The sequence below is a fragment of the Nicotiana sylvestris genome, chromosome 11 (assembly GCF_000393655.2).
Source record: "Nicotiana sylvestris chromosome 11, ASM39365v2, whole genome shotgun sequence".
Taxonomy (NCBI): Eukaryota; Viridiplantae; Streptophyta; class Magnoliopsida; order Solanales; family Solanaceae; genus Nicotiana; species Nicotiana sylvestris.
This window is the reverse complement of record NC_091067.1, coordinates 113,974,294-114,046,382: the sequence shown is the minus strand read 5'-3', so window position 1 is coordinate 114,046,382 and position 72,089 is coordinate 113,974,294. Positions and strand designations below refer to the sequence as shown.

At 36.6% G+C, this 72,089-nt stretch overlaps 3 protein-coding genes and 2 non-coding genes across 15 annotated transcripts in view; 3 read left to right on the top strand and 2 right to left on the bottom strand.

Annotated features, from left to right (window-relative positions):
* Window positions 1–4,208, bottom strand: part of LOC104237087 (putative pentatricopeptide repeat-containing protein At1g02420) — a 12,700-nt gene extending 8,492 nt beyond the window's left edge. For 2 of the 3 annotated variants that reach the window (XM_009791164.2, XM_070162400.1), the window contains exon 1: window positions 2,448–4,208. In XM_009791164.2, the coding sequence (XP_009789466.1) occupies window positions 2,594–4,114 (1,521 nt within the window). In that variant the 5' untranslated portion in view covers window positions 4,115–4,208 and the 3' untranslated portion in view covers window positions 2,448–2,593. The remainder of the gene's footprint in view (window positions 1–2,447) is intronic. The other variant, XM_009791165.2, reaches the window with a different exon arrangement.
* Window positions 4,209–37,962: 33,754 nt separating this feature from the next.
* LOC104221331 (uncharacterized) lies at window positions 37,963–50,314 on the bottom strand. Of its 9 annotated transcripts, none has more exons than XR_011403865.1 (10): window positions 46,646–46,735; window positions 46,193–46,267; window positions 45,938–46,114; window positions 44,470–44,539; window positions 44,257–44,384; window positions 44,066–44,126; window positions 43,289–43,449; window positions 43,057–43,149; window positions 42,871–42,956; window positions 42,755–42,789 (listed from the first exon to the last, which is right to left on the bottom strand). XR_011403865.1 is itself a non-coding variant. In XM_070162928.1 (8 exons), exons 3-8 carry the CDS (start codon window positions 43,060–43,062, stop codon window positions 38,160–38,162), a joined length of 405 nt encoding a protein of 134 aa, XP_070019029.1. In that variant the 5' UTR covers window positions 43,063–43,149; window positions 43,264–44,126; window positions 44,257–44,293; the 3' UTR covers window positions 37,963–38,159. The 9 variants fall into 9 exon arrangements, 3 of the variants coding, with proteins under 3 accessions (XP_070019029.1, XP_070019027.1, XP_070019026.1); XR_011403864.1 differs by having other exon boundaries at window positions 42,756–42,789; window positions 43,264–43,449; XR_011403866.1 differs by lacking the exon at window positions 42,755–42,789 and having other exon boundaries at window positions 42,869–42,956; window positions 43,061–43,149; window positions 43,264–43,449.
* A 143-nt stretch (window positions 50,315–50,457) lies between these two features.
* TRNAK-UUU (transfer RNA lysine (anticodon UUU)) lies at window positions 50,458–50,529 on the top strand. The gene has a single exon. It is a non-coding gene; the product is annotated as a tRNA-Lys (tRNA).
* Window positions 50,530–52,947: 2,418 nt separating this feature from the next.
* TRNAK-UUU (transfer RNA lysine (anticodon UUU)) lies at window positions 52,948–53,019 on the top strand. Its single transcript has one exon. It is a non-coding gene; the product is annotated as a tRNA-Lys (tRNA).
* An 11,518-nt stretch (window positions 53,020–64,537) lies between these two features.
* LOC104221330 (uncharacterized) lies at window positions 64,538–66,337 on the top strand. The gene has a single exon (XM_009772372.2). It carries the CDS (start codon window positions 64,628–64,630, stop codon window positions 66,182–66,184), a length of 1,557 nt encoding a protein of 518 aa, XP_009770674.1. The 5' UTR covers window positions 64,538–64,627; the 3' UTR covers window positions 66,185–66,337.
* The last annotated feature ends 5,752 nt before the right edge of the window (window positions 66,338–72,089 follow it).

Below are 72,089 nucleotides of genomic sequence, written 5' to 3'. Positions count from 1 at the left end.
ATGGGTTCTGATTTAAATATCACATACCTCTGTTTGGCGGACTTGTCCAGAAATATAAATTTATCTGCAGAACAAAAAAATCAATATCCCATCTGCCTTGATTTTCCTGGCGAACCTTGACTTTGTTGAAATTGGTCACTTTCCTTCTTCTCTGTCACATATGTTTCATATTTGCCGAAACTAGACTCATGCAATGACTCCCGCTCGGCTGGGAGTAGCTTGATGAATCTATTTCAACCTCAAACAGTTTCTGCGGTCTTCTTGGCCATGGATTCGAAACTTTCTTAACCCTTAGAACTTTTTCTAATGGGTTTAGATTGACTGCCCTTCTGTTTTCATATACAAATTTCACAGAAGAATTCAAAATGCAAGAAGAATAGATTGTCTCTTGCCTTAAAGAGTTTAGAGATGGATAATGTCTTCTCGGAACAGTTACTTTCCCTTGAATCCAGATAAAAACTTTTCGGAAGAGATAGCAATGAAAAGACACCAGTTTCCAATGAATGCAATTATTTTGGTTTTAAAATTTTGACACTACAACTTCCCTCCAATTTGATCCCTTAATGCATAATCTCTCTCGGCCAATTGATCTTCAAATTGCACAAAAAAACTTTCAACATCTCTTCTAGCAACATGATCGCGAATGAAATGATATCTGATCTCAATGTGCTTTATTCTTGCATGTTGAACATAATTTTAGCTAGACCGATAACACTAGTAAAAGATAAGGCGCAACGGAAAAAATAAGAGATGTATAGGCGATACCAATTAGTTTGGAATATGTGTTGGTCATCTTAGTACATCTACTTTAGATCTACGCTTTTTAGAGTCTTTTAACCCTATTAAAGATTTTGATGTCAGTAGAAAATATAGAGAACTTCTAGTACTTTTTTATTAATATTTTCATTTTGTATAATGTTGCCATGAGATGAATTTAAATGGAGAAACATGGTTAGTGAGGGTTTATAAAGCCGACCTCAACTTGTTTGACAATGAAGCGTAGTAGTTATTGTTTTCAGATATCCAACTGAAGCTTAGTAGTTAAGGTTAGTGATAACCGTTGTAGTTAATGTTGTAATAATACTAGTATTACTATAATAAACAAGTATATATCCATAGGAGTTGTGTACAACTACTTCACAATGCATATATATTATGCTTATACAGAGGAAAGTACAACTGATCCTTGCTTCTTGATAACTAGTGACTTCCCTAGGAACTAACATAGGCTACTTGTGCTTTTCCTGTCAACTTTATCACTTGCAAAGTTTGCAATTGAGTAACAAATTAGATCAAAATCAACTGTCTTTGGATACTACAGACCATATGTCTGGGTTCCAATCAAGTATAATGATTCTTTTAATTGTATTCATATGTGACTCTTCTGGATTCAGGCAGAATCTAGTGCACTTACATATATTAAACATGATATTTGGTCGACTGGAAGTCAAGTAGAGTAATGAGCCAATTATTCTCCTGTATTGCTTTTCATTCACACTCTTACCATTCTCATCTTTATCCAGATACGTAGATGTGCTCATGGGAGTTTCAGAAGACTTTGCCTTTTCCATTTCAAACTTTGAGATGAGTTCCTCAGATACTTGGAGTGACTTTAAAAAAAATCTCAGTTTGTTTTATTTGTAACCCAAGAAAGAAGGTGCATCCTCCCATCATATTCATTCCAAACTCACTTTTCATTAACCGGAGAGGGTAGTTCAAAGGTTTAACTAGAGATATTCTGTTTAGTGTTATAGTTATTACTATCTAGTACAGAGAAGGTTTATCAGTAATATATAATAGCCATAAACAGCCACCACCAAGAAGAAACGAAAGAGATTTCACTCTCAAATATTCAAGTTATATTTGACAGGAGCTATCATTGTGGCAGTATACCAAACATTCAGACTTGAGCATGAAAAATATACTTCACATTGAGTAATCATCATCTGCACAAGAATAATAAGCAAGCATGCTGATCATCTGGGTGACACTACTAGTACCGATTAGCAGGTGAGTAAAAAACTACTCCACCCGCCCTCCCCGGCCAAAATTTCTCAGGATATCTCGAAATGGAAGAATGAAAAGGCAGAGAATATGTCTATTAGCCTAGTGCCTACATCAGCCTTCAGTGCTAGAAGACTAAAACAACAAATGCTACTCAGCTCAAAAGGGATAAATACTTGCTCTGAACCTAAACTGAACTGGTGAACCCACACTATGGAATTTAATATTAACTGAGATCAGGTCATACAAGATATGTGGAACAGCTTCAACAAGACATGACGAAGAACCTAGGACCCAAAATGCAAGATGATGTCAAGGTTAATAGAAGCACTTCACCAAACAAATTTAGAAAGAGCAGGCAGAACAAAAATTATAACAAACAAAAAAAACAAAAAAACTAATGCAACTGATTTTCTAATTTTTAAATACATAAATAGACAAACCTCATTTGTCGAGTTCTGGATTAGAGGCTTACAGTGAAAGGTCCATTAATTGAAGAGTCCACCTCTACATAATTCAACCAACGCATCGAATCAAGGACCGAAGAACTCATTGGACCATTAGTAACGTACAGGAATAATATCAGCATTCAGCAGGTTGCAAAGTCAGAACTTGATTGTTCATATTCTGCTTTATCATCTTGGATCAGTTGGGTGGAGGAACCAAACGAAGCCATCTTTTCTGACAAAACCTTAAGAGCCTCTTGTTTATTAGCCAATTCCATAAGCACCTTGATCCTCCTAAAAGAAACATTACTTGGCTTTTGCCCTTTATCCACCATTTGCAAGAAACATCTTTCTGCCTCCACCAACTTCCCCAGATCACAAAGCAAATCAAACAAAACATCAGAGACCAAAATATACGAGCCGAATCCTCTCTCCATCATGTCATCCCACAACTCAAGTGCCATCTCCACCTTATCATTTCTCCTGATCAACCTGATCAAAAACATACATGACTGTGTACTCGGTAAGCACCAAGTCTCCTTCATCCTCTGGTACAAACTCCACGAACTTCTCAAATCATTTGCCCAAAAAAATGACCTTAAGAACACGTTATAAGTAGTAGCGTTGGGGCTCAAGCCATTCATTATCATCTCATCCATCAAACTGTATGCGTCCCCAATCCTCTTCGCAATGCAGAAGTTCCTAATTGCAGCATTATAAGCTGCCACATCCGGGTAACATCCATACTCCCTCATATCCTTCAAAACACCCCTCGCCTTATCGGGTTGTCCAACCAACCCCAACCCTCCAATTAAACTCGTATAAGTTATCACATCGGGAGTAATATCCTTCTCTCTCATCTCCTTCACCACCTTAAATGCCTTCTCCATCTCTCTCCCTTTGCAATACACATCCACCAAACAATTATATGAAACAACATCCGGATCAACACCCAAATCCCTCATCTCATCAAAAAATCCTTCTGCGTCCTCCGACGACTTCCAACCGGACAAAAGTATATTAAAAGTCTGCAAATTTGGCCTAAACTTACATTTCAAGCTATGGTACACATTCCTTGCATCACTCATGCTCTTCTCCTGACACAAAGCCCTCAACAATGCATTAAAACAATCAACACCAAACTCTTTCAACAGTTTTTTGAAGCCCCAAAAAGCCTCAACAGTTTGCCTAACTGAACAAACCTTAGCAACTCTACCCAAAACAACTTGAACTGTTCTGGGTGTTATTAAAGATTGATCTTTTCTCTTCATCTCAACTAAAACCTCCCAAATCTTGTCAAATTTACGACTCCTACCAAGTACATACAACATGGTGTCTAAAGAAAAACCAGTATGGTAAAACCCTTTACGCTTAGCTGCAAATTTAAAGAACTCATAAGCTTGTAATGGGTTTGAGTGAGAAAAGCGTACCCTTTTGAGAACTCTATCAATTAAGTCGTTTGATAAGCTGATTTGTGATGATTTGAGTGAATGTTTTAGTCCCTCTGGTGTTTGTGTTATTGTTATGATGCGGTAAAGTGTTTCAACTTCTTTGTCAGTGGAAAGGGGGGATTGAGAATGGAGGAGGTAGAGGGAAGAAGGAAGAAAATGGTTGTTCGTTTGAGGGGCAATAGAGAGATGCTTGTAGGAGAAAATTCGAGCCATTGCTGAAGTTGAGGAGTGTTTAAGTCTGCTGATTTTTGAGCTAATAGAGTTTGGAAAAACTGTGAGAATAAGGGAAACGAGCAGCAAAAATAATTGAGAGGGAAATAAAGAAAGACTGAATACCTAAATTCACTTGTACATGTATTAAAGCTGCTCCCCGAACTTTTTTATTTTTCGTTTTAGCACATTTATTTAACGGAATGACTGTTTGTGTCCATAATAAAGGCATTTAACGTCTTTGATTTCACACTGTTTACTATAGTTTCAGATTAGATACCGCTACTTTCTCTAGAACCATAATACTACTATTTGATTAGGCCATCAATTTTTTATTTCTCTTGAGATTTCTGTAATGTTCAGTTCTAACATATTTTTTCGAATGTACACATCCATTAGCATAGGAGTAAATTTATCTTAGGTCCATGTTAGTATGAATTAGTGAAATGAAGAACGATTAAGATTTAAGAAGTGGAATAAGCAAGCAAATAACCCAACCAAGCAAATCGAATCTCCTTGATCCTGACACAACAAGTAGTTTTCGTGACTGAAAAAAATATATTTGACCGTTGATTATGTTTAAGTGGCGGAAATAGAGTTGAGATGGCCAAAGTGCATGTCAATTATGTTCACTATTATATATTTTTTGGATGATATAATCTTTTATATTCAATAGTTAATGACGATAATATAAATTTAATATCTTAACTCGCAAAAGTCTTATATGGAAAAAACAGGGGAAAAAAAAGATTTTTAGTTAGGGAAGGAGGTCAATAGTTTTAAATAAGACCCATCATCTTTATAACATGCCGGCCAAATGAAAATTACTAGAGCAATTGATCAACAAGAACTCGATTGCGTTAAAAAAAAAATCAATGTAAAAGCGGAATTTCTCCTCTACTTTTTCTTAAATTGTACTTCCTTTTACCTCTGTCCCAGCTTATTTGAAACACTTTCTTTTTTAGTCAATCGCAAATAGAATGACACATTTTTTTATTTATTAATAATTAAATTTTAAATTTTCCCTTTTACCGTTAATTAGATGATTTCTAGTCACACAACTTTCTATGATTTGTTTTACACCACAAATGTTAAAAGTTTTCCTTTATTTCGTAAAATTCGTGTCTAGTCAAATACCTTCACATAAATTTGGACGGAGGGAGTAATATTTGTTAGTTACAAGTACGCACCTTGTTTGGGCCTACTAATGTAATGTGCTTTTAAGATCTTTATTGAGAATTTTTCATAAAGCACCATCTTTTAGGTCTAATTAGCCATTTATAGATACCATTTGTTATATTACGTGTTATAGATACCTTTTATGTTTTTATACAATGTATTTCATGTATTTAAGCTGTTGTACTCATTAATACAACAAAAAATAGGCGTAAAACCTGAAATTCCAGCTAAGTTTGACATGTATTTAGCTGTATTCAAGCGGCATTAACGTTAAATACAGTAACGTATCTGCGCAAAATCTGGAAGGTTAAACTGGTTAAAAACGGAAGGAAATCAATTCACATGATATTCTCCTAATTTAACTCAACGAACTAAAACGATCCCTCATTAATCTGTATTTGAAAGATACATATAATAAAGATTACAGCTGAATAAAGAGAAATACATATGAATAATACAGTTGAGTAGAACTGTATACAGTTGAATACAACAAAAATACGACTTAATTCATCTGAATAAAACACTTGAATACAACAAAATACAACTAAATACAGCTGAATAAAACTCTTGAATGCAACAAAATACAACTAACTTCTGCTGAATAAAATAGTTGAATATAACTAACTACAACTGAATACAGTTGTATAAAACACTTGAATACAACTAACTACTGCTGAATAAAATAGTTAAATACAACTGATTAAAACTGAATACAAGAGAATACGCATAACTTTTTAATACATCTAAAATATATAAATGAATGCTACTGAATACATGTGAATACAACTGAAATATACATTCGAATACAACTGAATACAAATAGGCGATTTGCGCGATCTAGAGAGAGAAACAGCCTTATGGCTTCGCCGGCCGATGGCCAGCCTTTAATTCCGGCTGGTCAGCCCCCTAACACATCTGCCCAACCTCCTACAACAACTACAAACAATCCCCAGCCCTCAAATCCCACAAACGAAGCCATGAATTATGCAAAAGCTGTGAACCCTACTTCGACGATCACTGCCAAGCAGAATCGAGCCGCTACAGTTGAACCAATTGCTCTTCGTCTATCAAAATCAACGAATTAAACTTACCCTAAGCGATTGTAATGGAGTGATAATGGAGGAGAACTAGAGAATTTGGGTGGGAGAAGAGGTATGAATCGTGGGTTGAGGGAGAAAGAGTAAAGTATATGCAAAAAGAGAGAGAACGTGATTAGTCAATTTTACTTTGATTATGTGAGAGAAAAGACTAAAAAGGAGAGAGAAAAATATTATTTAGCATATATGGTGCCTTAAATGTAGGATGTAACTATAATTAGATATTTGGCTATAAAGTATAAAAGGTATCTATAGGATGTAATATTTTAAAATGGTATTTATTTAAAATAAATAGGGTACTAAGGTTTTCTATAGGGTGTAAAAATTCCATCTTTATTTACGGAGATGCCTGCACCTTCCCCATGTCTAATTACTATATAGAGGACCAACAAGGGTTGTGGTGGAGTGGTAAGTACTCATTCGTCCTTAACCAGAGGTCTTGGGTTCGAGCACCTGGATATGGAGTCGTCTTTGTTAGGGAGGGCTTTACCCCCAATGTAGGACTTTCCGGCGCGAATCCGGATTTAGTCGAGCCCTAATGTGGGTACCAGAAACCGGGGAAACAAAAAAAATTACTATATAGATGCAAGTTAAATGGACTACCACTCCAACTCTCCAAGGTCAATTCTGCCAAACTAAATGTTGAAACAGAGTAGTTTTTAACATAATAAAGGAAGTTAGAGCCTTTATATGCCATCTCTAGGGAGTTAAGTACTTGAAAAGACTCGAATTATTGGTGAAGGCGCATTTAATGCCTTGATATTTGAGAAAAGTCGTCTTTATAGTTCTCATAATCTACTAAAATATACCTAGTTGGTTGCATCAATAACATCAGTACCTTGTTTATTCTAGATCATCCTATAATTCTAGATCATCCTATAATTGAATCCATGGGGTTAAGCATAAACCAATACACAAAAATAAAATAAAAAAGTTGTCTTTAACAGAAAAAATGTTCAAGATAGTCAACCAATATGGCTGAGAATTTACAACTCAAATGTAAATGCTTGCATGAGAACAGCATACAACTGTAAGAAGCTATTGAATTCTGTATGATCTTAGAAATGTGAATGAGTCATCAACTCCTATTAACAGTATATAAATAACAGAATAAGTACTTCTTTGAGCAACCTTCAACAATCTGTGCAAGTGAAATCGTGTGGTGCTTCTATCACTCGTGCAGGGCAGAGTTGCTCAAAGAGTACTTTGACAAAGTGAGTAAACTCCATAACTCCTTATATGGCCTTAAGCATTGAGTTTGGCTTTAGGTCAGTTGCTCTTAATTTTGGTTGAACAAACATTGCTATGAAAAATGTATCCTCTTAATGTATATGTGGATGATATTATCTTACTAGAGATGGTGTCCTGAATCTTAGCAAATTGAAGGCTTACTTGCGCTGATGGTTTCAGACCACTGAGGGTTGTTGTATAATGTTTTCTAGGAATCCAGGTTGGCGCTGTTTGAACAAGATTTTACATATCACAAAGAGAGTGCGCTACAGACTAGAAATCAATTACTCAGTCTAAATGAGTTGACACAATAAAAAGTACATTTGACAACAAAAAAGAACAATGAACAAAATAACTAGAGTTGGTATCCCCAACTGACCCTGAACCTTATACATTTGACCAACCTTGAGCCCTATCACACATAGAGAGGCTGAATAAGACCTCACTCCGCAAAAGAATGATATTTGTGAGAGAAAATTGAGCATCAAAATGTTTTTTATTCCCACAAGTTCACAAGACTAGTAGGTTCATTGCATTAGTTACAAGTTAACATCTTCCTCAGGTAACAAAAAGGATTCAAATTCCATCTCATGTTGAGGCAATAGCAATGACCATGCCGATGCCCAGGTGGCTAGTGGAAGTGTTTTCTAATAATGCCTCAAAAGATTAATCATGCATTTTGTTGTTTCTTCTGTAGCAAGATCCTCTCCGGCACATATAATCCACAAAATAACCATTTTTCAATTACTTAATGGCAACATTAGCCCAATGCATGCACAAGCATTCCGCATTCACGCAGGTTGGGGGGCAAGGGACGCACTCCAAGGGATGTGATATAGATAGTCTATGTTAACGCAAGAATTAATGGATGTTTCCACGGCTCGAACCTGTGACCTATAGGTCACACGGAGACAACTTTACCGTTGCACCAAAGATCCCTTCATAATGACTACATCAGCATGAACTTCATAATGATGTAAATGTCACACTACACTAAGACGGTCATATCAATAGATTATAATCAACTAATGTAAATGAGCCCTCCAAATAAACAGATGGGAGCTAATTGTCAACTGCCTACCATATAATGCAATTAAGAAATAAAAAGGCACGTCTTTTCTTTAGATACATAAAATTTCTATTGCCTTTCTTTCCTCAATTTTTCCCAATTACACGAGGGGTCAGGGAAATGGTAAGGGAGAGGGGGACAGTGAGAATCAAACCACACCTATTGTCCGAGACTCCCATGGATACCCACTACATTATGGTTTTCTATTGCCTTTCATACAAAAGTAAATCTTAAAATCACGGTTGAGAAATTATTTATATCAAAGACAAATGAACAACTCATTCTAACACCTGCTAGCTGCGATTTTGAACTAACCTCTGCAAAAACTGAAATAACTTTTGGAAGGTGTAAATAGTTGTGACCCAAAAGTTCTTCGTCTGATCTATAAGTCAGAAGCTTTGGTAAAACAGTGAAGACTAAAAACACATAAATTCGTCAGATTGCATTTAAGAGTCTGCAAACTTAAGTTAAAATAAATTGGCACTGTCACGAAGAGATTGGCACTAAATAAATGTAGTTTATAACGGGATATCAATTGTTAAAACATAATCTTGACGTAATTTTGCTAGAACAAATAAAACAAAACTGTTCCAGTTGCATTATCGTAGTAAACTTGTAAAACTAGCTGGATACTAAAATTTTACCTCGAGCAATTTGTTTGGCTAATGATTGCTTAGTTTTCCCAAGATGTGATATTAGGAAATTTATATGGAACATATGCATGCTGGCATTAAGAACACATAAAAAACATATCTAATCATGTCCCCATATTGTATATCTTTCTTTTCTAGTTTTATTGAATAAAGTATATGAAACAAATTATAATGAGGATCTGAAATAATAAAGTGAAGAGCAGATGAAGATGAAAACTAGAGCAAAATAATCCAATACCTTTCAACCCTCAAACATAGCTCGTCATGAACATATTTGGCTTCATGCAAGTCACGCTTTATAGGCAGGCAGTTCAACCCAATCGGAATAATCTATCAAAAGAAATCGGAATAAGAATTGCGAAGAAACTATAACAAGATCATGATGTACATCCGAGGAACGTCACTTTATCTACAATGATCAAAAGCTATATGTTTTTAGTATAGTTCGCGTGAGGAGCACATGCTCAATGAAACAGACCGTTGTTAGAATGTATTAACAAAAGGCAAATATGATAGCACCAACCACCATATGTCAGGATTTTTCAGCTTTTTCACTAAAGCATCTCATGGTAAAATAAATTAAATGCTCTATTTGTTCCAATTTAGGGAAGTCTAAAAATGTTTGACACTATTTCACAAATAAATATTATTCCACACAAATACACTTTGATATTTCAAGAATATCATAGTTTCACAATACGATCAAAGTTTGATATTTCACAACTATGACACTTTCACCAATTTCAAGAATATTTCAAATTATTAAAAATTTCACTATTCTTAAGCCTAGGGTCTTTAGAAAAAAAAAACCCTCTCTATCATCATAACTGATAAGGTAGAGATAAGGTCTGCGTCAGACTTTAAACTTTGATGTAATACAATATCTATCAAACTATATTTTCGGCTATTACGTTAGTATTTTCTTCCACTACCATAAATAAACAAGCTTTATTCTTAAAAAAAAGTAATAAATAGATTTGCTTCAGCTAGTCTTGAGATACAGCATCAGATTTGTGATCCCTTAATTTGCTGAATATTACAGCGTAATTTTTTTTGGATACTGCTTCCTTTCCCTCATACCAAACCGCATTATATCCTTTTCTTTATCTCTCTTTCGATCCCTCATACGAAACGCCACTGCTAGTACCGTCGCCGCAAGCGCTATGCGGACCACGACTGCGCAGTGCATTAGGGAAGTCGCGAGAGAGGTATTAGGGGTCTCAAAGGGTTACTCTAGTGGTCACAAGGGCGACTAGCAGTGGAATGGAGAGGTGCAAGGAAAAGTGGAAACCAAGAAAGCGGCGTATTTGAAGCTAGTGGAAAGTATAGATGAGGAGAAGGGGGCGAATAGGGAGTAATATAAGTTGGCTAAGAAAGAGGCAAAACTAGCAGTTACGGCGGTCAAGACTGCAGCTTTTAGTCCTTTGTATGATGAACTCAAGGGCCGAGGTGGGGATAAGAGGTTGTTCAGGTTAGCCAAGGCGCGAGAAAGGAAGGCTCGTGACTTGGACCAAGTGAAGTGCATCAAGGACGAAGAAGGTAGAGTATTGTTGGATGAGGGGCTTATCCGTCGGAGATGGCAGACCTTCTTCCATAGTCTCTTGAACGAGGGGGGACAAGAGCATTGTGTCGAGTGATTTGGAGCTCCCTAGGAGTCGTTGTGACTTTGGGTATTGTAGGCGGATTAGAGTTGATGAAGTGGAGGGGACTATGCGTAAGATGAGCAGGGGCAAAACGACCGGGCCGGATGAAATCCCGGTAGAGTTTTGGAAGAGTGCGGGCAAGGCAAGCTTGGAATGGCTCACTATGTTATTTAATGTCATTTTTAGAACGAACAAGATGCCCGAAGAGTGGGGGTGGAGCACGATGATTCCTGTATACAAGAACAAGGGTGATATCCAAAATTGCAATAACCACCGGGTATCAAGCTGTTTAGCCATACTATGAAAGTCTGGGAGAGAGTGGTAGAGCTAAGGGTGAGGAGGAGTGTGTATTTCCGAGAACTAGTTCAGGTTTACGTCGGGGCGTTCGACTATAGAATCCATCCACCTTGTTAGGAGATTGATGGAGTAGTATAGGAAGAGGAAGAAGGACTTGCATATGTTGTTCATCAACTTAGAAAAGGCAAACGATAAAGTTCTGAGGGAGGTTTTATGGAGATGTTTGGAGGCTAAAGGTGTATATGTTGTCTACGTTAGGGTGAATAAGGACATGTATGATGGAGCAAAGACCCGAGTGAGGACGGTGGGTAGGGACTCGGACTAGTTTCGGGTTATGATGGGGTTGCATCAGGGGTCGGCACTCAGCCCTTTTTGTTTGCCTTGGCGATGGACATACTAACGCGCCACATCTAAGGGGAGGTGTCGTGGTGCATGCTATTTACAGATGATATTGTATTGATTGACAAGACGTGAGGCGATGTGAACGCGCAGTTAGAGGTATGGAAGCAGACCCTGGAGTCTAAAGGTTTCAAGTTGAGCAGGACCAAGACAGAATACTTGGAGTGTAAGTTCAGTGGTGAGACTCAAGAAGGGGAAGGGGAGGTAGGGTTGGACTCGCAGGTCATCCCGAGGAGAGGAAGTTTTAAGTACCTTGAGTCTATTATTCAGTGGGATGGGGAGATTGATGAAGATGTCACACATCGTATTGGGGTGGGATGAATGAAATGGAGACTCATTTCCGGTGTAATATGTGACAAGAAGGTGCCATCGAAACTTAAGGATAAGTTCTACATAGTAGTGGTCAGACCGACTGTTAGCGGAAACGTAAAAGAAAGAACACAAGATTTAACGTGGTTCGGATCAAAATAATCCTACGTCCACCAGAGAACAGTTGCCTTTTTAATATTAACAAAGGAAGGGGAGGGTTCCCTATTACACTTAAGAGAATTTCTCTCTTAACTCTCTACTCACTACAATGTATTGTATTATTTTTGGGATGTTTTTTACAAATGAAGGAGTGCATCTATTTATAGAGGTAAAGACCTCATCTTGATGTCATTGGTGACATCAAACTACCTCCTCTTGATGTCATGGGTGACATCAAAGGAGGAAGCTTCCTCCTAGCATCCACACCAACTCTTTCCACTAACTCTTCCAATTGGCATGCCATTGTTGACTAAACATAAACCAACACCTTCAATCTCCACCTTGGTTTGCATTTCGAGCGTGCGTGTGAACAACTCTGGCCAAAACTTCTAAGCTTACTGGACAACCCTGTTGTAAGAAACAAGAAGAATCAAACCATTGTTGAACATACCACCTCCACCTAACAACTGTTCTCTTCGGAGTTGCATCAGTTGATGCACACCCCCGCCAAGTCCTTGCAGTGTGCAAACTTAGCGAGTGGGACTATCTTGGTCAACATATCTGCAGCATTATCGTCTGTGATAACCTTCACGACCTTGATAGTTCCCTCTTCAACAACATCTCGAATAAAATGAAATCTGACATCAATGTGTTTAGTGCGCTCATGAAATCTCTGATTTTTCATTAGATGAATAGCACTCTGACTATCACATCTAAGAGTTGATTCCAGCTGAACCAAACTCAATTCTGCTACTAAACCTTTCAAACAGATAGCTTTTTTCACCGCCTCCATTGCTGCCATGTATTTTGCTTCTGTCGTAGACAAAGCGGCAATCGACTGCAGAGTCGACTTCCAACTAACGGCACTGCCAACGAGGGTAAAGATGTATCCAGTTGTGGACCTTCTTCTGTCAAGATCTCCTGCATAGTCAGAATCTACATAACCGAGAATTGAAATACCTCCACCACTTTTTCGAAAGGTCAGACCAACACCAGAAGCTCCTTTGAGATATCTCAATATCCACTTGACAGCTTCCCAATGCCTCTTTCCTGGGCTGGACATGTATCTACTTACCACACTTACAGATTGAGCAATATCTGGACGTGTGCATACCATAGCATACATAATGCTACCAACTGCACTGGCATAAGGAATCTTTGACATATGCTCCACCTCATCCTCGGACTGAGGCATTTGTAACTCTGAAAGTTTAAAATGAGGAGCTAATGGTGTACTTACAGGCTTGCACGTATGCATATTGAATCTCTTGAGAACCCTTTCAATATACCTCTTCTGAGAAAGATGTACAACACCGTCTTCTCTTGAAATCTCCATACCAAGGATTTTCTTTGCAGCTCCTAAATCCTTCATGTCAAATTCCTTACTCAACAGTTTCTTCAAAGCATTTATCTCTGTAATGTTGTTAGCAGCAATAAGCATATCATCAACATACAACAGTAAATAAATCATTGAGTTACCAGACATCTTCTTGTGATACACACAGCTATCAAATGCACTCCTTGAGAATTCATGTGTAGTCATGAATGCATCAAACCTCTTGTACCACTGTCTAGGGGATTGCTTCAAACCATACAAAGACTTCTTTAGTTGGCATACGTGATCTTCTTTTCCCTCAGCTAGGAAACCTTCAGGCTGATCCATATAGATTGTCTCTTCTAGATCACCGTGTAAGAAAGCAGTTTTGACATCAAGCTGTTGAAGCTCCAAGTCAAATTGGGCAACCAATGCTAGTAGCACGCGAATTGAGCTATGCTTCACGACTGGAGAGAAAATCTCATTGTAGTCAATTCCCTCCTTCTGACTGAATCCTTTTGCAACCAATCTCGCCTTGAACCTAGCATCTTCCACTTCAGGAATTCCCTCTTTCTTTCGGTAGACCCACTTGCATCCAACTGTCCTCTTCCCCTTTTGTCTTTTCACTAAGACCCATGTCTGATTCTTGTGAAGAGACTCCATCTCTTCAGTCATGGCTAACCGCCATTGTGCGGCATCCTTGCAAGAAGTTGCTTCAATATACGAGGAGGGCTCCAGATCTTTAATCTCTTCTTGTGCAGCTACGAACGCATATGCAATCAAGTTTGCTTGATTTATAAGGCGTTCCGGTTCTCGTGTCTGCCTCTTCTCCCTCCCCTTCGCAATTGTGTATGGTTCATTGACAGCAAGTTCTTCAACGCCTACATCTTCTGACTCATCTTTAACCTGAGTCTCTTGATCCTTTTCCTTGGCAAGCTCCACCGGAAGCTCCACCTGCTCGTTGTTCTTGTTTCCTGAAAACTCCACGGAAACTTTACGGGGATCAAGTATAGAGGATTCATCGAAGGTGACATCTCTACTAACTATAAATTTGAGTAAAGACAAACACCAAAGTTTGTACCCTTTTACTCCATCCACATACCCTACGAATATGGCCTTCTTAGCCCTTGGTTCAAGCTTTCCTTCATTAACGTGATAATAAGCTGGACACCCAAATACTCGTAAGTATGAATAGTTAGAGGGTTCACCTGACCATACCTCATTCGGAGTCTTAAAGTCAATTGCCGATGCTGGAGATCGATTGACAATATGAGCAGCAGTGTGAACTGCTTCAGCCCAAAATACTTTGGACATTTTGGCTTGTAGGAGCATACAACGAGCCTTTTCAAGAAGAGTTCTGTTCATTCTCTCGGCAACTCCATTCTGCTGTGGGGTATGCCTGACAGTCCTATGTCTTGAGATCCCATGAACCTTGCAGAATTCATTAAACTCTTCATTGCAAAACTCCAAGCCATTGTCTGTGCGAAGATACTTGATTTTCCGCTCCATTTGATTTTCAACCAAAATCTTCCACTCTTTAAATGCTTCAAAAGCATCACTTTTTGCCTTCAAAAAATGCACCCAAACCTTTCGTGAGAAATCATCAATAAAAGTGAGAAGATACCTCTTTTTGCCCTTCGATGGAAGTTTAGAGGGACCCCATAAATCTGAATGGATGTAGTCTAGCACTCCTCTTGTCTTGTGTTTGCTAGTGCTGAAGCTGACCTTCTTTTGCTTCCCTAGAATGCAGTGCTCATAGAAGTCAAGTGTGCCGATCTTCTCACCTTCCAAAAGGTTACGATTGCTCAACATCTCCAGTCCACGCGCGCTCATATGACCCAGTCTCATGTGTCATAGTCTTGCCTTGTCATCATTAGATAATTGCACTGTAGATGCATTTGCAGAGCCAACAATGGTGCTTCCGTCCAATGTGTAAAGGTCGTTCTCTATCTTGCCTTTCAACATGACTAAAGAACCTTTAGTCACCTTTATAGTTCCTGCTTCGCTCATGTACTTGTAGCCTTGTTTATCCAGAGTACTCAGGGAGATCAAATTCTTCCTCAGATCAGGAATATGACGGACTTGTGTAATAGTCCTCACGACTCCATCATGGCAGTGAACCCGAACTGAGCCAATGCCAACTATTGCACAAGTTGCATTATTGATCATTACTACGGTTCCTCCACTTTTCTCATAGCTGCTAAACCAGTCTTTTCGGAACGTCATATGCAGAGTGCAAGCAGAGTCTAACACCCATTTATTTCCATAACTACTATTATTATTACACGATGTTGTTAGTACATAATCATTATCAAAATCATGTACCTGTTCAACTGTGGATGCACTCGCCTTTTCCTTGGACTTTGACATTGGGCAGTCTCGTTCAAAGTGCCCCTTCTTGCCACAACCCCAACACTCTGTATTCTTCTTGTTCACACGAGACTTTGATCTGTGCTTTGATTTGCTCTTTCCCTGTTGTCTAGTCCGGCCTCTTACAAAAAGCCCACGTGTCTGGTCATCTCTATCTCCTTCAATGTGCCTCCGCACATTACTAGAGTTAAGTGTCTGCCACACTTGCTCAAGCTTGATAGGCTCCTTGCTATACATCATTGAATTCTCAATATCACGATATCTTGAAGTCAATGAAAATAGCAAAGCACAGGCAAGCGTCTCCTCCTCCTTTTTAATTCCTGCAATCTGTAAGTCCATGACAAGTTTATTGAACGCATCTAAATGATCTTGTAACGAAGTACCTGACCCCATCTTAAATGTGTGAATACGTTGTTGTAACAACATCCTTGTTGTCACTGATCGGTCTTGGTATAGCCCTTCTAGCTTTTCCCATAACTGTTCGGTTGTCTCTACGGTACCCGTACTCACTTCACAAAGCACGTTAGGTGCAAGGGATAGTTGGATTGTACTCAATGCATCCCCTTCAATCTTCTCCTTGTCGGGAGTTGATATATCCTTAGGATACTTTCCGTAAATAGCATGGATTGAATCTTCCCTCCGCAGTAACGCCATCATCTGGATCTTCCAGATATTGAAGTTGTTGTATCCACTGAATCTATCAATTTCAAACTTCATGGAACTCATCTTTGCTTGTTCTTCCTCCTTGGATCGTTAAAGAATCCTGTTGCTCTGATGCCAATTGTTAGCGGAAACGTAAAAGAAAGAACACAAGATTTAACGTGGTTCGGATCAAAATAATCCTACGTCCACCAGAGAACAACTGCCTTTTTAATATTAACAAAGGAAGGGGAGAGTTCCCAATTATACTTAAGAGAATTTCTCTCTTAACTCTCTACTCACTACAATGTGTTGTATTATTTTTGGGATGATTTCTACAAATGAAGGAGTGCATCTATTTATAGAGGTAAAGACCTCCTCTTGATGTCATTGGTGACATCAAACTACCTCCTATTGATGTCATGGGTGACATCAAAGGAGGAAGCTTCCTCCTAGCATCCACACCAACTCGTTCCACCAATTCTTCCAATTGGCATGCCATTGTTGACTAAACATAAACCAACACCTTCACCGACGATGTTGTATGAGGCTGAGTGTTGGCCAGTCAAGATCGCTCATGTCCAGAAGATTAAGGTTGCAGAGATGAGGATGTTGAGATGGATGTGCGGGCACACCAGGTTAGATAGGATTAGAACTGAGGTTAATCGCGATAAGGTGGGTGCGGTCCATATTGAGGAAAAGATGCGGGAAGCGCGGCTTAGGTGGCTTGGTCATGTGAGAAGGAAAAGCACAGGCACGCCGGTGAGGAGGTGAGAGGTTGACATTGGAGGGCCTACGGAGAGGTAGAGGTAGGACAAAGAAGAGGTGGGGAGAGATGATTAGGCAAGACATGGTGCAGTTTCAGCTGACCGAGTACATGACCCTTGATAGAAAGGTATGGAGGTCGAGGATTAGGGTAGTAGAGTAGGTAGTCTAGAGTGTTCATAACAGTAGTATTGGCACACAATCTCTCTTTCTGTTAGTAGTAGGGTTCTATGACTAACTGTTATTTTCTTTCATTGTTGAGACTGAAAATGAGCAAGTGTGATCATTCAGTCTTTTATCGGTAATCAGCAGTTGGCATTATTCTCCCAGTTGTATATATTGATGACATTGTTATCACATGAAGTGACTATGCGGGGATCTCTTCCCTCAAGTCTTTCTTGCATACTAAGTTTCATACGAAGGATTTGGGCCAACTGAAATACTTTTTGGTAGTAGAAGTGAATAGAAGCAAGAAGGGACTTCTTCCGAGAGATATAGGAGATTAGTTGGAAAGTTGAACTATCTCACTCTAACTCGTCCAGATATTGCTTTTGCAGTGAGTGTTGTTATCCAATTCATGTCCGCACCTACAGTCAAACATTGGGAAGCTTTGGAATATATTCTATGTTACTCCCTCCGGTCCACAATAAGTGACCAATTTGCTTTTTTATTTTGGTCCAAAATAAGTGTCCATTTATATAATCAAGAAAAAATTCAATTTGTTTTACAAAATTACCCTTATGTACATATCCCTAAAAAGTTTTTTTACTCCTCACATTAAATATTTAATTAAGGGTAGTTTAGACATGCTAGGTATTTTTGTATAAAATTTAGTATTTTCTTAATGGGCGTGTCAAAAGCAAATTGGTCACTTATTGTGGACCGAAGGGAGTACTTGAAAGGAGCTCTTGGACTTAGAATATTGTATAGCAATCACGGCCATACTTGTGTCGAGTGTTTCGCATATGCTGACTAGGCTGAATCCAAAATTGATAGAAGATCTACTACAGGTTATTGTGTTTTTGTTGGAGTAAACCTGGTATCATGGAGGAGTAAGAAGCAAAATGTTGTATCTCGATCCAGTGCAAAATCTGAGTATAGAGCTATCTCACAGTCTACGTATGAGATTATGTGGATACATCATCTTTGAACTTAAATTGGGTTGAAACATCATACACCGGCAAAACTCTGGTGTGATAATCAAGCTGCCCTTCATATTGGTGTTGTCACACTTCCTTTTCAGCCGCACCCCGGAAAAGGGTATACGTAAAGGGAGTTTTTCCAATGAAAGGACAATCGAAACGGAATTTTATTTAAAGATTCAGAGTCGCCACTTGGGAGATTTGTGGTGTCTCAAGTCACCGGTTGAATCCCGAATTGAGGAAAAGAATGACTCTGTTTAACAGTCTGCGCACCAAAAATCCGGATAAGGAATTCTGTTAACCCCGGAGAAGGTGTTAGGCATTCCCGAGTTCCGTGGTTCTAGCACGGTCGCTCAACTGTCATATTCGGCTTGAATATCTGATTTTATACAATTATGAACCTACGTGCAAATTTAACTGTTTACCGCTTTTGTTATTATTTATTCAAAGAATTGCAACGTCGTGAGAATGCATCTCGAATTGCGCCACATAAATGTACCTGCAATTTTTGATACGTTCCAACTTCGTTGAGATTTGGATTTGGGTCACATAAATGTGCACCTGAGTTTAGGAAGATAACATTATTAAATACGCGCCTAAAGATACTAACGCGTTGTTATTTTGAGAAAAGCCGTAAAGTTCGCTATGCGGCCTGTCTCGAAATCTAAGTATTTGAAATAACTGTCCATTGAGGGCCCCGCAATTTGTGTATTCTTGTTTGTCGAGGCTCGTCTCATTCATTATTTTTTAAAGGAATTTACGACGTCGTGGAAATGCATCTCGAACCACGTCATAATCAATGTACCCGTGATTAACGACACATTTCGACTTCGTTGAGATTTGGACTTGGGTCACATAAATGTGCACCCGAGTTTAAGAAAGTAAATTATTAAAAGTATGCGCCTAACAGTGACTAACGCGTTATTACTTTGGGAAAAAGGCCGTGAATTTCGCTAAGCGGCCGATCCCGAGTTCTAAGTAATTAATATATATACAATCGTGAGGGCCCCGCAATCGGTGAGTTTTACTAGGCGAGGCTTATCTCGTTTATTTTGAAAGGACAATCCTAAAGTGACTACATTTTCTATTAAGTTCGTCTCTAAAATAAAAAGAGAAGAGGTCCTAATTAGTTACATGTTTATAAGCTCGTGCCTCTTATTGTTTATTAGATTAAGACAAATGCAAATGGAAAATTGCAACAGAGCTTACTCAAGGGAGATTGTATTGTTCCTTATTCTATTAGTTAATAACACTAAAGTTGAGATTATGAATAGAACACGAGATTGACACCCAGTAATATCAAAACAAACTAACTATTCTTTGATTAATTTAAACTAACATTATTAGATGAATTGAACTATTGGAACTAACTATGTGTAATACAAAGCCATTTTTTTAACTCTTTTTACGACTTGTCAAAGAAATGCGTCAATGCTTAAAAACTGACATTAGGCTAACATCAATCACTAACATTTGAGAATATTAGTTACTAACATTATTCACATTGCTATTTAAAATGATGTTACTTACTCAAGCGAACTCGCAATTTCAGAACTAACCCTATTAAACCAACATGCTAATTTCCATGAACTATTTGAACTTGTTTCGTGGCATAACCTATTTGAAACTATTACACGACTACTGAAAAAAAGAATTAACTACACTATATTTCATAACTAGTAATCACAAACTAAGATTAATTACAATTGATATTCTCATGTTTGTAGAAATAGATTCAACAGTCCAGTTTATGCATTCCAAAGTCATTCTAATACATGTTATGCGATATCAAGTGAACTACTGCTTATACATTAAATTAAACACAAAGAAACAGGAGACATTCAGAAATCCATTCCAACAACTCTTTACTGCCTTTTCATTAAATTTGAGAGTTGTACAACATGTACCTGGATACGGAAATACAAGAAGATGAAGGAGCGGTCAGCAACAGTAATAACACAGCAACGCAGTGACAGAATAACCTAGTGACAGATTAAAAGGAAGGAACCAGCAGAGTTTCAGCAACACCCAATGAAAACAGTAGCCAATAACCAATAGCAAACTCAGGAAGAACCAATTGAAACCCCAGAAATACCACACAGCAACACCGATGAAACCGCAACAGTACTAGTTCTGATATTCAGCAGTAAAAGAAAAGACTAACTTTTCAGTTTCTTAGCTCTCAAACACTGAACCTTTTAGATTTAAGACCAGCCTGTTTTTCTTACCCTCAAATTACTGAACTTTTAAATGTTAAAAAAATCCAGCCTAGACTCTTTGAAAAAAGACTGAAAGAGAACTGATTTTCTTTCTCCAAAAAACCAGCCCCTTTTCTACTCCCAAATCACTGAACTTTTAAATGTTAAAAATCCAACCTAGACTTTAAGAAAAACTGGAAGAGAAACGATTTTCTTCCTCTCAAAAAAACCAGCCCCCTTTCTGTCTTGAAATGACCCTATTTATAACCCAAAACAGGTATGGGCAACATATTTTAATCAATCCTTTTTTAATCTTTTCATACCATTATGTTTTGTTCCCCACTCTTGCATGTCTTGTTCCCCACTATATTAAACAAATGTATTAGTTCTCACTACCACATGTCTTGTCCCCCACTATATTAAACAAATGTATTAGTTTCCACTACCACATGTCTTGTCCCCCACTATATTAAACAATGTATTATTGCCCACTACCACATGTTTTGTCCCCCACTAGGTATTATTTTAATATTATTAATGTCTGGTGGACGGAGCACTCAAATTAATCTTTTTTTTAAGACTCATTTCCCATATTACCCCTGAAACTACTGAAATTACCATTCTACCCCCATCCCCTTTGATCTATATTACAAACCATATCAGCTATAACCAATTCATCTAATCAATTATCCAATTAATAATCAAACTCTGAATAAACAAACTCGCCAAACAAACTCCTAATCGACAACGTTCATGAGTTAACAACAGAGTCAGATTCATATCAAAACAAACTTATCGAACAAGCGAGTAGATTTCAATCACTAAACTTGAGCATCAATCGAACTCAAAACAGTAGGAAAGTCGTCGAAACACGCATACACACAATTTCAACGAATATGCAGTAGGAATATCATGCGAAAATTTTATCAAAAATGAAACCACATATTAAAACGAAACCAAAGAAAAAGCAACAAAAATCCGTGAACGAACTATGACTGACCTTTATGCTAACGATCCGACGTCGAACAATGTTGAACTTCTGATGAAACACAACTTCGTTCGCAACACTGTTTCGACGCTTGACTAACAGACACGGACTCGAACGGAACCTCGAATGGACGGTGAAGACCTCCAACCAACCTCAGCTTAAAACTGTTTTGCGTGTGTGCACATGGTTTTTTTTTCGAGAAGAATAGCTGGCTGGTTTCTGGTGGACTGGTGGTTCTATTGTGTTTTAGAGAGGAAGGGTCATTTGGTGTGAGGTCGTGGAGCAACAGCTGATTTTGTGGTTGGTCTTCATGGAGAAGATGATAGAAACGAACGTCTTCTCTTAGGTCTAAGTGTATTTAGGGGTTGAAGGAGATGAACGGCTATTTGTGGTGTGCTGGTTGGTGTTGCGACTGACTGGAGATGGAGTTGGGGTGAGCAGCTATGACGATGGGAATTTATGTGTGTTGAATGGATGAAGAAAATGATGGACCTCCAATCTGATGGGGTGTAACGGCCTGGGAGACGACGAAGGGGCCGTTGGCATGACAGTGGAGCTGGAGCAGCAATGGCTTGGAGATGTTGTTGCTCGCTGCTGCTCGACGATAAAGGGTGGTCGACGGGCGTTCGAGCTGGAGTTGCTGACGAAGAAGAAGAAGCAGTGGCCATGGCGGACGTGAGGAGGCTGTTGAGCAGTGACTGACGACGAAGAAGAAGAAGAAGCGGCCATGGCGGACTGGTTGGAGCTCGCGACTGGAGGGTCGTTGGGCTGTAGGTTGGCGACGAGGAGAGGGCAACCATGGGGGTGGCTTCGAAGAAGAAGGAGAAAGAGAGGGGGCGGGTGTTTAGGGTTTTGGGGTAAAAAAATGGAAATGGAAAATGGAAGAAAAGGGGGGTGTTTGTTTGGGCTGTGGGGCAAACCGGGTCGGGTCGACCCGGTGGGAGTTTGGTTCTTTGGGCCTGTGATTTAAAATTGAAGAAAAGGCCCAATCCGATTTTCTTCCTCTTTTATTTTCATTGCTTCTTTTTTCTTTTTTCTTTTTCTTTTTTTTTCTTAAAATAAAACTAAAATTCTAAAAATTCTAAATTAACCTATAGAACTAAATCAATTTATAAAAGTACTAATTAACTCTTAACAATTAAAACACAATTACATAGCAATTAATGATAAAATCACACAATTTGGACATTAAATGCTAAAACTACGACATACATTATTTTTATGATTTTTGTTCTTGTAAAACAAACTTAATTGCTCCTAATTGTAGAATTAAATACTAAATGCAAATGCGACATATTTTGTATTTTTTATTAATCTAATAAATAAACATGCACAGACAATTACAAATAATTATCCAAAAATGCCACGAAAATTCTCAAAATTGCACACAAAGGAAAATTGTTTTATTTTGAATTTTTGAGAGTAATTCTCACATAGGGCAAAAATCATGTGCTTACAGCTGCCCCTCTTTATCCGAAAACACAAAAGGTTTTCGTGCAAAGATAAAATGAACGGATACGAGCGATTTTTGTCCGTTAGAATACTCCGTGTGAAGCAATTTTTTGAAAAGATTTAACCGAACCTTTGCTTCAAAGGTTTCCTACATATCCCTAGCTAGAAGGGAATCAGGTTAATGTAGTTCGGGAAGTTTTGGTAGTTGGGCCTACCATGGGACTGCAATGTTACTGTTGTTGCATGCTGTTATTACTGTTTGCCGACCTCCTTATTACACCATGTTGAAAGAAAAACAAGAAGCTAGACTAAACTATAGTCTATGAATTACAAAATCTTATCTAGATCTTTAGTCGTGCTCTTGTGTCTCTTGTTGCTTTGATGTCTCGGTGACTCCTCTGTTATTTCTTTACTTCTGATTTGTCTTGTATTCTCCCTTGACTGTCGATCTCGAACTGCTTATTTCCTTCTCGGGAGCTTAGCATTATTTTTCCATCGAATCTTGGACTGCCTTCCTCTGCTGGGGATTTTTGTTGTTTCCCGCTGGGGATTTCGGTTGTATTCCTCTACTTTACTGACTTCAACACCAATTATTTCTTAGAATATAGCACCTCTGCCGTTTCTTTACTTCTGGCTCGACTTGTCGTCTTCCTTCTGATTTCTGCTGGGGTTTTTTGTTATAACACCCCGCTTTACTGACTTCAAACTTCAATGTATTCCCTTGTTATATGGGCGGTCTCCCAACTTCAAAACTTGAAATGTAAAGACTGAAATGTATTCCTCTGTTATATGGGCGGGCTCCCAACTTCAAAACTTGAAATGTAAAACGCCATTCCTCTCTTCAGGCGGGCTCCTGACCTCAACAACAACTTCAAAAAAATAAATCGTCATTCCTTTCTTCAGGCGGGCAACTGACTTCAACAACAACTTCGAAAAATAAATCGACATTCCGTTCTTCAGGCGGGGCTCCTGACCTCAACAACAACTTCGAAAAATAAATCGTCATTCCGTTCTTCAGGCGGGGATCCTGACCTCAACAACAACTTCAAAAAATAAATCGCCATTCTGTTCTTCAGGCGGGGCTCCTGACCTCAACAACAACTTCGAAAAATAAATCGCCATTTTGTTCTTCAGGTGGGGCTTCTGACCTCAACAACAACTTCGAAAAATAAATCGCCATTCCGTTATTCAGGTGGGGCTCCTGACCTCAACAACAACTTCAAAAAATAAATCGACATTCCGTTCTTCAGGCGGGGCTCCTGACCTCAACAACAACTTCGAAAAATAAATCGCCATTCCGTTCTTCAGGCGGGGCTCCTGACCTCAACAACAACTTCGAAAAATAAATCGTCATTCCGTTCTTCAGGCGGGGCTCCTGACCTCAACAACAACTTCAAAAACTAAATCGTCATTCCGTTCTTCAGGCGGGGCTCCTGACCTCAACAACAACTTCAAAAAATAAATCGTCATTCCGTTCTTTAGGCGGGGCTCCTAACCTCAACAACAACTTCGAAAAGTAAATCGCCATTCCGCTCTTCAGGCGGGCTCCTGGCCTCGACAATAACTTTGAAAAATAAATCGTCATTCTGTTCTTCAGGCGGGGCTCCTGACCTCAACAACAACTTCGAAAAATAAATCGACATTCCGTTCTTCAGGCGGGGCTCCTGACCTCAACAACAACTTCGAAAAATAAATCGCCATTCCGTTCTTCAGGCGGGGCTCTGACCTCAACAACAATTTCGAAAAATAAATCGTCATTCTGCTCTTCAGGCGGGGCTCCTGACCTCAACAACAACTTCGAAAAGTAAATCGCCATTCCGCTCTTTAGGCGGGCTCATGGCCTCGACAACAACTTTGAAAAATAAATCGTCATTCCGTTCTTCAGGCGGGGCTCCTGACCTCAACAACAACTTCGAAAAATAAAACGCCATTCCATTCCTGAGGCGGGGCTTCTAACTTCAACAACAACTTCAAAAAATAAATCGTCATTCCGTTCTTCAGGCGGGGCTCCTGACCTCAACAACAACTTCGAAAAATAAAACGTCATTCCGTTCTTCAGGCGGGGCTCCTGACCTCAACAACAACTTCGAAAAATAAATCGCCATTCCGTTCTTCAGGTGGGGCTCCTGACCCATTTTCCTTCTAACTTGAATTATCTTTCTTCAAAACCACTTCCCTCAAAACTTGTACTATCTTCTCTGCGAACTGCTGGGGATAACACATTTTCAAAAATATGTTATCTTACTCCTTCAAAGACTACTTCCCTTAAGACTGATGTTTCATTCCTCTGCAAACCGTTTCCTTTTGCAAAACTGGTCTTCCTCTTTTTTTCTTCTTTTTTTTTTTCCTTCTTCCTTCAAAGACTACCTCCCTTAAAACTCGTGTTATCTTCCTCCTGACATTGCTTTCTTTAAAACTTGTTTTGCCTTCTCCCGAAAAACTGCTGGGGATACCGCTTTTCACCAAATTTGTGTTAGACTTCCCGAAAATTTTCTGCCCCAGTTTGATAATCTTTATTGTGGCACATCATTCCGTCATCAGTAACATTCCCTGTCCCTCCTTCAAATCAAAGACAATTTGGTCAGTTTAAAACGTGGTGATTGGTTGTGATACTCCTGCTGGGGATGCTATCAACCATTTTCCCATCTATGCGTTGTCTGACCGTCTTGCAACTTGGCTGATACCTTCCGACCTTCTTGACGATTCCTTTTTCACATACCTCATGTATTTTCATGACAGCTGATTTCACTTGAAGATCTTGCATGTTCATTGATTAACCACTCTATCCATCGTCTGTGTTACTAAAATACCTTTTTTCGGTGCAGACCCAATATCTTCTTTTGCGGTATTGTCCGTGAACTGGCATTTCCCCAACCTTTGAGTCTCCTATGAATTTCCCAATTATGTCCATTGTTTTCCGCGTTGTTCTTTATTGATTTTCCGTTGGTCTTGGCCTTATAACCCTCGATTTCTGCTGGAGATATCCTTCTTGTCACTGGTCCATCCTTTTGTCAATCTCATCATCGAATATACCCTCGGTTCAATCCCTCTGGCCCTCTTTTTGTTGCACTGTCCCTGAATTGATATGGACCAATCTTGGGTATTTTGCGTGAGCCTCAAAGTACGTTGACTATTACCAGCTCATTGCGCTTGTTCTTTCCTGACTTATACCACTTTGATGTACTAGTCAGATCTCGTCTTGCATAATTGGAAAGCTGATGGCAAATTTTGAAATCATTTCTCACTTGTTTTGATCAAAGAGACTCAAGAAGAAGAAATGACAAAGGTAAAAGGAACGGAGTAAAAGACAAAAGGAAGAGATGACTCCTAACGCGAAAAACTACAAAGTAAAACCTATCAGATGTGGATACCAACTCTATTGGCCATGACATGCATATGTGGCCTATCCTTCGTCGTTAATCGCATTTCACAATCTTCGTCTGGTGCTTTCCTATTTGATTCTCAATCTTTATTCGACTTGTAGTGTCCGAAGGGTTTTCATTATCAAGCCTCTCTCATTTTGATTTTTCTCTCAACTTATAGTCGCCTCAAGGTGCCGGTGAAGGTTTTCACCGATAAGACTCTCTCATTTTATTACTTTTCTGCAGGGGATCAGAGTGTTATTCTCGACTTCCATTTGCATGACTTGGCATCTTTCGAAGACTGGTCAAAAGGTCTTTCTTTGGACCGTAATGTGGGGTTTTGGATAGGGCTAGAAAGAAAGGGTATTAGCGGCTCAAACGAATCAATTTGGGTTCAAAATTTACAACCTTCGGAACCAGATTTCTTTACATCAAACACAACTTCTGCCTCGGTTTCTTGCTTGGGGATTTTTGATTTTTTTATTACACTATGACCGAGCCGTGAAGCGCCTACGTATCCTCTTTGAGGAATCAGGTCAAACGTAGTTCCCAATTCCCTTTTTTTTACACTATGTTATGCTATGCACACTATGTTACACTATGACCAAGCCGTGAGGCGCCTACGTATCCTTCTTTGAGGAATCAGGTCAAACGTATTTCCCAATTCCTTTTTTGTTTTCCTTTCCACTTATTTATTATTTTCTTTTATTTTTCTTTTTCTTTCTCTTTTCTCATTTCTCATTTCTCCTTTCTCTTTTGTTGTTTTGTTGTTTTGTTGTTTCTGTTGTTTTCTTTTTCTTTATCTTCCATGCTTGTGTTTTCTAATCTTTGCTACTGATTCCGAACGAGGGGTATGAAAGAAAACCAATAAGGCTCAAAGGGGTTAACGAAGGATAAAGTGTTTAGATAGAAGAATAAAATGCCTTCGTCATTCCAATCTTCAAAACATGCCAAGCACAAACAACACAATTAAACATTCGCCACATCCTCTGATTGTTCCGGACTTGATAACCATATCCACACATTCGCCTTTTCATTTTGTCATTTTTAAAGCACCGTTGGGCAATACTCTCACTTTCGTTACCATGAACGGCCTCCTTGTCAATATGACTAACTTGCTTTTATGGTTTTTCTTTATGTTTTACTTGCCCTAGTTTCACGTGGCTCGGGCTTCAAATGATCTCAAGCTATTCTTATTTCCCTTAAGTGTCCCGATCATCTCCCAATGGCTTTATAATTAACTCTTAAGATTAGGCCCAAACTGTGCGTGCATGTCATGTCACTAGAATTGGCGTTAAACAAGGACAAAACAAAAGGATAAAAAGAACTAAACAAAGAAGATGACTGGAGGTAACAAAAGACCGGAAGTTGCATTAGACAAGCGGTGAAACGGTTCGTATAACGAAACAAGCAAAACTACTGGGGTACAACCTTGGAACAAACCCTAAAACAAACTTAGACCACACTAAACAAACCACTATGACAAAAATGGAAGGATAAGAGGGTTTGACACAAGACAATGTCTGAATTACAACCCTGCAAATAACCCGGACAACAGAAATGATAACAAAATGAACCACCAAAATTCCTCCCTGACCAACCAAGAAAGGAGCGTCTTTCCAATTGCCAAGCTCAACATCTTAGCCATTGAATTCGGCATCAACATTACTGGGACCTGTCGCACCTCCTTTTTATCGCACCCGCGGGGGCGTGGGGAGTTTTCTCCAATTAAAGGACAGTCGAAACGGGATTTATTTAATTATTTAAGAGTCGCCACCTGGGAGTTTTAAGGCGTCCCAAGTCACCAATTTTAATCCCTGAATCGAGGAGAATATGACTCTGTTTATTATTCTGCGAACCAGAAATCTTGAGTAAGGAATTCTGTTAATCCGGAAGAAGGTGTTAGGCATTTCCGAATTCCGTGGTTCTAGCACGGTTGCTTAACTGTTTTTATTATTGGATTAATTATCTTGATTTTATTAAATACATTTTTTGTTACGTGATTTTTCTACCACTTTTACTTATTGTAATTAAGGACCCTTCCTTGAATCGAATTACGCGTACGTATATTCGTGTTATAAAAATGCGGATTTGTGTCACGCGTACGTGTACACAATAACTTTTGATAATATAATTATTAAGCAATCATTTTTTCGAGATTGTGTTGAATCAAAAATATTTGTTTTTCTTAAATATTGAACTGCGCATCGCGGGTTTTTATGAAATTAATTTAACGCCTTTGAAAAAATTCTTTTATTAAATATTCGCTCGAAATTGCGCGTACGCATAATCCGAATTTTGCTTTTTAAAAATATAATCAGGGTACGTGAACGTATCCCTAATTGCGCGAAATATTTGCAATGATATTAGGGATTTTTCCATAAATTGTTTGTTGTATCTACACATTTTATATGAAAATACTGAGAAATTCATATTCAAGGGGTGTCTTTAAATTCTTTAAAAAAATTCACAATTTTTAAATATTGCCCGTTGACTATAATTTCCGCATATAACATGTTCATCCCAAGACTATTCAAACTCTCAGTGAAAGGATAAAAATATGATTAATACTACTTTTGACAATTATAAAGCATATATATGCCAAAGAATTAATTGTATATAAAACTGAAATTGAATTATAAAGGAAAGAATATTTTCAAGAACTTTTATTATTATTAATTTAGTGCAAATTCTATTTCTACTTACCATTGATTTAAAGTGTTGCAATTTGTGCATATACATCTCAACTTATTCTCATATACTCGTTTTAATCTTAATAGACGAAATTAATTTAATTAATTAGGCCTATGATTGAGTTAGGATAGATATAAATATAATCAAACCAATTTGATTCTCAATCTATGTGAATTATTACTAACTATTAACTTTCACATTGTATAAGTTCCTAAGCCCTTTATTATTAAGAAAGAGAACAAGTCTAGTTGACTTAATAAAAGGATATTGCGTACAATATTACTTACCATATTCGACATCGTTAACATAACGGATTATACTAACGCGTCTTTCAACTATAAATTATGAACACAACCAATGTTATGCCAAAAGATAGCAAATTGCAACCAATCATCATCTAGCTTTAAACAACTAATTAACTAACAAAATAAACTAATAGCATATTTTCTTTGATAATTCCATATTATGCTATACCTATCTAACAATACCATAAAATGTAAACAAAAGCCAACTTTCTGCCATGCTTCGTATTTACACAACTCAAAGATAACTAAACTAAGGAAATTTCAACATGGATAACATTATTACAAAGTTTTTATATGAATTTAAGAATAAGACAATTAACTTGTAACCGTCAAGTCGAACTCACTAATGTTTATCCAACATGAAACCAAAGCTGAAATTTAAATGTTTAAACTTAAACGATAGAAGGCAGCATTTCAATTTGAAATTCATTTATTTGTCATGTTGAATCTCTTTTCAACATAGAATTTAAGAGATATGTACCTGAAAACGAAGGTAGAAAGAGTAAATTTCAGCAGTTGCAACAGTAACAAAGTCAGCAGAATAGCAGTATTTAGCAAGTCTGAACTAAACTTGTTAACCCAGATGAACAGTGACAATAACTTTAGGAAAATTTCAGATTCAGACTGAATAGTATCCACAAAAAACAAACAACGGACAGATTCTAGAAGAATAACATTTTTTCAGATTTTCAGTTTCTTCCTGTTTCGGATTCCTATTTCTGATTTTTCTGTTTCTGTTCTCTTCAATCTCACACTCTCTTTTTCTTCTTAGAATCTCCTGTTAAAATCTGATTTCTTTTTCTTTTCAAATCAAATTTTTCTCTTCCTATTTTTCTGTCTTTCCAAAACTCTCTCTAAGCTCTCAAAAACTCTGTCTGAAAACTGATCAATCAGATTTTTTCTTTCAAAATCTGTTCTCCCCCCCCCCCTCAAGTCAGTCCCCATTCCCCCTTCTTATACAGGTCTGCTTGGACCCCTTTTTCTTTTTAAAAAAAAGAAAATTTCCATTAACAATCTATTTTTCCACTTTTAAATCCCATTAAGCTAACTTTTTCCTGATTTCTAGCAGCCCATTATCCCTTGTTCCCCATTAGTATCATTAACTAATAGCCATTAACATACCACTTTCAGCCCTCTATTATATCATATTACCTCACTGTTTCATTACCAGTAGTACCCCTGAAAACCTACTGTTATTACTGAAAAATCAGAACCCACTGTAAAACAGATTCTATAATCTGTATAAACTTAATTATCCTTCTGATTTACAGCTATAACCAATCCTATGATTTTGAGACAGTATATCACATTTCTAATAACTGATTGACAAGAACTGAATTTAAACAGGGGATTCTCAACTGAACACTGAATAAAACACCCTTAACATTACACAGAACATGCAGGATTATTTCAACTGAAATTCAAAACTGAACTAAAAGCAAACAAATACAGGAGCATTGTCAATATACTGACAATGCCCTGTTCAGAAAACAATATATACATACCATTGACAAACTTTCTGAATTATTAAAAGAGAATCAATTAATTGGGAAGAACTAATTGACTGAGTTCAATGACAATAAATAATTCCAAACGGATAAACAGGGTATTACAAACAGCATTAATGGCAATAAGAATTTACAAAACAACTAATCGACGAACTTAATCGAGTCGATTACACATATTATGACCATTCGTAAACAACAGAAACAATAGTATGATTCTGATCCAATAGACGAGTATGAGACAGTATAACAGAATTGACTAAAAAAATATGAAAAATTAAACAGACTAATGAAAACAAAATAGAATACTCATAGAATGCTCATAAGAAACAGAAATTACCTCTGAACCTTTAAATTCAAATGAACTCAACTCGACTTGGATTTGGACTTTGTTTGAAATCAAACAGACCTTAGTCGAGGTATTTTCCACTGAAAATACTTCGACTAAGGTTGATTAAACCTCAATCTTTATTCAATCTGGACAGAATCCAAAAGTTTGGTATTTTAGGGTTCGTGAAAGTTCGATTTAGGACTTACTCATTTCTGGTTAGATTCGAGGGAAACCAAAGATGTTCTAGGCACGAGGGAGGTCAGGGGGTAACTGGTGTGGGTTTGAAGTAGGTTGGAATAAGGTCAGGTTGTACTCGAATCTTCAAATGAAGATTCGAGTAGTTCCAGTATGATTCGAACCATGCAACTAACAGATCCATGATGAGGGTATCTAGGGGAAGTTGTGGTGTTATTTTGGAAGCCATCGGAGAAGATCAGGTTTTCAGGCCAACCTTCGATTTAAGATTCGAAGGGTTGGGGCCTGATTCGAAGGAAACTAAGGTTATATTCGTGTAGAGGATGTTCAGGGGATCTTAGGGTGTTATTTTGGTGACCGGCGGCGTTGATGCCGCCGGGTTTCAGGCTTTGGGGTCTTAGGGCGGCTAGGGTTAGGTGGGAGGGTCTGAGGAAGATGGTGAACAGTGAGAGGAGGGGGGGTGTTCAGTTAGGGGTCGGGGTAGGGCTTGGGACTTATATAGGGGTGGGGTGGATTGGTATTGTCCGTCCGATCAAGTAAGATGAAGGGCCAGGATCAATCCACTAATCCAAACGACGTCGTTTGGTTTAACGTTGGGGTCGGACTGAGTCGGGTCACTGGATCGGGTTACGGGTTACGGGTTACGGGTAAAGGTGATGAAATCGCGTCCGTTGGTTGGATTTGATCCAATGGTCCTTGATAAATGTGGCCAAACGTCGTCGTTTGGTCTTGGCTTTGGACTGGACCGGACTTGGGCTGCCCGGATTGGCCTAAGGGGGTAATTTGGCTTGGGCCTGGATTTAAATACAGGTCCGATTTTTATTCCTTTTTCAACTATTTCATTTTTCTAATTTAAATTTCCAATTTTAATTATAAAACAATTTTAACTTCACAAAAATATATTAATTACTCTATAACAATTATTTAACACATAGACAAAACATCAATCACACAGTGAAATATTTAAAATAGAACTATCGCATATTTTTGTGATTTTATTTAAATTATCTTTTAAATGCATAATTAAATCCTATATGCATGCAACATGTATTTTATTTTATTTTTCATTTTATTATGACAAAGTAAACATTTACGGACATAACACAAATATTTAACACCACGCAAATTCAAAAATTACACAGTAAAAGAAATTTATTTTATTTTTTGATTTATTTTGGAGTAGTTTTCGTTAAGGCAAAAAAACACGTGCTCACAGTACCTCCACCAACCTCCATCTCATTGTTCTTAACAAATTGCTTTTGGGTTCCCTTTGCGGGCTCGTTCTTAAGAGCAACCTCTAATAGCACTGAAAACTCTGCCACGCACGGACCTCCGAGGATCTCAGACGAATTCTCATATTCCTTTTCAAAACAAGTCATATTCAACATATGCATCTCATTACGAATAGGCGATGGACTTTGGCTAGTGTCTGTTGCATCTGGATTTTGCTCGACAATGTCACCTGCATCAATAAGCTTCTGAATTGCTTTCTTCAGCTTCCAACACTTCTCTGTGTCATGCCCCGGGGCATCTGAGCAATATGCGCACCTTCGAGAAAAATCAAACTTCTTTGACAGAGGGTTTGGCATTTTTATATGAATCGGCTTCAACATGTCCAATTGCCTCAACTTCTGGAACAAACTGGCATATGATCCTCCAACAGGGGTGAAAGACTTTTCTTTCTTCAGCAACCTCTCATTCTTAAATGCTTGATTGGGCCGGAAACCTGATCCAGAGGGCTTTCGGTAGGCTTGTGAGGGTGGATAGGCATTTTGTGGAGCTGGGTACTGGGAAAGTGAAGCATGTTTTTGGGAGTCCCGTGGAGAGAAGTAGCATTGGGGAGGGGAGTAGTGTTGGGAGAATATAGTTGGACGACGAGTGATGGAGCTACTCGAGTGGTTGGGAAAGCTGTTATAAGTGGGTAGATATGGAGAGTGTGGGGGATCATCCGTTATTGTGTTAGGTGCTTGGGTAAGGACAGAGTTCAAGAAGCTAGGCGGTGGAGGGGGTGGTGCTTTCCCAGTCATCCATGCCTGATACATGTCTGCCACATGCTGTCTCAACATTTTTACCTCTTCTACCAACCCGTAGTCCTGTTCAACCAACCGCTTTCGGGCATCGGTACCAACCCACTCAGTTCTGCTGTTCTCTGCCATTGTCTTTTGCCTTTGTGTTGCAGGGAAGCGTTACTTTCAGGACCACAACCAACCACCTTTCTAAAGATTGAAAAGGGACAAAAATGAGAGAAACCGGTTAGCGTTAGGTTTTTCACAGATAGGAAAAACACACATTGAGGATGCAATGCAACTAGGCAGTTAACCATTTCTATCATGCATTTGCTTCAGTTACGTGCGTCATTCCGGCTTCTTATAATTGCTCCCTTTTTCTTTTCTTTTTTTTCTCTTTTTTTTCTTTTTTTTTTAATGGTGGTCGAATCTTATATGGATTGCCTACGTATCATGTTCCCACATAAATCAGACCGGATGTAGTTCTGACACAAGTGCGAAAAAACAAAGACACCATTTTTGGATTTTCAATCTTCATTAGCAAAACGAACTATTACAAGGTAAGACACTTTTTGAAAGGAAATTGACAGACTTGATACAGATTACAGACTTTATGCCAAAAAAAAAAGGAAATACCAACTCCGACGGACAATAGACTCTAAAGACAAGAAAAATACAGATTCAAACTATGAATGTCCCAGAGTTTTTAATTTTGGGCGCCCGCGAGGCGTCGTTCGGCCTCGCCACGGGTTTTGGTGCATAGCTCCTCTGCAGATCTTTTAAATCTTCCATAACCTGGTGGACATGAATCATTTTTGAAGCAAAGAAGGTGGTACGGGAAATATCCTCACAAGCTAGGCACTTTATGGTGATGTAGTGCCTGATATCGTCGATTCTTCCCTTGACTCTGTCCCTTTACATAAGCAATCACTCTATTTGTTGATTCTGTATCCCCAACACTTTGAGCGTTGTAAAAGAGTTGATCCTGAAACCCATTCATCTGTTTCTCCATCCGGGCCATCGGATCATAGCAGCGCTTCCTATCTGTTCTGGCCTCTTGGACTTGTCTAAAGATCCGTTCTTTGAGAGTGGATATTGTTTTGCTCAATATAGTGATGTTCCCTTCGTAGTCCCTCTTTATTCGCCGCGTATGCTTTGCTCGCGCTTAATGTACCCCCCGAAGAAATCGGCCTCGGCTTTACAAGTTATGAGAGCTCGGTACATCTCGGATGTCATCATAGGGGCCAGTGTGCTTTTGGCAATCAGGGTTTTGACGACTCCCGCCACCTTTAAATCAATATTTTTGTCTTTCCGTGGAAACACCACAATGCCCCAGAATGCTACAATGAAGGCGAACCGCCTATGTTTATCCCATTTTGTCTGATTTCCTTTGCTGCAAACCCCGCTTCTTGGATCGTTGATCCCCCCTATATGCCCATGAAGTGCAGAGTAGGAAAAACTTTATCTGACTCAGCGTACGGGACTCCCTTGCTCATCTTCAGTAGATCCATGAACTGGCGCGTATTGACAGCTCTTGGAGCAATCAGCTATTTGTGCCTTAGCCCCTCAGTAATGTCCATATAACTTGCTACCTCTTCTAAGGTTGGGGTGAGTTTAAAATCTGAGAAGTGGAATACATTATGGGTCGTGTTCCAAAAATGTAACCAAAGCCTTTATGATATCCCCCCAGGATTAATCTTCAGCCACCCAGTGAGGCCTCCCAGGTATAGCTTGACCGTGTCGCGCTCTAATCCGCCCAAATCATCCCACCACATGTGCAACTCCAAAGGGATCTTGTTCATTATTGTTACGTATAAATTTTGATCTGTGCTCATTCTGCACATTTATTAGGGTGTTTAAAATTTAAGACTTTATTTGACTCAAAATAAAATTAACACCCATTTTTCAAAAATAAAATAAAAACCAGATTTCGCAAATACGGCCTTTCAGCACTTCAAGAACGAAGATTTTAAGGCTGTGTCGGCTCACTGATGAAAGCCTTGCGAAAAATGACCACAGGTGGCCGTTCTTGCAAAAACGACCTTTCGGCGCCTTTTTTAAGGACATTCGGCTATTTCTGACAAGAATGACATTACTCTAACTATTTTCCAAATAACAGTAAATTCTGTTCTTTTGGCTATTTTTGCAAAAGGGGAGGTTGGACCCGATGAGGGTTGCCTACGTATCTCACATCCTGTGGGAATCAAACCGGCGTAGATCGGGCCACGACAATAAACTAATTCTGACAACAAGACTTGTTTAAATAAATCACACTAAAAAAACATTTTTTTTATTTTTTTTATTATTCACGAAATTTTGGCAAGTTTGCCGGTAACTCAGAATTATCTTTCTACACTGCTACATATATTTTTTTTTCATATTGTCAGAAGCCGGTCGGCATGCAAGTCTGTGACAAATAAATGCGTAAAACAAACAGGATGCCGCAAAATGGTCTTTTTCATTTCAGATTGCTTGTCCTAGACGGACCCAACCCCTGTGTTGAGTCCCCTAAGTCAAGTGCACATGATGCAAATAAGCGTTCCTACTAGGGATCCGGCATGAGGCTTTGTTATACTAGGTTTATCCTGGGTGTTTGTTCTAGACCTGGCTTACCCGAGCGGAAAACTCGAGCCGAGGATGGGAACTGCGTACCGGTAACCAAAAGATCACCCGGTTTTGCAACTCCTTCGAATCCTCGTTCTATTTTGGGATATGACACTAACAGAAAGAAGTCACGACCAACGTGCACTCCTCAAGAGAGAGAAGAGAGGGATTTCGTGGCAGTTTATATATACAGTTCAAATAATATCAAAGCGGTAAGAGCAACATTTTGCACATTTAGGCTAAAACACGTAATAAAATTAGATAATAAATAAATCCAAATAATGACAATTCATCTAAGCTCGAATTCTGAACCCTGAACCAGAGATTCTGGGTTCGGTCCCCAGCGGAGTCGCCAGAGCTGTCACACCTCCTTTTCAGCCGTGCCCCGGAAAAGGGTATACGTAAAGGGAGTTTTTCCAATTAAAGGATAATCGAAACGGGATTTTATTTAAAGATTCAGAGTCGCCACTTGGGAGATTTGTGGTGTCCTAAGTCACCGGTTGAATGCCGAATCGAGGAAAAGAATGACTCTGTTTAACAGTCTGCGCACCAGAAATCCGGATAAGGAATTCTGTTAACCCCGGAGAAGGTGTTAGGCATTCCCGAGTTCCGTGGTTCTAGCACGATTGCTCAACTGTCATATTCGGCTTGAATATCTAATTTTATACAATTATGAACCTACGTGCAAATTTAACTGTTTACCGCTTTTGTTATTATTTATTCAAAGAATTGCAACGTCGTGAGAATGCATCTCGAATTGCGCCACATAAATGTACCCGCAATTTTCGATACGTTCCAACTTCATTGAGATTTGGATTTGGGTCACATAAATGTGCACCTGAGTTTAGGAAGATAACATTATTAAATACGTGCCTAAAGATACTAACGCGTTGTTATTTTGAGAAAAGCCGTAAAGTTCGCTATGCGGCCTGTCTCGAAATCTAAGTATTTGAAATAACTGTCCATTGAGGGCCCCGCAATTTGTGTATTCTTGTTTGTCGAGGCTCGTCTCATTCATTATTTTTTAAAGGAATTTACAACATCGTGGAAATGCATCTCGAACCACGTCATAATCAATGTACCCGTGATTAACGACACATTTCGACTTCGTTGAGATTTGGACTTGGGTCACATAAATGTGCACCCGAGTTTAAGAAAGTAAATTATTAAGAGTATGCGCCTAACAATGACTAACGCGTTATTACTTTGGGAAAAAGACCGTGAATTTCGCTAAGCGGCCGATCCTGAGTTCTAAGTAATTAATATATATACAATCGTGAGGGCCCCGCAATCGGTGAGTTTTACTAGGCGAGGCTTATCTCGTTTATTTTGAAAGGACAATCCTAAAGTGACTACATTTTCTATTAAGTTCGTCTCTAAAATAAAAAGAGAAGAGGTCCTAATTAGTTACATGTTTATAAGCTCGTGCCTCTTATTGTTTATTAGATTAAGATAAATGCAAACGAAAAATTGCAACAGAGCTTACTCAAGGGAGATTGTATTGTTCCTTATTCTATTAGTTAATAACACTAAAGTTGAGATTATGAATAGAACACGAGATTGACACCCAGTAATATAAAAAAAAACTAACTATTCTTTGATTAATTTAAACTAACATTATTAGATGAATTGAACTATTGGAACTAACTATGTGTAATACAAAGCCATTTTTAACTCTTTTTACGACTTGTCGAAGAAATGCGTCAATGCTTAAAAAACTGACATTAGGCTAACATCAATCACTAACATTTGAGAATATTAGTTACTAACATTATTCACATTGCTATTTAAAATGATGTTACTTACTCAAGCGAACTCGCAATTTCAGAACTAACCCTATTAAACCAACATGCTGATTTCCATGAACTATTTGAACTTGTTTCGTGGCATAACCTATTTGAAACTATTATACGACTACTGAAAAAAAAGAATTAACTACACTATATTTCATAACTAGTAATCACAAACTAAGATTAATTACAATTGATATTCTCATGTTTGTAGAAATACATTCAACAGTCCAGTTTATGCATTCCAAAGTCATTCCAATACATGCTATGCGATATCAAGTGAACTACTGCTTATACATTAAATTAAACACAAAGAAACAGGAGACATTCAGAAATCCATTCCAACAACTCTTTACTGCCTTTCCATTAAATTTGAGAGTTGTAGAACATGTACCTGGATAACGGAAATACAAGAAGATGAAGGAGCGGTCAGCAACATTAATAACACAGCAACGCAGTGACAGAATAACCCAGTGACAGATTAAAAGGAATGAACCGGCAGAGTTCCAGCAACACCCAATGAAAACAGTAGCCAATAACCAATAGCAAACTCAGGAAGAACCAATTGAAACCCCAGAAATACCACACAGCAACACCGATGAAACCGCAACAGTACTAGTTCTGATATTCAGCAGTAAAAGAAAAGACTAACTTTTTCAGTTTCTTAGCTCTCAAACACTGAACCTTTTAGATTTAAGACCAGCCTGTTTTTCTTACCTCAAATTACTGAACTTTTAAATGTTAAAAAAAATCCAGCCTAGACTCTTTGAAAAAAGACTGAAAGAGAACTGATTTTCTTTCTCCAAAAAACCAGCCCCTTTTCTACTCCCAAATCACTGAACTTTTAAATGTTAAAAATCCAACCTAGACTTTAAGAAAAACTGGAAGAGAAACGATTTTCTTCCTCTAAAAAAAACCAGCCTCCTTTCTGTCTTGAAATGACCCTATTTATAACCCAAAACAGGTATGGGCAACATATTTTAATCAATCCTTTTTTAATCTTTTCATACCATTATGTTTTGTTCCCCACTCTTGCATGTCTTGTTCCCCACTATATTAAACAAATGTATTAGTTCTCACTACCACATGTCTTGTCCCCCACTATATTAAACAAATGTATTAGTTCTCACTACCACATGTCTTGTCCCCCACTATATTAAACAATGCATTATTGCCCACTACCACATGTCTTGTCCCCCACTAGGTATTATTTTAATATTATTAATGCCTGGTGGACGGAGCACTCAAATTAATCATTTTTTTAAGACTCATTTCCCACATTACCCCTGAAACTACTGAAATTACCATTCTACCCTCATCCCCTTTGATCTGTATTACAAACCATATCAGCTATAACCAATTCATCTAATCAATTATCCAATTAATAATCAAACTCTGAATAAACAAACTCGCCAAACAAACTCCTAATCGACAACGTTCATGAATTAACAACAGAGTCAGATTCATATTAGAACAAACTTAACGGAACAAGCGAGTAGATTTCAATCACTAAACTTGAGCATCAATCGAACTCAAAACAGTAGGAAAGTCGTCGAAACGCACATACACACAATTTCAACGAATATGTAGTAGGAATATCATGCGAAAATTTTATCAAAAATGAAACCACATATTAAAACGAAACCAAAGAAAAAGCAACAAAAATCCGTGAACGAACTATGGCTGACCTTTATGCCAACGATCTGATGTCGAACAATGTTGAACTTCCGATGAAACACAACTTCGTTCGCAACACTGTTTCGACGCTTGACTAATAGACACGGACTCGAACGGAACCTCGAATGGACGGTGAAGACCTCCAACCAACCTCAGCTTAAAACTGTTTTGCGTGTGTGCACGTGGTTTTTTTTTTTCCGAGAAGAATAGTTGGCTGGTTTCTGGTGGACTGGTGGTTCTATTGTGTTTTAGAGAGGAAGGGTCATTTGGTGTGAGGTCGTGGAGCAACAGCTGGTTTTGTGGTTGGTCTTCATGGAGAAGATGATAGAAACGAACGTCTTCTCTTAGGTCTAAGTGTATTAAGGGGTTGAAGGAGATGAACAACTATTTGTGGTGTGCTGGTTGGTGTTGCGACTGACTGGAGATGGAGTTGGGGTGAGCAGCTGTGACGATGGGCATTTATGTGTGTTGAATGGCTGAAGAAAATGATGGACCTCCAATCTGATGGGGTGTAACGGCCTAGGAGACGACGAAGGGGTCGTTGGCATGACAGTGGAGCTGGAGCAGCAGTGGCTTGGAGATGTTGCTGCTCGCTGCTGCTCGACGGTAAAGAGTGGTCGACGGGCGTTCGAGCTGGAGTTGTTGACGAAGAAGAAGAAGCAGCGGCCATGACGGACGTGAGGAGGCTGTTGAGCAGTGACTGGCGAAGAAGAAGAAGAAGCGGCCATGGCGGACTGGCTGGAGCTCGCGACTGGAGGGTCGTTGGGCTGTAGGTTGGCGACGAGGAGAGGGCGTCCATGGGGGGTGGGTTCGAAGAAGAAGGAGAGAGAGGGGGCGGGTGTTTAGGGTTTTGGGGTAAAAAAAATGGAAATGGAAATGGAAAATGGAAGAAAAGGGGGGGTGTTTGTTTGGGCTGTGGGGCAAACCGGGTCGGATCGACCCGGTGGGGGTTTGGTTCTTTGGGCCTGTGGTTTAAAATTGAAGAAAAGGCCCAATCCGATTTTCTTCCTCTTTTATTTCCATTGCTTCTTTTTTCTTTTTCTTTTTTTTTTCTTAAAATAAATCTAAAATTCTAAAAATTCTAAATTAACCTATAGAACTAAATCAATTTATAAAAGTATTAATTAACTCTTAACAATTAAAACACAATTACATAGCAATTAACGATAAAATCACACAATTTAGACATTAAATGCTAAAACTACGACATACATTATTTTTATGATTTTTGTTCTTGTAAAACAAACTTAATTGCTCCTAATTGTAGAATTAAATCCTAAATGCAAATGCGACATATTTTGTATTTTTTATTAATCTAATAAATAAACATGCACAGACAAATACAAATAATTATCCAAAAATGCCACGAAAATTCTCAAAATTGCACACAAAGGAAAATTATTTTATTTTGAATTTTTGGGAGTAATTCTCACATAGGGCAAAAATCACGTGCTCACAGGTGTATCATGAAAGAACTAAACACATTGAGGTCGACTGCCATTTTATTCGTGAGAAGATTCAGGAAAACTTGATTTCCACTGGCTACGTGAAGACATGAGGGCAACTAACTGATTTGTTCACCAAGGCATTGAATGGAACCAGAGTTGATTATCTTTGTAATAAGCTGGACATGATCAATATTTATGCTCCAGCTTGAGGGGAGTGTTAAAGAATGAATGTAGTCATATTCCTTGTAATAAACATGATAGCATAATTGTAGGGATTCTACATTCATGATAGAATGAATGTAGTCATATTCCTTGTAATATACATGATAACATGATTTTAGGGATTTAATAGCAGATTTATAGGATTTTCCTTTTTCCTTTTTTGATTATTTCCATAATTAGAATCCCTGTACATGTATATGTACAGAATGCTTCATGGAATAAGATATGAACTATTTTCCCATACCTTGTTCTATTACAAGTATAAACAACAACAAGATAAAAAGAGGGTCGAAGCCAAGGTAGCAATTAAATGGTAGTACTAACAATCTAAGAACAAAGGGATAACAAACTAACACTAATGTTGTCGAACTGTAGAAGACAAAGGGAAACGCTCGACTATCCATTAACCTTCTACCCTAATCTTTGACTTACACACCCTCTAATCAAGAGTCATGTCCTCAGTAAGCTCCAGTTGTGTCATATATTGCCTAATCACCTCTCCTCAAGACTTTTTTGCCCTACCTCTACCCCTCCTCATACCCACCAAGGTTAACCTCTCAAACCTCCTAACCGGGGCTTCTATGCTTCTCCTCTTAACATGCCCGAACCATGCAACCTCGCCTCCCGCATCTTATCATCCAAAGGGGCCACTCCCACCTTATCTCGAATAACTTCATTCCTAATCATCCAACCTGGTATGCCCACACATTCATTCCAACATCCTCATCTCAGCTACAAGCATATTGATCATTTATTAAATTATTAATCAAATTAAATTGCATAGAACAAAAATATTCCTGTCGCCTTGTCGGGTTAACTAAAACACTCACCAAATAAAGGATGAAATATGTAAATAAGTAAGACTGGAATTACTGGAAACTCTTCTAGATCTGTACACGTATGGTTATGAAGTTCATCACACATTCACACTACTATATCCTATTCTAATGCAATTGTTAAGTTATAGGACTAATGCAACTGCTCTAAGACGGATATTAGGATGGATAAAAAACTAATTGCAGGTTTCAAACTAGTTGATACATGCAATGAAGTAGGCACTAATGACCTTAAATGTACACCTTACATATCGGAATTCCAACCCAAGTATAAATGACCATTAAGTCATAAGAATGCATAAACATATAACCTTTAGGGATTTGAGAAGGACAAACCTGGGCTGAGTCAATACTTTCCCGGTGAAACTGGCATATCTTACCAAGTGCAGGAACAGCATTATCATATGCATGTTCATTCTCAAGTTCACGAGCCCGAAAATGCATTATCACTACATTTATCCTTGAAGTAGCCTCTGAATCATGTCACAATATTTAGTAAATACAAAAATATAGTGTTACTTTCGTCCAGTTCCACATGATGAGAAGGATTTCAATATCACATTCAACGTTATCATACCTCTAACAAAAGGTTTGAAAACAGAACCACCATATTCCGCATAAAGCCCAAGTCCATAAAGAGCACACTAAGCACATCATAATGGTATTTGGTTAAATCATATGGTGAGAAACTTGAATAAAAAAATCACTCGACAACCACTAAGATACGCAAACCTGTCTAATAGTCGGGCATTCGTCATTGCTTGCATCCAAGAACAATGGTAGAAATACATCACAGTACCTAGTTGACATAGGAAATTATAAAAAATATTCAAAACATTGACTCCAACCATTTAAGAAAAACGCATACAGACAAACCCACTTTAGAGCCGCTTCAGGGCACTCCTCGACAAGACCACCAAAGATATAAATTGATGTATATCTCCCTTGAGCTGTTATATCTTTTCCCTTCATAGAAGCAAGAAAAATTAAAAAAATAAACAATAAGATAGATAACAAAACAAACCAGAGTGCTAGAATGAATGTGGTTATCATGCCCTGAACCTACCCACATAGGAAAAAGATATGATGACAGCTCGTTAAAGAAATGCAAGAAAGCAGCCTTGAAGTTTTTTATCAACGTATCCAATATTGCACCAACCTGATAAAAAAGTTTACCTTATTCAAGAATAATTGCAGAATCAAAGTGAAAGACTGCACAAAGACAACAGTGTGTCACTTGTATCTGAACTTCATTCTTAAAAAAGGAACATACATGGGAGAAAATTAGATCTTCTTGCCTATTTTCACCCTTCAGCAATTCAGCTTCCTCAGCATCAAAATCTTCTGTTTTTGCTCTCTCTGCGAGTTTTCCTTTTCTATTTGAACTTTCTGTAATGACATGCTTTAGCTCATCCACAATCCGACGAAGCTGACTTTCATTGAGAAGTGGGCCACAGATCTGAAAGAAGAAACAGAAGGACCACAGAACCTGAAAATCGTATCCTTTTTTCTGCCACTGTTGCTATTTGTTGTTTTGACAGTACTAGTGGAAAGTTTTAAACAATAGCCATATATAAGTTGGATTAACAGGGGTTTACTGGAAAGAATTTTCTCTATAGAGTCAATTTAAGACAAAGTTAATAGCCTGTTTGTCAGACTCACTAGTTTCACCTAGTCATGCCAAGAGAACTTTGTGATTGCGCTATCTGCCGTAAATTTGATTCCACACGTCAATAGCATTTTATTAAAGTTTAACCATGTCTTTGTAGGTATAAATTCACACACATAGGAAGAATTAAATAGAGAGCTCCTACTTTACTTGATCCCCGTGTCTTCCTCTGTATAAGAGATGTATTAAGCTTTCTTTTGCTTCTAGTAGAATATAGTAACTGATAAGAGTCTGGACGAGTTTTCTGTTTAGATCTCTATTGAAGGAGAAGAAACTGAAGTTATTAACTGTGTGGCATGTAAAGGCCAACAGTATGATCAAGTTGGAACATGAACAGCTCAAAAGAAAGATACCACAAAATAGGAAAACAGTGCACACTTAGATCAAGAATATTAAGGAAACTGACTTAGACTGTTAGACATATTCAATTCATCCAACATGACTGCACATATTTCTGTCATAGGCTCCTGCACGAGATAACAAATCAAGTGTCACTTTCTCTTTATCCAAATAGTCTGAACTTAAACATTTTCCTCACCCAAAAAGAAAAAAGAAAAGAAAATAAGAAACAACATAAGTACTAATGTTAAGGACAACCTCATGCAAAGCGTCTACCATAGAGAGTATTATATCGCCTGACAACTTTGTGAAATATGACTCACTTCCATCTTGAGCAATCCCTTTCTCAACAGCCAATTTAGCAGAATGCAACAGGAGGGCCATGGCTTAAACAAACAAATAAAATGGCATCAGCAGTTGGAGGATTTATATGAAAACAAAGAAACCATATGAAATCACGAGAATTCTCACCTTTAGTAGCCTGATTCCTGACTTCATTGTGGTAATAGAATTTCAAAAGTGGAACAAAGACTGAAACAACCTGATTCATGCAGTAAGCGATTGATATCAATTGCTGAATTTGACCTCACTCAACAGCACATGAGAAAAAAGAAAATGGGAAGGTGATTATTCATGCCAAATGATGTTGGGCATATTTAATGTGTTTGTGTTAAATTTCTCCCAGTTTTACCCCTCCTCGGTTGAATTTAGTGTTAAATATGACCAACTATGCTTAATAATTGTTTTTACATGGACCAGTTGTTAATGGAATGCCTTAGTGGTATTTTGAAACAAATTGGAAAGAAAAAGGGGAAAATTTTGGGCTACAAAGGTGTCAGGCGACGCATGACCATCGCACCCAGATGGAACCAGGCTAGAAAAGTCTCCTCGCAGAACGCGAGAGGGGAGGAATTTCTGAGTATTGGAATTTCACACTTTGCAGTAAAGTCCCTTAAATGCACGCTTCATCGCGTGCTGCAGACTTGGAAGAGAACCTGAGCTCCCGAGGCGAGCCTCGCAACGAGAGTTCTAGCAGAGCTATTTTCGAGCTCAAAGCGCGAGTACCGCGCTCTGGGTCTGAAGCTGAGTGGATTTTTATTTGACAAATAGATGAGCATGAGTGGCTAGTTTATTTATTTCTATGATTATGGTTGATGGTTCAACAAGATTGTTGATATTTGAATTTTGATTTGACAAATTGATTTATATTGGGTTATTATTCAATCTTGAGCTTAATTATTTGATTTTTTATCCCAATTGAATACTATCCTACAAATCTTGAAGTGAACTTGAAAAAAGTATTTCTTGATTGTAATAGGATTGAGTAGGACAAGTTTTTGGACCTGATTCATAATTAAGATAGAAATATACTTAATTGTTTTTCTTAATTGTTTAAGAGGAATTACTGTGTTCTTATTATTTCTAATTACATAGACATGTAGGTGTTAGACTAGTATGAATAGAAAAGGAAAAAAAAAGGCAGTCCGGTGCACTAAGCTATCGCTATGCGCGAAGTCCGGGAAAAGGCCGGACCACAAGGGTCTATTGTACGCAGCCTTACCATGCATTTCTGCAAGAGGTTGTTTCCAAGGCTCGAACCGGTGACCTTTTGGTATGAATAGGCGAGTAGAAATTGAGATATTTCTGTGGGTAAAAAAATTTAAGTGTCGAATTCAACTATTAGATATACCATAACTCTAGAATACTATCTCCCATTAGAATCCAAAACCTTTATGTGTGTGTTGATCAAAGTATTTTCCTTACTTCAAAATTTTAGTAGTTATAATCATTCTCAATAATCAAGCAACCTTTCTAGTTTAGATATTCAAAATTAGTTTAATATGGCTAAAAGTTAATCATAAGTCCCTGTGGGAACGATACTTGACTCACTTATTTATTATTTGTCGACTGTGTGTGTGCATTTGAGAGCAACACCAACCTGGGGAATCCATGGGTAGAAGTCTTCCTCTAATGTCATAGCGTAGCCGCGCAGGACCAACCCCGCAAAGATAGTCGTAGCGGGTTCAAGTTGAGCACAATGAATCATAAACGGCATGACTGCACTCATATAAGGAAGAAAATCCTGTTCCAGGCAATTGCAAATTCTAGTACATGCCTGCAATGAAATTAAGAAAATAAAAAGCGGCCAATCTAAAAAGAAATCTGATCTTAAAATTAAGTGATTTACACATACTATTAGCAAGTACTTAGTAGGAGGATCGTCCCTAGTTGTTTGTAATCCTTGTAATGATATAAGCACTTCCATAGCCTTTAATGACAACAACAAAAAAGGAAACAAATAAAAAGTAAGTTCTATGTTGAGAAATGACCAAAAGACAATAAACGCACCCCAGCAAACGCCAAGAGAAGAAAAACAATGCCAAGAGAGGCGGACAGATATCACTGTCATAATTTTGTTGCACATAATTGTTGAAAGAAGTAGTAAACCAAACAAGAGTAATCCATCTGACAAAGCATAACAAATGACACAAGCACAAAGCAATCCCAGTCAATGGCATCAATATACGTGTTTAGCATCCCATGAGTGAGGAACTAAAAAAGATGTGTTCTGTATCCTATGAGTATGGCATCAATGTAGGTGTTTAATAAATTTGTGTTCAGTACTGGGAATAGTTGGTAAGAAGACCTGCTCTGCGTCTTCTCTAAATTTCTCCTTGCCACCAGCAAACCCAACAAAGCCTCCATTGCTCTGGCACGAAGAATGAGATTAAGATCTGTCTTTATTGATACAGCTTTCAAGTGTGGCATAACAGTATCATAATAGGTCCGGAAGTGCTCCTGTTGACGTACAATATATCAGCCTTCATGCTTGATAACATAAGTATAAAGAACTGAGTCGAGAATAAATGCACCAGTTAATACCCCAACACATTGAGCTATACGAGACAGTGCCCATAATGCTTCTTCTTGGACCATTTGTTCACCATTCTGCATTTCAAGCAACAAAAAGCCGAAAAAGACACTATTAGTCTCTTGCACTTATTAGCAGTGACATACCTCTGTAATTTGGTGGCCTCTATATTTGCACACCTGTAGAAGTGCAAGCAGTTTGTTAACTATTCCATCTAGGTAAGATATCAAAGTTTCTGGCTTAACGAGCCCACAGAAAGCTGAGAGAGCTCCCGCGGCACATGCCTAAAAAAAGCCAAAAAAAGTAAAAGGACTAAATTAGTTGGCATCAGCAACTGACTGGATTCACATTTACCATATCTGTAAGCTTATGCATTTTTTCAAAACTTTATTTAAGGGTACTCTGTAGATACATCCCCTGACATTTAGTAATAATTACTTCCTTTATAATCACTAAACGTTATCGTAATTCAGCAAGAAAGCTCTTATTGCAACCAAAATAATGTCATCAAATAAAATTTTCATAAACATACAGCCGAAGCCAGTGTATTAGATATAATAAAACAAAACTAATTGTACGGAATTCTAGACGGGATGTTGCACAATACATCCTTAATTAGCCTCATGTTTCAGAAAGGCAACAGTGATTGCTGAGGTCTTGAGGGCCTGTTAGGAAAGATACTCCTCAGAGTATCTCAAAGTTACATAACAAGATCTAGCAGAATGCAATAAGATGAGCGATTTAATTAAGAACCAACTCCGGCAGCCGTGGAATCAAAATTCTCTTATGGATTAAAACACAATTTTACAAATTAAATTAAATAGACTTTACCAATATAATAAAATACAATTTTAAAAATTAGATGGGTATTAAAGAACTTCAACTGTATGGTTTGAGACCTCCTTGTTGGTTGTTTCGTGTTTCAATGATAATCTAATCTTCTTTTAGCTTGCTTTTGTTCTTTGGAAAACTTGCAGCATCCCAGAATAGTACATATCACATAGGACAAACCTGCACTCGTTCATGTTTATCATTAACAGCTGCAGTTAATGCAGGAACTACTTGGTTATGGTATTGTTCTTGAAAATTTGGACAGAAGAACTTCGACAACCGGGCAATTGCCTCGCAAGCAGCCAATCTGACTCGAGGATGAGGATCTTGGAGACAATTAAGAACCATATTCACTAGTTGCTCCAGATTCTTAAACATCACCTGTAATAGCAAAAGAAAGCCATGATTCTGAGGTAATTTCCTATGAAAATAAATAAATCAAAGAGATAACTTCAAAGTTCAAACAATAAACATAGTGTAAAGCATTCAGGTAGAGTAATAGGGGCAAACTATCTTATAAATTTAAGCGGTATGCCAGAGGAAAAAAAACACCTCTTAAATGCTACAACTTGAAATAATATATTATATCCGTTATAATCAAACCATAGCCATAGTAAATAAACTAAGACAGTTGTTGTACCAGCTTTGAGCAACCTTCAGCAATCTAAGCAAGTGCAAACAGAGCTGCATGGCGCTTCTTCCAGTCTGGGGCAGCCGCATAAGCACACAGCTGCTCTATAGCAATATAACTAATAGACTTACCTCCTAATGCAATAGAAAACCGCTCTAAACACTTCTTAACAACATGGTAGTTACTTGTAGTCCCTGTATCATCATCCACGTCCTTGGCATTATGCCAAGCGGGGTCATCCTTAATATCTAGTAATAAATTCAGTAACATTGTAAAACATCTGCTAATAAACAACGGTAACTTCTTCATCATCCCAGGTGTCCTCTCCCTAGCCTCAACCAATGTTATCAAAAATTCAACTGCCAAGTGCCTTGTCCTCTCTTGCAATTTCTCGTCCTCTGCTATATCTGATACTGAACCCACAACAACCACTAGTTGCCGCCTAAAGAACCTAGGCTCATTCTTCGCCAACTCAATAAAAAAATACAGCACATACCGTGCTAGATCCTCCTGATCACCTATGCTCAACCCGTCAGTCAATGTCCTCATCATACCTGGCAATAGATCTTGAAACCACTCATTCTCATTTGAATTGGCCGGTACACACTGAATGAAGCTGATCGCAGCTCTTGTGGCAGCGATCCTCACGTTGAGAAAGAGGGTATCATCATTCAGTGTATTAAGGAATAGTGGGTGCAAATTCTTTATGCAAGGGACTATTGTTTCGCCTATGTCGTCAGCTAGCATCCCAAATACTAAGAAAGAACAAAATTTTAAGTAGTTGTTTGAAGTTGAATCATCAGTGAGGCATTGATACAAGAAGGGAAATAATTCAGGCCATTTGTTATTTGGGAGAAGTGAAGCAGCCAACTTCGAAACGGTGTTACTGAGCTCTAGCATGATGAATTCTGACTCTTCCAGGCTCATACGATTAAGCATTATATATTTGATGGTGGATCGAGTGGAGAGACTTAGATTGCGCCAAGTGCATAAGTCGTCATCATCGTCATCAGTAAGCAACTTGTTGAGGAGAACAGCACACTCTTCACGGTAATAAAGGTCGTGGGAAGGGCCAAGAAACTCAGCAAGCTTAAGAGCAAAGGAGTCAGGATCCTTCTGCTTCATCATCTCGAACATTGACTTAGCCTCCGAATCTTTTTCCTCGGAGCTCTCTATGTGATCGGAAATAAAGGTTTCAAATGGCTCAGAGTCAGGCCCAAGAATGGCCTCCATCTGGTCCTTTTGGAGCTGAGTCAACTCGCTATCCATAACTGTATTAAAAGAAAAAGAGACGACTAAGGATTTGTGAGAGAGAGGAGAGACAGAAAGACAATGAGGTTCCTGTGACATTAACTGAGAAAACTGCAATATATTGAGGATATCAACTCCTCATCCAACATTATAAATTAAAGTCGACTCCTCTTTTTTGTTTCCAAAACTAATAAAGTCAACTCCTCTACTTTGTTTCTTTTACATGCAAGTGGCATCATAAACCAAACACTCACTGATTATTTTAAATAGACAAATGCAAAGAAAAACTGGGGAAAATGTACTCTATGTAAATATGATTGTTTTCACTACCAAAAAAGGAGAAAAGAGTATTACTTATATGATTGAGTTATGCTCTTACGAACAAAATTTCCCATCTCAGCTACTGCTAGGCGTCACATTCCATAGTCTCATAACAGGCATCATCATTTCCGAGAATGAATGCTTTGTGTATGATTTTGAGATTTTGGTAGCACTCTGCTTCTTGAGGTTTTCAGATTTTCGTTGGTGTTTGATATATTGCTCCTAGTTTTTTCCATGATTTCAATGGCGGAAGTGGGTTTTACGGCTAGTAGGGGTTGCGAAATTTTGTTGTAAAAGCAAATTTTAATTAGATTAATGTATTTGAGGGTTTGAGGGGTAAATTTGACGCAGTTCACTAATTGTAAAGACATATTTGAGATCAAATTCAAACAGATTGCAAATTTATTCTATTTCCTTAGGAGAGGCATTTTTTGCTCTTCTCACAAAAATAGAAATAAAAAGATAGAAGGAGATGACACGGTGGAAATACTAGTTGCTACCCTATTTGTATTGTTTCGATGATTTATTTTAATATCCAAAACTTGAGCAACCAGCCTTCTTAGCTCAGTGGTAGAGCGCGTGGCTTTTAACCACGTGGTCGTGGGTTCGATCCCCACAGACGGCGTTTTCTTTTTCAAGAGCCAGCCAAGTCTGTGGGTGTTAACGGGTGGGCCGGGCTGGTAGGGAAATTTAGTATGGTCCGGGCCGGGTTAGTGTTATTTTTAATTTTTTTTTTTTTGTATTTTTGTATAACTATTGTAAGTTATTTTAATATAAAGTAAAAATATAAAGAATACAATGAAAATGGGAAAAAATTGCACTTATAAATTGCAAGTGCTACATTTATTTCAAAATTACAAAATTGAAGTTTGCATTTAACAAGTAAATTAACAAAAAAATAGTAAAACTAAATTTTCATGCGTTATAATACTTCAAATTAATCTAAAAAATTAAAACATTAAGCATAAATACGTCTAATAATTTTAAAATAACGCAAATTGTCTCAAATCAACTTAAATACAAATTTCTGGAGGACGCTCAAGACAATTCTTTATATGCCTCCTTAAACTGCCTGTGTCAGACTTTGAACGAAGATTTAAGACTTGACCACAATTCTTGCACTTTACTTTCTAAACTTTTTCATTTTCTTCTACTACCTCAAAGTGTTCCCAAACATATGAGCGCACTCTAGAAGTATGAGGCATGATTTAACTTGAATTGAGAATTGAGAGATGAGTGAAGAAATGAGGAAGAGGGGGGTGTATTTATAGTTTTTCAAAAGAGGTTAACTTTAAAAAAAAAAATCCCTACAAATTGGGCTAAATGGCAATATCAGTCGTTGGGCAACGACCATATTGTGAAATGGACCGTTGCCAACGGTCAGAATCTGAGGCCCAAGCTTAAAAAACAAAAAAACAAAAAACAAATTCTTACTGTTAAATCGGTCTGGGCCGGGCCGGCCAACCGGATGAACAGTATTGTTCGTTGACCGGGTTTGACCGATCTGGTTAACCGGTGGTTCAAATGTGAACGGTACAAACCGCCCTACCCCTATAACCTAGCCTCACCCGGTCCCCTTCTACCGGTCCGGACTGGTTTCGATTTTAACCGGTCTGGGCCGGTCCGGAAACGAGCTGACCCGGCCCGTTAGACACCCTTAATCAAGATTTTCCTAATTCTTGAGTTGTGGTAATATCCAACTCAACAACCATTTCTGGACGGATAGAAAGCGATGGAAAATGAGCTTGTAGAAAAGGTGGAACATAGAAAAAGATGTAATAGCAATGTTCTCTTTTTTGGTTTTATTGTAGATTGATTAATGAAAGAAAGAAATTTACTGACGTATATTTTTTGCGATATACCCAATTATTCTTTTTATTTGAGTTATAAACTAGATAAAAGGACATGTTTGTTAATTTTAGTGAGTCTTTCTCATACACTCCAATGATTTTCTATGTTGTTATAAGATTAAGAACATGTAAACGAAATATGACTTTTCCTAATAACTTTATCACTCTGTTTTTTTCCAAGTATGATGAGTTAGATACACTTCTTTCCTTGCTTTCCTTTCATCTGGATTAATCAATTTAATTCTTATATGTAGCTACATAAGATTTCATTCCTCCCATCAAAAAAAATATAAAGAGAAATATAGGCACATTAACAAATCAGCACTCTTATTCACACGAAGTTGCTAATTAAAAAGAGGGCTTAGTGCTAGGTGTCGAGGACTTAAAAATTTCGCAAAGACAAAAAATTTAGTACACGAATAGCGAAACACTTTTTGAAGCTTAATTTCCCGCAAGTATCTTCTATATTATTTGATATATATTAATATATATCATATTTTTCTCTGGACATCTTAAAATATTTGTATCATTGTTATATATCTTTGATCTCAGATGTTGTAGTTACATGTCATTGTTTAACAATTATAGATTACTATTGATGATTCAGCACAAATTGAGTTTCTATAAGTGGACAATCATATATAGAGAACTTTAATTTGAATATCCTTGAAACCTTCCATGTCTCATGTTATATATTTTTTCTTGGTCAATCACGCAGATCGAGTAACATATTCTATTACTACATATTAACAGAATTTTAATATGATAATTCTCTTATCGAATTAGTTTTTCCATGCATATTCGAATAATTTTTGTATCAGCACTTACATAAGACAAACCTTAAATAACAATAAATCTACGTCTAGTCAACTGGTGTAACATAAGATCAAACAATTGGAATAACAGTGCTCGTATTGGACATGAGTAAGAGTGTTGTAAAGAAATACAAGTAATAATTTCCCATATAAAGAAAAGGAGTTCAATTTTTAAACATCTACATAATCAAGTCACTTATAAATAAAACTCTATAATAAATATTAACTGAGAATATGATAAAAGGAAACTAATACGTTAAAACAATTTAAACTAATGGTGTACATTTATTTAATATTATCAATATGTAAAACTTAAAAGCAAGTATAAATTTTGATATTTTCAACTATATTGTAATAAATCAATTACCTGACAACACAGCCTTCTTAGCTCAGTGGTAGAGCGCGTGGCTTTTAACCACGTGGTCGTGGGTTCGATCTCCACAGACGGCGTATGATGATCTGGGAAATTTTCTGAGAGTCTATCAAGAGCCTCTTTTTTTTTCATGTTACCCCTTAATATTGATATGCATTCAGTTGACATTTCTTTATACATGTATCTATTAAATTAATTATTAATTATTATAACTCTTCAATTTCTGTAACTCCAAGTTTTGATTTGTAAATCTATAAATAGGATGTTCTTAGTTTATGAAAGACATACTTGAAGACAATAAGAAAGCTCTTGTCCTTTCTATCTGCCTTTTTGTCTACATATTTCAATATTGGTACTTTGAGTATTATTTCACAACGTTTCATAATTTAACGAAGGATAAACACATTCACCCTTCATCAATTGTGACGAAGGTCATCACTTGTTTTAAAACGAAACTCCGTGTTCTGAGGCCTTGAAAACTTTATTTAGAGTTACCTCGATTTGTGTGCGCAGTCCGAGCGCGTAGCTGGAAAGCTTAAATATGATAATCTGTGAAAAACGATAAGTTTTGATTATAGAATGAGCTAATTTGACTTTGGTCAACGTTTTGAGTAAACGGATCCGGACCCGTGATTTGACGGTCCCGGAGAGTCCGTAGGAAAATATGGGACTTGGGCGTATGGCCGGAATCGAATTCCGAGGTCCCGAGCCCGAGAAATGAATTTTCAAAGAAATTATTTTCTGAAATTTGTTTAAAGAAATTTGAAATGAAATTTGATTAGAACATGATGGTATCGGGTCCGTATTTTAGTTCCGGCGTTCGGTACATGTCTTATATGTGATTTAAGATATTTCTGTGGAATTTGGTGAAAACGGATGTCATATGACGTGATTTGGACTTAAATTGCAAAGTTGATGTTTAAAGAAGTTTTGAGAAGATTTCATTGATCTTGAGATTTGATTTGATGTTCATATGTTATTTTGATGATTTGATTACACGAATAAGTCTGTAGGATGTTCTTGAGTTTTTTTGTGCACTTGGTTTGGAGTTTTGAGGGCTCGGGTGAGTTTCTGATAGGCTTCGGGATGTATTAGGCTTAAAACCAGAAAATTGCAGGTCTCTGAACCCCACCAGTGCGCTCCGCGGTCGACCTTGTGCGGTGCGAGGTGAAGGCTGTGCGGCCGCGGTCCATTTCGTGCGGTCCGCACAGAGTACTGGACCGCAGCACTTCAGGAAGGCCCGTTCGGCCGCAGTCCATTTTGTGCGGTCCGCACAGGGGGTTTGAGAGGGATATAAATAGACGGGATTTTTAATCATTTTTCATTTTTCAAAACCCCCAAAACATAAGAGGTGATTTTTCAAACAACATTTCTTCTCCAAATCAATTGTAAGTCATTTTTAACTAGTTTTCTTCAATCATTAATATCTTTTAACATGATTTCAACTTCAAATCAATGATTTTAATGGAGGAAATTGAGTGTTTTGGGTAGAACCTAGGTTTTTAAAAAATTGGGGATTTGGACCTCGATTTGAGGTCCGATTTCAAAACAAAACATATATTTGGGTTCGTGGGGGAATAGGTAATCGGGTTTTCGTTCGAACCTCGGGTTTTGACCATATGGGCCCGGGGCGATTTTTGACTTTTTGGGTAAAACTTTGGAAAACTCATTTTCATGCATTGGAGTTGATTCATTTAGCGTTTATTGATGTAACTAAGTAATTTGTGTCTAGATACAAGAGAATTGGCAGAGGAATCAAGGGGTAAAGCTATAATTGAAGCTTGAGTTGTGTTCGAGGCATCGAGGTAAGTGTTTGGTCTAACTCTAGCTTGAGGGATTAGGAGTTGTGTCCTATTTGCTATTTGTTTCTTGTCGAGTACGACGTACAGGCATGGTGACGAGTATCTATGCGTTGGTGTCAAGCATGACCGTGGGTCTTATCTTGTGATTTTCATGATCTTGTTGTATTATTCATACCTTGGTGAAGATTTCTATTTGTTGTGTAAAGTTGTGGAAAGAGTTGTGGCCTGTGAACATTGAGAAACGTTGGCTCCAATTGTATAACGAATTGTGAAAGTCTAAGTGATAATCGAGACTCTCTGCATTGGCTCGAGTTGTGAAGTGAATTGTGAAGTAAAAGTAAGAAAGAGAAGAGATCATTATGTTGCCCCCTTGCCGGTCTATTGTTAAGTTGAGTTTCCCTTGCATTGTGTTCTTAATTGATATTACGAACGTTTAGGTTGGTGATTCTTCGTATTAGGTATTGTAACAAATTTGGTTATAGCTGGGTAGCTAGGTGTTGTAACAAGTTTAGTTATAGGTGAGGTAGTTAGATATTGAAACTAGTTGAGTTATAGTTTAGTTATGACTGTTTCTCCCTTGCCGGGACGTATATACTTATACTGTTGAGTTCCCTTGCCGGGATAGTGTAGTCTATTGTTGATCCTTTGTCGAGACGGTAATTATAATTATTGTTGACTGTATATTTGGAACGGGTTGCGCGCCGTAATATTTTTAGATATTATATTGGATCGGGTTGCACGCCGCAACAGATATTATACTGGATCGGGTTGCACGCCGCAACAGTTGTATATGTGGATCGGATTGTACGCCGCAGTAGATATTATATTGGATCGGGTTGCACGTTGCAACAGATATTATATTGGATCGGGTTGCACGTTGCAACAGATATTATATTGGATCGGGTTGCACGCCGCAACAATTATATATGTGGATCGGGTTGCATGCCACAACAATGTTAAATGATAAGGGATCGGGTTGCGCGCCGCAACAATATTGTCATTGTATTGATTGTAGACATCGAGTGTTCTTTCATACTTTATAAGTTTCTGATAGAATTGATATGTTTCCACGAAGCATGTTTCCCCCTCCCTTTTAAACTATTATTACCTGTTTACGATGTATATTATATAACTGCACAGGTTTATCTGGAGTCTGGTCCTAGCCTCGTCACTACCTTGCGCGAGGTTAGGCCAAACACTTACCAGCACATGGGGTCGGTTGTGCTGATACTACACTCTGCACCCTGTGCAGATACCGGAGCGACTCTTGATCAGCAGCAGTAACTCGGGAGCCAACCTTCAGCCCATCGAGACATCGAGGTAGCCTTGCAGGCGTCCGCAGGCCCAACGTCTCCTCTATCTTATTATGTGTTCTATTTTCTCAAGTATTCAAGACAAACAATGTTATATTTCTTTCAAACAGTTGTATTTAGTACTCTTAGTAGTCCGTGGATGTTGTGACACCATGTTCTGGGTAGATGCATGTATTGACTTTCGAAATATTCTGGTTTTATATTTATTTAGGACTTCCGCTTAAATCTCATATTCGGCTGTTATTTAACTGTTTATTTCTTTGTTAATATAATTGGTAAGAAGTTCTAAAATAAAGTAGTTAATGATTTCTAAGTTCCTGGCTTGCCTAGCTTCTACAAGTAGGCATCATCACGACTCCCGAAGATGGGAAATCCGGGTCGTGACATCAATGGAAGACTTGCTTCTTTATGAGGTATTAAAGTAGAGTTTTGAGTAAAAAGCTTTCAATTTCTACTGATTCACGTCTTGTTATACCATAACGAGCGGAACGATTCCAATATCAATAAGTATTCTTTCGTCGGGTTCAATTTCGGCTTTTTAGCGTCGTTCCTTTTAATTGCATGTAAGAGTAATAAAGAAGTATAAATCACTTTTATTGATTGTTGGCTAACGAAAAGCACGGGTGAAAAAATAAAGAGTTATCCAATTTTATTTTCAAAGAAAAACACCAAACAATACTTAATATCACTTTCTTTATGATAAACTTCACTAGGTGAGTATTTTAAGCTAGGACGCTTTTTGATAAGTAAGTGCAGGTATTAAAAAAAGGAAGCTTTCAACGGACACAAGCCCTCAGGACTTGACATTTGGAAATCGGGAAGCTAATAGTCATTAAATATAGTTCTTTCCTCGGTATTAATCGTCATACTTTCATTATTAGAAATTAATTTTTGTTATTTTCACTAAACTCCACTATGTTTGGCCCAAAAACACTTCTTAGTAAGTATACAAACTTCTTTTGTCTACTGTTATCTTGTTCTAAACTATGAAACAAAAGGTTTTTGAAGATATTCAAAATATCATTTCTTTTTTTATCATATACCTTCTTTTCTATTTCAACTTCAAATGCTCTTATTTTTTTTCAAATTTCACTAGAAAAGGTTTAAGTTTTTGTGATTCAACCACGTTTGCGATATATTAATTCTCTATCTAATGTTTGAAGTTAAATAATAGACTAGATTGCAAAAAAAAAAACTACATATTTGAATAATCTCCAAATGTTGTTTCCAGTGTGAAAGAATATGTATTGCCAAACAGGATATTTGCTGGTTTAAAATATTACACAAATCTTGCTTCTTTCATCTTTGTGTAACTAAACAATATTGCAATATTTAAATGAATAAGTTTGTTACTTATGTATTAAATTTTATTTTGTTCTATTTTTAGTACAAGTGCATCCTTTTCTAAAATTTATTTCTTCGCCATTAGATGCATGAATTTGATCTATTCCATGCCATTCAACTACTTTTATTCGATTTTTACATAAAACAATGATAAAAAGAAAGAGAAAGCTGAAATTAAGCAATGAACGGCTACAAAAGAAATAAAGCGTATTGTTTTAAGCTTGTCTTTCTTTGACTATATACTTTTAATCTTTATATACTAATCTTACGGTATGCGCTTTGCGCGTGTACCTAAGTCAGTGAATATATAATTTTTTAGAAAATCGTAAGCACTACTCCTCTATATATATATATATATAAGTACTACTATATATATATATATAATTTAGTTAAAAGGCTTATCTATAAAACCTTCCATGTTAATTTTTCTATTTTTTTTATTTTCATTCACCACCAATACTATTCTTATGAAAACCAATTTAGGCATCTTAAGAGTTTTGTCAACTTGAAAAATAATTTTAGTTATATGATAAATTTGATAAATAATTGAATTGGATGTTTTGACTTAATTATTTGGTTTTAACATTAACAAATTTATTTTTTGTTGATTCCAAGTTTTAAATATTTAATTATAACTTAAAAGAGATTATAATTATTTTACATTGTTCAAATAAGAAAATAACTATATAAGGCAATTAAAATTTAATTTATTTAAAGTTCTGAATAAATATTTCTAATAGTTCAAATATAAAATAATCTTAGTTAATTTTCAGATCCTATATATTAAAATAATTAATATGAAATGTATTATAATTATGTTAAATAATTCTAATATGAAAGGATTAAGAAGCTATTAGTTAAGATAGAATATCTAAATATGAAGGATTGCATATAGGTGTTCGTAACACGCAGAGGAAGACAACAACAATCCTAGGCAGATCTTTTCGTGTTTAAAATTTATTTACATGTCAATAGATCGGATCTAAGACGTACCTGGTGAAGAAAGTCTCGTTTCAAATTCTTTAATAATGCGAAGACTCTATGCGTATCTACACCGAGACTGATCCTTGCTATCAACTCTTTGATCAATGAAACCCGCGAACAAATTAATTGAAAAACTTGTGCTGAAATTTTTCTCAAAAACTTCGAAGCAATAGTAATAAGACAAGAAAACAATTTTCCTTGTCAAAATTATTTCTCTCGATTATGCGGCACTTTTTTTATGTGTGAATAATAAAAAAACCTTTGGCCACGATATATAGGTGATTTACATATAGAGTCAATCACCAAATCTTTCCCAAGTCAATTAAGGAAAACTAACTGCGGTGGATTAGTGGTAATTGAACTTTTCGATAATTTACTATTGAAAATTCCAAATCCCATTCACAATGGGAATTAGTGGCCGACGAGTCCTTCTGGACTTACGTAAATCCAACTTTGGATTTGATTTATGACTCTTCATTAATAGTATATACACATTTTTATATACATATAAATATATATGTATATAAATATTAATTATGAGTATCAAATATATATCACATATATATTTCAATCAAGAGATATAATTTTTTTTTATTCCAAATAGAAAACTTCAATTTATTCACAATATTAATTATATCCTTTGTGCTAGCAGAGAATATAATAATATTTTATTGGACTAATAACTAAATTTATTTGACTAATTAAATTCTTTAATTTAATTATCAAATAATAAAGTGATTAATCCTTTAGCAAAGATCATAACACTCGTTAGTGTGTGACCCCATAGGTTCAATACTAAACCGGTAGTAAATTGACCACATCAATATACTAATCAAGGGTGGCGTCTAGCAACACTTCTTAACGACCGGATAACATGAAGTATACAATTTACTCTCAAGAACCAATAGAAGAATAATGTAGTAATTCCTTCTGTCCTTATAGCTCTGGATCACCCTAGGATATGGTTCAACTGTCAAATCCTAATAGGCGACCAACTATGTGTTCATGTCAAGTATAATCGACCATTGAATGACCTAAGAAACTTATTTCTTCTTTCATTCAATTGCCCTGACCAAGGTCTGAATTTGGTCGTTTATAATTCATGACAACATGGAGCTTAAACTCATTATCAAGAGTTGACAGATTCCATCTTGATCAATCACTAATTCTACAAGTATTCAATCGTGCCCAATATTCTTTCAACTATCGCCCTAGAGCCATAGGTGTCTAGTATTAAGCACAACAAATAACTTGTCAATTACTATAATGATCTCAGGTCAAAGGAAACTCTTACATCACATTCTTCAAGAGAATATCCTATTGACAGTTTATGGTAATTCTAACCATTAGGAATTATCCAATGAGTCGGTTCAATGATCATATCTCTATATGCATCATCTATCTATGTGATTTAGTTAATGAGATCAACTAATCTTTATCCAATAAAGGCGATCACATAAATATTGATCTAACCGGATTACTAATGTCCAAATTAATAATCCTACGATCAAGAACAAATTTAGATTAATTTGTAAGAGATTTTGCTCTCATTATCATGATATCTATCACGATAACAAATCTCAAAATTTAATTAAGGACCTTATCAAATTAATCAAATAATTAATAATAATTATAAAAGAATATCAAATGCCATATATATTTTTTATCAAATAACGTTCACAAAAATATATTCAAATCATCAAATATGATATTGGATCTAGGGCATATCTACTATATTCCTAACAAAATATTGGTCAGCAATTCCCATATAATTACTACGTTTGACCCAAAAAATATATAATGATACGACATTTTATTATAGCATCAATAAGATTTTGTTAATTGAATCCTTCCTTTGGTATCTAACATTCCATAAAGTTCTCACTAATAAGCATTGAAGTAGTTACCGTAACAATGGCTGTATGTGTATAATTTTTATTTTTTACAACACTTGTAGAATAAGATTGTTCTTGTTCCAACGCGTAATGCTTTTTCACTCTGTCATCCTAGCTTTCCTTTGTAGTCTATATAAGTAAACTTTGATTTGAGTTTAAATTTTTAACTATTAAGATTTTTACATAATTTAAATAAGGAAGGATTTTGATTACTAAATTTTAGCTAACTTTAAAGTCCAAAATATTAGGAAAATAACTTAAATTATTATTTTGTCCGGTGTAATTTGTTTCTAAAGGGTAAAAAAAGGTGAACGACATTTCACTAAGGGCCTTCATGCTTTTAATATAACTAGTTTAGGGTGCGCGTGCACCTATATTAATGAATATTAAATTTTAAAAAATTATATAAATATTACTTCCTCTATTTCAATTTTATAACACATTTTTCTTATTAGAATAGGATAGACAGATAGATAGATTCTTGTACATTTTTTGTTGTGGACAAAAATAATATATACACAGTAATTAATATTAAACAAAGATATAATGTATTTGTTTTTGTTCCTTTTCTATTTTAAAAAATATAGCTTTTGACTTGCGACTTTGAATAATTTTGATACATGGAATTTAATTAACTTTGAGTTATTATGACTTTGAATAATTTTTATACATGGTTTTAACTTTGTGACTTATAATTTTTCTTTTCTATTTTTTCTTTTATGTCAAATACCAAAAAGATTCACTGCCTTCAACTTTTAAAAAATACAATTCCACCAACCAGAACTTAGTTAATTTTGCTAGTAAACTTCATGAGTTTATTGATTGGTGCAACTTCAGTAGTAATATCTTAATGGTAATCGTTCATCGTCATTTACCAATTGATGTGATTTCTGACATTGATCAATGCTTTGTTTGGATGGAGTTGCGTTCTTATTGTTAAAATAAATATTTTATATAACTAATAAGTTCAACATTTTTCTACCTATTTAAAGGCTCTTGATTACTAATAAATATTTTCTCTATCTTAAATTTTTTTTATCGCATTTCTCTTTTAGACACGCCTAAAGAAAAAATTAATTAAAATGATTTTTTGACTATTTAACCCTTATTTATGTCTTAAGTATAATATCTCTTTATTGAACATTTACTTTATTTATGTGATATCTTCATCTTCAAAAACAATCACTAGTAAGAATAAAATAAAAAAATAAATTAATTTTGTTTTAAACTTCTAAAAGGACATATAATTTAAAACATCTATTTTTAGAAATTACGATAAATAACTTGAGATGGAGGGAGTAGAAATTAATTCCCTTGTATTAATTATATATTTACTTATTTTAACAGCTTGTTTGGATGGTTGTTACCCATTGTATTGTATCGTATTGTTACTTTAAATACAATATTTGTTTTGATTGTTACTTAAATTTTATTGTATCATATCGTTAAATCCGTCGTTACATAACGAGGACATGTGCCACTTTATGTAACGACCGATTTGGTGTGATCGCGTCGTTACCTTGTCTTTTTCTCTCAATCTCACCCTTTATTATTATTAAATTATTTTATTTTATCATTTACCCTACCTTTTTATATAGTAATTTTACCTTGTATCATATTTTTTCTTTATAATATTGCAAGTTTATTTTTCATATTGCTGGTGCGTGATATCATTAAACGATGGCAAACGACACAATCTATCCAAGCATTGTATTTATCAAACGATACAGTACAATACAATACGGTACGATACGATACACATGCGTAACAACCATCCAAACAAGCACTCCAATTCCTCATCCAGCAATTTACTTTTAGAATAATCAACACTAGTACTTAGAAAATAGAAGAAGAATCAATAATAGTTGCTCTTTTCTTCAAATTAAAAAGTAGTAGTAGATCTTCAATTTTTGCCTTTAATCTCTTGAATCCAAATATACTCCTTAGTGGTGAGATTTTGAAACTTTGAACTTTGAATTTCTAAAACGTATTTCAACGTCCAAATTAGTTCTTATATTTGGTCTTAAATATTAGGATTTTTTGAATTATTAAAGAAAATTTTTAGTTGGTTTTAATGTCATAAATATTGGGATTTCCTACTATATTAGTTAAAGTTTTGGTTGATTTTAAAATCCTAAATATTAAAAAATTAATAAAATGACTATTTTATTCATTGTGAACTGTATCTTTTAAAGGGTAAAAAAGGTAAACGACATTTCGCTAAAGGCCTTCGTGCTTTTAATATAATACTAATCTCTATGAACGTGCGTTGCACGATAATAATAACACGTACATAGATATTCAAAATAGATTGCAAAATATGGTACTATGAAATATACTGGGTTTGATAGGGTAATTACTGTTCTTAAGAAATTTAAGTATTTCAATTATATTGTTGCAGGAATGGTAGCAAAATTTTTCCTGGATTTTACAAAGCCACTGAAAGTCGAATTTCAACAATTAACTCAAATTTTCTCCCAGATTTTTTTATGAGTTGTAAAAAATAGTAGTGAGAAGAAGAAGGAATTCAAAATGATTATTGTGTTTGATTTGGAACAGTACCAAATATTTATAATGCCTTTAGGTGTCTGTTAAAAAATGAATGAGTTTTATAACCAATTAAGACAACCTTTGGGAAGAGACACTTTGCAACAACCACTTCTTTAGAAATTAAAAGTCACCCTTTTGGATTTAAAATATGTTAAAAATGTTTTGTATAAATAAAATAAATTTTTTTAATTAAATAAGTTAATGTGATGGGAACTAAAAGATATAATTAATTTCGGGCTATTTAAATTTTCACTCAATTCCCATAGAATATTCAGACGGCATGTGTTCATCTATTTGTCGTTAGATTCTTGCTCATCAAACCCGAGAAAGACTTGAAAAATATTAGTAGTAAAATATTTATATTTGGGAGTGATATAGTAGTAGAGACACACTCATTAAAACAAAGAAGGAGTAGAGACACTCCTTAACTTGTATCATAAACTTGAAATATTTAGAAGGAAAGAATTAGGATTATATCTTGTACTGTTGTACAAGGAAAGTTGGCATTGAGGTGTTGATGTCCAAGAAGAATAGAAATTCTATCCTCTATAGCAAGCATGTTGGGAGTGACGATATAGAGTCCTAAAAGAATTATACTCAATACTACAATTTTATCCAATATCATATTGCTTCTTTAAAGAAATAATTTAGGGCATAAAAGTTTATCAATATGTCAAGAATATTTTGTCGTTAACATTTAGTATTAGAATATTTGTGCTTTTATAATAATATAAATATAGATTATTCTCTATGTTCTTGCAACACACGAATATATTTAGTGACGGAAAAAGGTTAAAGAATAGGGACTCAAGTAAATCTTCTTCATTTGAAAATTATATTTACAAATAGAGCAAAACTAAATTTCTTTAATTATGTATAAGTTGTTAAATTCCCTTGACATAAAAGAAAATTCAAGTAAAGAGGTGGTTTAGAATATCTTGTGTGAAATATTACGAAGTGCGTATCAAAAATTATAAAATTTAAGTTGAATAGATATTCTGAATTGTTATTCACTATGTACAAAATTTAATAACAATTTAAAACAAAGGGGGGCAACAACAGTCTTGAATATTCGTGAGCAGAATATTCTCAAAGTGCCACAATAATGAATTCTCAATTTATGTTCGATTTTTCTTTTTCTTCCATAATTGTGCTTCATATCCACGTTGAAATACTTATTAATTAATTAAGTGATATATTTAGTTGCAAATTCCAAGTTAGTTTGACCCAAAATCAACTTTGTAGGCTTGTCAAGTGTAGTTTAAATGGGAAAAGAATTCCAGTCTTACGTGATTTACAATTGTATCTTCAAGTTATATAAATATTTAAGGTTATAAAAATCGATCAATATTTCGAGAATATTTTAGTCGTTCAATATTTAACATAAATTATTCGTGCTTTTATAATAATATAGATATAGATATCCATAATAGACAATAGATATAGATTTTTATTTGCTTAATTTGAAAGGAAAAATTAAATTTATATTATATTTTTGTTGTGCAAAAGAATAAAATTAAAGTAAAATGTGTTAAATAGGTCTAGAGAAGATTTAATTAAAGGATTATTTTGGTAAACAAAACATTAAAGCATTAAAATAAGCAAAAAAAGTTAAGCAAATATTTGTTAAATTTTAAAACCATGAATATGTGTGACAATGACAACTTTAGAGCTTAAAGGGAGGTAAGATCGTGCTATAAGAAAAACCCGACTTGTTAAGTTTTTATTTTTTTTCCAGAACGGCTTGTTAAACTGCGTTACCTTCTTCGACTTGCAATTTTCGAAACCCTAATTCCCATGGGTAGACTCGCCTCCGTCGTTGAAATCTCCGACGAAAGGCATCGCAGCTACCGGAACGGTGACGGCGGCCGTTACTCCCCTCAACGCCGCCGCTATCGAAGCCGTAGCCGTAGCCCTATCAGAAACCGAAATCGTAGCCGGAGCCGGAGTCTCAGCGGGAGCCGTAGCCGCAGTCGTAGTCCGGCATACAGTCCCTATAGAGGCCAGCAACCTAACGGCCGAAACAATCGGCGATCGTATTCTCCCGATCGTTTGTACCGTAGACCGAGTCCTACGAATGAGCCGCCTAGAAGATTCGGACGTGCTAAGCAACCCTACCTTGATAGAGATTATAGGAATGGAAAAATTGCAGATTCAGATTCGGATGATGAGCTTAAAGCTAAAGGCTTGAATTTTGAAGAGTACCGAAGGCTAAAGCGTCAGAAATTGAGGAAACAGTTGAAGAATTGTATTTGGAATTGCACACCTAGTCCACCTAGGAATGAAAATGAACCAGAGTACGATGAACCTGATGAAATCGTCGAAAAAAGTGTAGATGAGAAGGTCAAGAAAGATGCTGAATCCAAAAAAGATTTGAAATTTAGCAAATCTGAATCAGAGGCCTCAGATTCTGATTCAGAGGCTTCAGATTCCGAATCCTCCGAGGATTTGGAATCGAGGAAATCTAAAAAGAGAAAGAAATCGAGGTCTAGACGTAGAAGTAGGAGATCGAGAAGGGAGAGTGAGAGTGAATCGGAGGAAGAGTCGAGCAATGATTCAGAAGAAGAAGAGAGGAGAAGACGAAGGAAGAAGTCGAGGAGAAAACAAAGTAGTAGAAGGAGAGATAAAAGGGGTAAGAAGAAAAAAAGCAAAAGAAAAAGCTATTCGGATGAGAGTGAGAGTAGTGAGAGTAAGAGCCAAAGCCAAGAGAGTGATAGTGATGATTCTGATGCTAGTAAGAAGCAAAAGCGCGCTTTGAAGAGTAAGAAAAAGAAGGATGATGAGGATAGTGACATACCAGAAAAAAGCTTGGAATTGGATGGGGAAGCTGGAATTAATGAGAAGGCTGATGAACTAACGATAGATGAAGTTGATAGTGAGTTGCTTGAATTCAAAGAACTGATTGAGGCAAGAAAAAAGAGTAATTTGGATAATGAGCCGCAAGTTGGTCCGATGCCATTGCCAAGGGCTGAAGGGCATATAAGCTATGGTGGGGCACTTAGGCCTGGTGAAGGTGATGCTATTGCCCAATATGTTCAGCAAGGGAAGCGTATTCCGCGTAGAGGTGAAGTGGGTCTTTCAGCTGATGAGATTTCAAAATTCGAGGGTCTTGGATATGTGATGAGTGGTAGTAGGCATCAAAGGATGAATGCTATTCGTATTAGGAAGGAAAACCAAGTTTACAGCGCTGAAGACAAGCGAGCCTTGGCCATGTTTAACTATGAGGAGAAGGCTAAGCGTGAGCAGAAGGTTATGGCTGATTTGCAGCGCCTTGTGCAACGCCATATTGGTCAGGATACTGGTCCATCTCATGATCCGTTTGGAGGGAAGTCTGAAGAGGGGGCTGATGCTTGATCCTTTTGTATGTTGTTTTACTTTAATTTTGGTGTTACTGCTGTTACATGTAGAAATTATGTTGTTTAATAGAAAATGGAGGCATAAAATTTTTATGTGTAAGCTGATAATGTTTGGTTTTTAAATGCCGTTTCTCTGAGGTTTGTAGCTTAATGTGATTAGAGCTAGATCTGAGTTTGCGGAAATTCATTATGCTTTCTTAGATCTGTACTCACTCATGCCAACAATTCTCCGTACTCTTATGAAAGACTATGTTTTGTGATTTTGGGTATGTAGGTCTCAGTAGCTACTGTTAAAACAGTACTCTGGGTTGTGAGTCTAGAATCACGTAGTTTAACAAATCTTCTTTCTACTTTATTTCTAAATTCTAACAGCAGCATATTAGACATATCACATATAGGGTGGAACAGATTCTAAGTGAGCTTCGAATGAGCTAAAGTTCTCTAGCTAAATGTATTGGCAAAGCATTTTCTGTAGTTATGAGTTCTGCTGCAGATAGGGAACCAGCCGGATCTTCAGACTGCTCCTGGAATAGTGTCCTGGTTTCAGCCACCCTTCTGTACCAGATTAACCGCATAAGGGAAAAAGTATTAGGTCAGATGTTGTTACACCATTACTATGCATTTACATCACAACTTTACCTTATCAAAAAAAAAAAAGAACAAAACAAAATATGCATTTGACATCACTTTGTGAGGATATAGGACATTGGACATCACTTTGTGAGGATATAGGAGATATTTCTTAATATTCTTTGTTGAAGTCAAAATCTACTGAGACATGTAGATTGAACCTTAATTAACTTTTTACTTAACCCTAGTCTGTAGTATCATTCTGCTCTAGTCCGTTCATGTGTAAATTTTGCTGGTCCTACGAGCTTATGCAGTGGTTCTAATTTCTCATTTGTGCTGACATGTGTGATGTGACGGTACTGCTTAATCATTCAAATGTAATCCCAATGACCCAATCTGATAGCATGGTATTGCTTTGTTAGTAACTCCATTGTTAGTTGTCTTCTTGTTACCACACAAATAGTTGGTGTGCTAACAATATTGTTGCCTATTATACAGTTGCCTTATACGTTGACATGTCATCTTTTAATGTAGTTATTTCTTACTTTTGTTTGATGAAGTAAGATGTTTCATTACTGGCATCGAGAAGATGCAATAAGTACAAAAAAAAGATGTGCTAGCTCTGGTACATGATGCGATGCTAAACGGAGGAGCTAGCAAAAACAAAAAAATCAGGGGGGTTAGCCAAATATGAGACTACACTAAAGTCAGGGAGCTAATAAAGTACAAAAAAGGATCAACATTATTTATAGGGTTCAGGTTGTTCCTACCAAATAGACTCAATAGAAATTTAGCCTTCAAGGAGTGGTTTGGAGTTGAGATTCCATCAAACCATCTGCGGTTTTTTTGTCCATACACTCCAAAAAATGTTTGCAAGATTCATTTTCCAAATTTTCTTGATGGCTTTATCCACTTTTCACAAACTCCAGCTTTCATAAGCGTCTTTAATATTCTGAGGCATGAGTCATGACCTAACTGAGTCCAAAATTGAAGAACATATACCCTAGATCTGCAGCTACTGTACTGTGAAGGAAGATGTGACTGATGGTTTCTGTTTACTACTTACTTTTTACTTTCAAAATCAGCTATCTGATTGGTCCTGTATGTATTCAGCTTTGTGGTTATTCTTCTATATTATCTTTCTTTTGGTTGGTTACCAATTTATCTGTTCCTCCACCTTAACTTAGTCAGTTGTGAAATTTATGTTGGTGCTTAAGGAGTATTTGCTGCCTCTAAGTGGGAAGATTACAATCTTTTTCAATTTATGTAGCTGTAATATTTGGTGTTACTAAAGTAGAAGCTGCCTACTGCTTGGAGGTACAGTTCTGGATGAGTTATAACATTTAGAGCCTGTTTGGAAAGTCACGTGGGAATTGGGTGTAATTACACACTTTGGCATGTTTTACTTGGTTGGTGAGGAATTGAGTGTAATTGGGAGGGAGTAATTACACTCTCCAATTGGGGGTTGGGGGAGGGGGGTTTAAAGAATTGGGTGTAATTACATGATCTAACTACAAGGCAACCTTTCCAAATTTTTTTTCCATTCAATATTATATTATTCATCTGTGAAACAAAAAAGATAGGAAAGGCAGAGCATTTCTACTTTACTTCTTCTCAACGGCGTCTCTGCAATTCCACTCCAGGTAAGCTCTTTTTTCCCCCCTTTATTATTGCATACTTTCTTGATAGCTGACTCCTTATTGAACTTTTTTATTTTCTTAACTTCACGATGCCTTGAGCTATCGTGTTGTGCGCTAGAATTTTTGACCTTTCAATTTTAGAAGGGTGAAATTTGGTAGAAGAATACTCCCTCCGTCTCATGCTATCAGTCGTGGTTACTAAAAATAGTTGTCTCAAATTATTTGTTATTTTATAAGTTCAGGACAAAATAGATTATCTTTTTCCTTTTTTACCCCTAGTAATCATTGTTCTTGAAAATGGAGATAACACATAAATAGAATAAATATTCAATGAAGAGAGATTTCTCTTTCCTAATTAATGTTTCTTAAAGGGCGTGTAAAAAGAGAAACACGACAGATAATTTGAGATAGAAGGAGTAGTTTTTAAGAAAAAGAATGATTACATTCCCATGGTCAACAGACTCCAGGTAAGTTCAACGCTTGTGAATTAAGCTACAACTAATGCATACAAATATCATTTCTTGTCATATTCAGTTTTCAGATTGTAATAATGTATTATATTGGAAATAGGAAAGATGGATCTATATAAAAAAAAGTGGTACTATTTGTGTGGGAAAAAATCTTTGTGTTTTCCCCTAATTTATGCCATTAAAATAGAATTAGAGAACTTTAATATATTAGAATATTTACTTTTGAAGTGAGTTGCTCGTAAGATCTTGGATAATCAATGACAAATAATTTATGCAATTATAGATGATACCAATTATTTTTATGATATTATCTGTTTACTTTATAATTATTTAATATATTTTTTATGCTTTTTCAATATATGATAATATCTAATATCTATTATACATATAAATATTTATCACACAGTGAAAATTATTTACATATTAATATGGAAAAATATTTATTTATTTATATAATTACACTTGTACAACCAAACATGAGACAAATAGTTACACTGTAATTAAATCATGATAAACAAACCGGCCATTGTAGTTACAATACTATGTAATTATCAGGCTGTGTAATTACTACCCTAGTAATTACATATGGCGGACCCTTACTGTAGTTCTAGATGAGTATGTGGTTTTTGGCGCAACAGCTATGCGGTTTGCTTTCAAGGTGTCAACTTTAGTGTGGTTCGAGTTGGGGGTTGGAGTCATGTGAATTGGTTTGCAGAGAAGATATTTGTGAGAGGGACAAGATCAAAATAGTCCCTAATTAGCAATTTCGAGTTTTGTAATTCTCTGCTGCATTCTCATTCTTTATGGTTAAATTAGTCCCCAAAGAGATGGTTGAGCGGTTGAGGGATATGAGTAATTGGACATCTTTGGTATAAATCCCTGCTACAACATAAGTGTGAGCCCATTTGCTTGAGTCTTGGTGAGCCAGTTTACCCGACAAAGATGCTTGTCGGGCTAATGAGGTGCGTGCAAGTTGAAAAGGGCTAATAATTAGCTTTTGCTGTTGAAATTAGATAGTTCTCCATTCTTTGAGAAGTATCTCTGCCCTTAAGAGTTAGAGTATTTCACTGCTAATTCTCACAAGAGCTTTTTCTGGTGTCAAACACGCCCAAGTCCGGTGAGCTGTTGACAAATGGTTTCAAGGATCTTAGTTCTTTTATATGATGTTTACAGAAATTTCCACCAGCTCTGCGGGTGAGCTGTCTCCCTATCTACGAGTACACATGCAAATACTACCTCTCTTGCTATATCGACGGTGTTGTATATATGACAAACTATTTTTGAAGATGATCCAAGCCATATTGGAAATATTCCTCTGCAATTGTCCATGCATAGTTTGTAACTGAAATGTGTTGTCCAGCACTGAAATTTGGATATCATACTTTGTGGAGATCCTTAACAATCAGATCTATGTCCCTTATTATTTATTTTTGTAGGAGAGCAGCATGGGAAAACATACCTTTTAAGATTTAACTTGATTACTTTAGCAAAGAATTGGGTTGTTCTTTTAACTTATTTGGTGCCATTTAAATATGTTGTGTGGAAATAACTCTTCTGTGGTAATTCTTTATTCTTGTCAGTGTCTGTCACTAAAAATTCATATTGTGGATTCCGAGGGCATCTCCAACCTTTACCCCATTTTTGGTCCTCAAAATGGAGATTTCCTCATTTTGGGGATAACTTATTCCAACTATTCCCTCATTTTTCCCCCAAACTTTTTTATATTCTTCTCTCTCTTCTATATTATATAATTATCTTTCATTTCAATTTCATTTTTTAATTTCCATTAAACAAATTCCATCTTTTATTTTTATTAATTTGTAATTTCCAAAATTAAAACAATTCCATAAAATTTTAAATAATATAATTTGTAAGCAATTATTATAGATTAACTAATAATTCAAATAAAAGTGAAATTATTGCGATGCAAGATTAATTAAATACATATTACATAACGATAAAATTTATTCGAAATACTAGATGAATATTCAACTTCAACCTCTAGTATTCTCTCATAAATGATCTATTAATGCATTACGAAGTGCAAAATGAGCATCTTTGTCCTTAATTCTTCTATGTCGAAATAAAAATTCTTGAAATCGTTGATTTTCATCTACTGCCATTTCTACATAAAAATAATAAATGCACGAAAATTAATTTATCAAAATTATACACCAAAGTTAAGATATAATATTAATATTATAAAGACATTACATAAACATAATTAGGTATATATACAAAGATAAATTAAAAGAATAAATAATAATAAAAAAGTGATGAATAGTAATGGGGGAGATAAATAGTGTACCCCATATTTGAGGGAACACTATTCATTCCCCATTTTAGGGACAAAAATGGGGGAGGGTTGGAGCTAAATTCCCCCAAATATTTCCCGCATTATGGGGGATGGAGACAAGGTTGGAGATGGCCTGATACTGCATCAGCTCAAATGCTGAAGTGTTTAAGAACAAATAATTTATTTTGCAGCACACAAGTAGTAACCCTAGAGATATGATTAGTATTAAGAACTGTCATTGGCCTTTTTGGGCTACCAAGCATAATTCAGTGGGTGTGACTGTGGAAGCAGAAAAGTTCTGCTGTTCAAACAAGGTACTTAAGAATTCTGCAAAGCATAAAAGTTCTGTAGAACTCTTTTCTAAAACCACAGTAATTCTAAAGACACCTTATGTTACATGTCTTCCACTGCCGGAGCTTCTTCATCAGTCCTAAACTTGTTTTTAGTTTACAACAGACGTGAGCGGACAAATGTGGAAACCTGACACTTTTATAAGTTTCATAGCAAAGTTTAAGATAATTCACAGGAACACATATTTGTGATATCAGTTTTCATTTGAATGGAATCGTAATAGGTTAGCCTTGGGATAAGATATTAACATTTGACAATGTTACTGAATTTCTTTATTATTGCTAGATATTAAGGATGGACCTAGTTGGCATAGTGTGGAGACTGAGCATAGGTATGCAGGGGAAACAGACAACTAACCACAAACTCAGTTTCCTGGATTTGGTACTTGTTTAGGGACTTCAACTTCTTCCCCAGTCTTATACCATGGAATTTTCTGTTAACATGTGAATATATGATGGCACTAGCATAACTGCTATTGCACTGTAGATCTTGTTCTAATATATGCAGGGGCGAAGCTACGCACTAGTAAGGGTGGTCAATCTGACCACCGAATTGACCACTCTTCGTCGAAAAATT

Bases quoted from the DNA above. Each gene is read 5' to 3' on its own strand.
- LOC104221330 (XM_009772372.2), top strand. From the start codon at position 64,628: ATGGGTAGACTCGCCTCCGTCGTTGAAATCTCCGACGAAAGGCATCGC.
- LOC104221331 (XM_070162925.1), bottom strand. From the start codon at position 49,601: ATGGATAGCGAGTTGACTCAGCTCCAAAAGGACCAGATGGAGGCCATT.